Genomic DNA, 72,089 nt, shown 5'->3' on the forward strand with positions numbered 1-72,089 from the left:
CTGACTCTACATTTACATTTATTCATTTAGCAGACACTTTTATCCAAAACAACTTACAATCGAGGAATACAACATGCGATTCATCATGAAAAGTCAAATAAATACAGGAAATGCTCGTAATACAAAGTATTAGACATTGCTCAGATTAGTACAAGCTAGAACAGCGAGGGATTAAGGAAAGTGAAGGTTCTTTTATTTAATTAAGATGCAGTCAAATGTTGACTAAAGAGAGATGAGTTTTTCAGCTGTTCCTTGAAAATTGTCAGGGATTCAGCATTCCAGATAGGGCTGGGAAGATCATTCCACCAGCCCGGAACAGTGAACGAGAATGTTCTGGACAGTGATTTTGAGCCTCTCTGTGATGGTACCACGAGGCATCGCTCATTTACAGATCTCAGACTTCTGGAGGGGATGTAGATTCGTAGTAGTGAGTGGTAGTAAGAGGGTGCTGAGTCTGTGGCTGTTCTATATGCAAGCATCAATGTCTTTAACTTGATGTGAGCTGCAACCGGTAGCCAGAGCAAGGATATAAAGAGAGGTGTGACGTGGACTCTTTTTGGGCTCGTTGAAGATTAGACCTGCTGCTGCATACAAACTTTAAATGCCTTTTACTGAATTCAGTGCATCTTGAACTTGTATTTTTTGTCTCCCATTTTCAGGACTTACCTTTGAAGAAGGCCACTGTCCGGCAGAGTTTTGTGCGATCAGCAGCTGTCCTTCCATCATCACTTTTGGTGGATATTAACCACTTCATACCAGGAACACCCCTTAAGACTTGCTGTTATACACTCTAAAAAATGCTGGGTTAAATATAACCCAGCACTGGGTTAAAAAGGGACAAACCCAGCGGTTGGGTTATTTTGACCCAGTGGTTGGCAGTGGTGTAAAGTCCAGGGGTCAGAATGTAAAAGTCCTGCCATATGTTGACAGACAGCTGATTTCACCAGAGGAGGAACTTTCCTTTCCTTTCATTCCTTTCAAGTCACAAGCAAGTCTCCAGTCAAATCCTAAGTCCTAAAAGAGTTAAAGTTAATGAGATAATTGTGACTAAATGAACACGTTAAAAATAATTTTGAAACAGTTGTCGGGAGCGTGGTGGTGGTGACGCTGAAGGCAAGCGACCATGGTGTTGTAGTTCGTTTATAGCCTAAATTTAGCTTTTAAGTTCTGGCGCTTTTATTTAGGCTTTAAAAATCATCAAAGTTTTATTATTTCGTGAAGATTATTTTGATGGACAAAATATGTAAGTTTCATGAACTATGGTTGAACACAGAGCTTATTTTTTGCGATAATCCAAAAGCCTATGGAAAAATCCTATAGGCCTTGTGTGGAGGGAACCAGTGTCATGCTAACAGTCGATCCTCCTACAAAGTGACATCATAGTTCCCCCACTCTATTTGGCCCTTATCAGAGTAACTTAGATCTTTTAGCTTGCCCATGTTTCCTTCTTCCAACACACAAATACACAAATAAATAAATAAATAAATAAAATACAGAGAACTGAACTCTCTGAGTTGGATGATGACATCACTGTTTTCTTCAGGGCTGCTGCTTTACAGCTGAATTGAACTCATTTCATAGTTAATGGTCTTTGCACAGTCATTGAACTGAACTGAACAATTACACTATTGTTTCTTTCTTTCTTTAGAGCTGCTTTACAGCAGAACTGATCTCTGCTTGCATCTTTGAATCATTTCCCCACTTTAATGCTTTTTTGAAACAATCTGTACAATCACATACAAAGCACTATATAAATAAAGGTCACTTAACAGGGAGAAAGGCAAGTTATTTATTTAGTTTTGTTTATTTGGATATGTCCATCTCTGAAGTTCTGGTTTTGTGGCAATGTAAAAAAAAAAGAATAATAGTACAAACCATATTAATAGTAGGCCTATAAATAGTTAAAAATATTGTATAAGTGTTCTAAATTAGTTGTTTATTATTATATAATATAGATTTATGCTGTAAAATATTAAATTAAATGTATAATACTTATAGGGCAGAGTGGGGTAAGATTAGCCACTTTTCTTTTCATTTTAAATGATCAGAATGTATCTATGACAAAGGGTTCTAAAAATAATACTTATAAAAGTGTTCCCATGGCTCAGTTTGCCCTGGGTTAGGGGTAAGTTGACCTGAGTCGAGTCAGTGGGTAAGATGCACCATCTGGGTGTAAAATGACCATCTGACCGAATCTGATTCAAACCCATGTTAAATAAATGATGTTTCATTAACAAGGTTCGGGAGGAGCACGTCAGATACTTAGCCTAATTAGCACAGGTGGAGCTCACTTAAGATAATCAACACTAGAGTATAAATACAGCTTACTTACCCCTGTCCATTGACGGTTATCAGCATCTTGGTGAGCCTGGATAGCACAATGTCGCAAAGCCAAAGCTCTTCGTCCGAAGACCCACCTTAACTCTCCTCCGGTCCCAACACCGCTACCTGCCGGCTCCAAGGCCACTCCTCCTCGGCATGACACCCCAATCGAGCCCCAGGCTCCAACTCGCGGGCGCGGTGCAGCCCGAGCAGTCACTCGCCTCCCAAGACCCCTGGGCCTACCCTCGCCACCTCCGGCGAGAACCCTGGTCGACTCCCCGGCGTCCTCTTATCGCTTGGCTAGGCCTACGATCCTGCCAAAAGAAAAAAAATGGACGGTGTCCAGCACTGGCCAAATCAGACGTCCAACCTTCACGAAAGTTGAGTAAGGCAGAATTATATGACTTATATACCAATTTGCAAATTACTAACAACTCTCCCGAATCCACCCCAATCCCAAAGAAGAGCAAAAAGAAAGGGAAACTTACAGACACGCCTCGCCGCACTCCACCATCCTCCTCCGGCGCAAGGCCGGGTTCCCAGAGTCGATCAAACTGCGGCAACAGGCCATCAGCAAGCCTGGGCCGCGCCCCGCATCCAGCCGCCGCAAGGGTACATGCGACGTCAGCCGCAGCCCAGCCTCTCACCGCGGCTTCTGTTCCTGCACAGAGGGCCATAGCTCAAGGAAGCACTTGGCCGCCTCCACCACCGATCACAGCCCCGCAGCACGCTACTTTAAATCCAGACCCTGCAGCCCAAGCAAGCGCTTGGTCGAACTGGCCGTTGAATACAGCTCCGCCACCCGCCCCTTCCAGCTTGGGGTCCGCGGCTCAAGCAAGCGCTTGGCCGAGCTGGCCACAAAATACAGCCCCGCCGCCCGCTCCTTTCGGCTTTGGGCCCACGGCACAAGCAAGCGCTTGGCCGAGCTGGCCGCAAAACACAGCCCCGCCGCACGCTCCTTCCAGCTTGGGGTCCGCGGCTCAAGCCAGCGCTTGGCCGAACTCGCTGCCAAACTCAGCCCCGCCCCCAGTCCCCTTCACCACTCTCCTTCAAGCAAAATCCCAATACTCACTCTTCACTGCTACACCAATGCCAGCCCCATCAAACGCCATCGCCTCTGAACCGCCACAAGTGGCGCACAACATTAGAGCGCAGATATTAGCAGGTGCAGATGTCGATCTCTCTTCTCTCCTTTCCCTCCTGCCAACCTTGGACTCAAACCGGCAAATAGATTGCGGAGATTTTTCAGTCACTCTAAAAAATCCGAATCCTCTGTCGGCAAGACTACTCTCTTTTTCGGAGTTCACCATCGCATTTAGTCGTTTCACAGAGATCATCTGTTCAGCCTTCCCCCACAGACGACGCAAACTCAATGATTATCTGTCCATCATAGCCGAACTAGCATTGTCCTACGGAGGGGGTCACTTTTACACGTACCACAAGCTTTTTTCCGCTAAATGCGCAGTAAGAGTCAGCCAATGGAACCAGTGCCCATATTGGGGCGCAATTGACCCAGATCTCCACAGCCGAGTATTTTTAGGCTGCAGGAATATTTCCTGCGCAATCTGTAGGTCAGTCGCCCATTCCACCATGTCTTGCCCACAAGTTAACCCCTCTATACCCCCATGCATCGACACCTCAACGAAATCTACCAGCTACGTCCCAAGAACCGCAACCACGACTTTCTCGAGTCCCGAGCAAAATGCCCCTTTAGCAGCAGACGGCAGGCAAACATGCTACGCATTTAACAGTAAGAAATGCGTTAGACAGCGCTGCCGTTTCCTCCACATTTGCAGCTATTGCGGCGGAGCTCACGCTCGCATGGTCTGCCCAGTTCTCAAAAGTGTGAATAAAAAATCAAAAAAATACCTATCGACTCCTGTGAATATTTGTCACCTGACCAGCGAACTCGCTCACCACCCAGACAAAGAATTCACTAATTATCTTCTCTCGGGCCTCAGAAATGGTTTCAGTCCCGGCGTCGAATGCGCGCTCTCCCAAAATTTCATATGCAATAATCTCCAGTCCGCACACGCAGAGCCCGATGTCGTACATAAATTAATCAAAAAAAGAAATAGTGTCAGGCTTCATGATCGGCCCTTTCGATAAACCTCCCTTCGAAGTGTATCGAGTCAGCCCCATCGGAGTGGCTACTAGAAAGTTTTCAGGTAAGAAACGCCTAATAATCGATCTATCATCACCACATAATTCCACGGTCCCAAGCATTAATAGCTTGATCCTCGAGGAATTTTCTCTCAAATACCACGACATAGATCAGACAGTCGAACTGATTAAAATTGCAGGTCAAGGAGCCTGGCTCGCGAAAATAGATATAACTTCTGCCTTCAAAGTGATGCCTATCCATCCAGATGCATGGCATTTATTTGGGATACGATGGCTCGGGAAATTCTATTTCGCCGTTCGGTTAACCTTCAGATGCAAAAGCAGCCCAAAAATCTTCGGCACGCTGTCAGAAGCTGTTTGCTGGATTTTGTCGAATAATTATGCAATTCCTCACCTCTTAGACGACTTCCTGGTCATCTCACCTCCCAACGCAATCCCAGCCGCCCACATTCTCACAGTCCAAAAGTTTTCCGAGCTCGGCATCCCTATCGCTCAGGAAAAAACAATGGGCCCCGCTACATCCATCGAATTCCTAGGTATCATTTTAGACTCAGTCAAATTTCAACTTTCCCTGCCTAAGGAAAAGATCGATAGAATAATCCTTGTCGCGTCTATCCTCCTCGACAGCCCAAGTTGTTATAAACGCGAACTCCTTTCTCAGCTCGGGCACTTAAATTTCGCAATGCGCATCATTCCCCAGGGCCGCCCTTTCATCTCGCATCTTCTCTCACTCGCGTCATCCGTACACGGGCTCGAGGAACGCATTTCCCTATCTAATGCATGCCGCAACGAACTTAAATTATGGATAATGTTCCTTAAACAGTGGAATGACCTTTCCCTTTTTTACAGCAACCAAATTTTGTCTCCCGTCGACATCCAATTATTTACTGACGCAGCCCCCTCAATTGGCTACGGAGGGTTTTACCAAGGTCGTTGGATTGCGGCTCCATGGCCCCCCCAGCTGCAGGGCTCCCCTCTGTCCTCAGCCTTCTTCGAGCTCTACCCCCTGGTGGTAGCAGCCTCTCTGTGGGGAAACGAATGGGCTTCTAAAAGTATCTTAGTACACTGTGACAACGAAGCAGCCGTCCAGTGTATTAACAGAGGCCGCACTCATTCTCCTGACCTCATGCCTCTCCTTAGAAGCTTAACGTGGATAGCAGCATGCGACCAATTCATAATGATTGCTAAACATATTCCAGGTTCAGAAAATCAACTTGCTGACTCTCTGTCTCGCTTTCTGTTCCAGAAATTCAGGAGGCTGGTTCCAGAGGCGGACCAATTCCCCACTCCAGTACCTCACTATTCAGAATTAATATTCCCGTAACCCACCCATTTAAACCCCTCCTCGAGGCATCACTAGACACTATCCTCCAAGCAGTTGCTCCTAGAACCCTCCAGTCATACGTGACGGCGTGGAGATGTTTTAAAGCATTCCACCTATCATACAACATACTGTTCCCCGATTTTTCCCTACTTACAATCACCTCATTCATATCCTATCTCAACAGCGTTAAAGGTCTCCAGATCGCGTCCATCAAAGGTTATCTGAGCGGTGTCCAGTTTTTTCACAATCTGATGTTCGGTGCTCCCTCACCTGAAATTAATAATTCTCAAACCTCCCTTCTGATTAGGGGAATCCAGCGATCCCAGCCCACCCATCCTGACTCCAGGCAACCCATAACACTAGACATCCTCACAAAATGTATTCACACACTCCGCACTCGTTACCAACCGCTCAATACAGCCCGTACTCTCGACGCCATTTTTATTCTAGCTTTTTTCGGTTTTCTTAGATGCTCAGAACTAACCATCTCTTCTAAATTCGATCCAAAAATCAACCCCACCATCTCAGACCTAACCATACTTGATAGGGAAAGCAATCTCATTCCTAATCAAACAAAGCAAAACAGACCAAGCCAAGAAAGGTCATTTTATCTACATTTTTAAGCTCTCTTCTCCAATCCAACCATACCAGTCCATCTTCGAGTACCTCCGCCTTAGAAATTCTCAGACTCAATTCCCCCACGAACCACTATTTTTAGACGACTCCAAAAAAAACCTGTCACTCGTTTCTGGTTCCAAAAGCATCTAAAATCCGTCCTTCAATTATCAGGTATCCCAGCAGGGAATTTCTCTAGCCATTCTTTTCGCATTGGGGCAGCAACATCAGCAGCCCAAAAAGGTCTCTCAAAACAGCAAATCCAAACGCTAGGAAGATGGTCATCAGAAGCATACCAAAGCTACATCAGAACCAACCAATTTCACATTAAACAAGCGCACCAAACCCTCATCGGTCACCGCTAAAAAAAAAAAAAAAAAAAAAAAAAAAAAAAACAGCTCTACACCGTCTGGCCAAATACCGGCCAGTCAACTTTATCTTTCCGTCTTACGTTCGGAGAGGCTTACCCGTTTGATGGCGCGAGTATTTTCCTCCCATCAGACGTCGGCGAGAGCCTCCTGTCTAGACAACTTTGCTTTTCCTTTCTACAGCCGGCGAGGCTTATCCGTTCGATGCTGCGAGTATTGAGCTCCCGTCGGACGTCGACGAGAGTCTCCCGGCCTGACAACTTACTTCTTTCAAAGGCTCACCCGTCCGATACCGTGAGTATAGAGCTCCCTTTGGACGTTGGCAAGAGCCTCCCGGCCACACACCCTTACCTTTTCCTCCTACAGTCAGCGAGGCTTACCCGTTCGATGCCTTGAGTATTGAGCTCCCATCGTACGCCGGCGAGAGCCTCATGACAACACAACTTTACCTTTCCGTCTTACGTCTGGAGAGGCTTATCCGTTCGGTGCCTTGAGTATTGAGCTCCCATCGGACGTCGGCGAGAGCCTCCCGGCTAGACAACCTTACCTTTTCCTTTCTACGTCCGGAGAGGCTTACCCATTCGATGCCTTGAGTATTGAGCTCCCATCGGACGTCGGCGAGAGTCTCACGGCCACCTAACTTTTTGTTCCTGTTTGACGGGTGGCGATGCTCAGCCGTACGACGTTAAGAGTCTCGACCTCCTGCGAAACGCTGTCCAAATCTTTCCCCCCGCCTGGTGAGGCTTACCCGTTCGATGCCCTGAGTCCTGATCTCCCATCGGATGCCGCGAGAGCCCGCGCAGTCGGGTTTTCCTTTTCCCGCTCCCCGGCCGGCGAGGCTTACCCGTCTGATGCCGTTGAGTATTGTGCTCGTGTCAGATGTCGGCGAGAGTGCTCCCGGTCAGGTTTCTTTACTTGCTGCCCACAAACAGGTCTTATCCATCTGACGTTGTGAGTATTGATCGCCCGTCGGATGTCGCTAGAGTCCTCTTTGCTGGCAGCCCAAAAGCCTGTTTATCTGCTCAACTGAGAGGACCTACACATCCGTCGTCCTGAGTCTCAATCTCCAGTCGGAGGCTTCATGGGCCCTCTCGGTCAGTTATCTGCCCTGGTTGCCCACTGATTAGCAGGGGCTCATCAGCCAGTAGAGCCCGTACGCCAACACCGTGACCTATTCCAGTCGAGGCAACTCGGGCCCTCCTGGTCGGGCTACCCAATCACGCTGCTCCTCCTTCTTCGGCCGGTAGGGCTCATCCGTTCCAATGCAGTGAGGTGCTCCGGTTGAGCAACGGGCTCGAGCCCTCCCGACCGGGCGCCACAAATCACGTAGTTCGATACCAGCAGCCGGTAGGGCCTACCTTTACAAATGTATTAGTCACTCCCTCAGGAGTACGTAGGCTTTTCCGGCCTGCCAACCAGCTGACTTTCCAAATATCAGCCCCGCCAGATCTCAATGCTATTGTGTGGGGGGGTCCTTAGTCTGGCGGCTGTCCTCTTGTTATTGCTTTTTGGGGGGTACTCTAGGTTCGGGCCATTCCCGAGCTCAGAGCCCTTCCCCGCACAGCACGCCAAATATGCATTTTATACTTCAGCTAATTATATGTAAGTGTGAACTCGTGAAATGATGTTTCATTAACAAGGTTCGGGAGGAGCACGTCAGATACTTAGCCTAATTAGCACAGGTGGAGCTCACTTAAGATAATCAACACTAGAGTATAAATACAGCTGACTTACCCCTGTCCATTGACTGTTATCAGCATCCCCCCTCCACCCCATCGCCTCCACTTAGAGTTCATTTTACACTTATGTGGGGGGTACTCTAGGTTCGGGCCATTCCCGAGCTCGGAGCCCTTCCCCGGACAGCACGCCAAATATGCATTTTATACTTCAGCTAATTATATGTAAGTGTGAACTCGTGAAATAATCATTTAAAAACGAATTTAATAATTTCCTTTTACAGACAGACATATTTATTTTCTTAAAGTTAACTTTAACAACATAAAACCAACCAAATGAAGTTTAAATTTCAATATTTAATTGTTTGCATTTTTTGAAACAATATGTTGAACACCAAAGTTGTAGCCTTCCTAAAAACAGACTAAACAGAGAGTTTGTTGGCCATTAGTGACTACAGGTGGAAATATATTTTTATTTATTTATTTTTATTTGTTTGCATAGCAATATCTGGCAACACTGACAGAACTTAAACTGATAGTAATCAAAAGAGCCCACAGACATGTTATTGATGACAGGATACCACATTCTGTAAGGCAAACGCAAAAAAAAAACAAAAAAAACAACAACACACACATCATGAAATTATCTGTCAGAAATGTTATCAACGCTATCATAACAGTAGCATATAACACTAGTGCAGAGATCTGTAGAACAAGTATGTTACGTCTATGCTATTTCATATTGTAGTTACATTTTCACAAAGTCGTGCTAAGAACATTCATAAGGGCACTAGACAAAGTTATCATCTATATAGCAATGGTTATTAATGAAAACTATAACAGTAATAGGCCTATGTATTGCTGAATGAAAAATAAACCAACTGATAAAGTGATATACCCCTAACCTGTAATGGTACATCAATGTGATATCATTTAACAATGCTCATTCCTCTAAAACGGAGAAAATATCTTTCACAAACATCTACATATCTGTCTCTTTTAAAGTGTTTAGTGTATATAATGAGTGGGTTATTATAGCACAATTCCCACCCAACTTCAAACCCTGGCTACGGCCGTGGTGCCTTCCATTCCCCCCATGTGTTTCTCCTTTTCACAGTCTTGCAGAAATGATGGGTGGTTCCAAAATACATGGTCACATGACAGTAAAAGTGTACAGTTGCCAAGATGCAGGGGGTGGGTGCAGTGTGCTATCTTCTCTTGTAATTGTATATTTGTAACAACTGGAGAATTTGTATTCATAAGCACACACCCTCCTTGTGCCCCTCAAAATGTCTGTGCATGGCCCTGATATACAGTGAGTATAGAAAAGAATCACCCCCTTTAAAATACTCACATTTTTGCTTTTTGGTTTGAAGTGTGGAATGAAGACAGCTGTATTACCTCTGGTGTCATAATGAATTAGTTCCATAATAAACCCAAGTGAAAGATATAACAGCAACATGTAAGAAAAAAACAGAATCACTGAGTTGGAAAAAGGATCACTCCTTGTGTCAGTATTTTGTTGAAGCACTGTTTGCTGTAATTACAGCCTTTAGTCTGTTGGGATTTGCACTAGAACTAGCTTTGCACATGTAGACTTTTTTCAATATTTGCTCGATCTTCTTTATGGAACTGCTTGAGTTCAGTTTAATCTGATGGTGAGCATTTGTGGACTGCAATCTTCAAGTCATTCCACAGATTTTTGATAGGGTTCAAGTCTGGGCTCTGACGAGGCCATGCTAGGACATTCAGCTTTTTCTCCTTGAACAACTGTGTGCTCAGTTTTGCTGTGTGCTTTGGGTCCTTGTCATGTTTGCAAAGTAAACCTTCTTCCCATTGACAGCTTTCTGGCAGAGGGCCAATTTTTCCTTCTTTCCTGACAAGTTCTCCAGTCACTGCTGCAGAGAAATACCCCACAACAGGATATTACCACCTCCATGCTTTACTGGAGGAATGCTGTTGTTTGGATGGTGAGCTGTATTGAATTTCCGACAGACGTATCGTTTGGTGTCGAGGCCAAATAAATCTTCAAGGTGTGTTTTGGCAAAGCTCAGTCTGACTACGTGGCCTTTCCTAAGGTGTGGCTTTTTTCGTCAACCCTCCCATATAAGCCACATTTGTGGAGAATTTGTGATATTGTTGTCACATGCACACAATGACCACTTTTTGTCATAAATTCCTGCAGCTGCTGTTGGTTGCCTCTTTGAGCAGTTTCCTCCGGTCTTTCATCAATTTGGAGTGACATCCAGGGAGGCTCTGTGTTTTACTAAATACCTTCCACTTCTTATAATAATAGACTTCACTGTGCTTGCTTGATTTACTTAACAGAACAGACACAAATTACTCTTACTGATATATTGTTTTGCCTTTGCAATCAATTTTTTGTCAATGGGCTCATGTGATTGATGTTGTAAACCTGATATGTTGTTTTGAGGGAGTGATCTCTGAACTTTTTTCATTGTTATTAAATATATTATATATATATATATATATATATATATATATATATATATATATATATATATATATATATATATATGTATATATATATATTTGTCATTTGTTAATGTTTTACTGAATGTAATTGCTGGCTTTAGAGGTATCTGGGGGAAAAATTACTGGAGCCCAGAACAAAAAAGTTAAAATATACAAGCTAATTGTGGGTAAAATTATACATCCAGATGTCAACACCCTTACAATGTATTCTGCTGAATGCTCAAACAATTGCATATGAAATGATTGTAAAATGTACAAGTAAAACCAATGTAAAATGCACGCTGTGATGCCAATATGACACTTACATACAAACCCTTTGGATACATATGAAACACTCAAATACCATTCTTCAAAATACTAATATTACTAATAATATTCATAATTCAGCCCTTTATTTTATTCGGTTTCTTCTTTATTATATCCAGCTGATAATTTTGATAAGTTCATAAACAAATGCACACAACTAAGATTAAAAATAGTTCAAATTAAAAATAGAAATGTTGCACAACAATCTTAAATCAAAAAATACTGAACAATTAAAAACCAGCTCATATGTACAGCCATAAAAACAAAACATCTTATTGAGTAAGTAAGTAACTTATTCATTCACAAACTCATAACTCATCTTACTTTTACTCAGCTACTAACTGGCAATAATTGCACATTTTGTGTGTCTGCTTTATCTAATATACCTGATTCCATTAATTAGTGTAGACTGCAAGACCTGTGGCGAAATTCCAAACAGTGTGTTTTGTGTTGCTTATTTGCAACAATTACAATAACAGCAATAATAAGAGATTCCTGTTGTGTACAGCTAATGAGCTGATGAATGCTGTTGTCATGGTAACCATTCCATGCGAAGATCATGAAGAAGATACATTGTCTTTCTTTGCCCCCTTCATCAAGTGTACTCTAGATGAAACAGTCCCCACTTAAAGGCCTCTGCTCTAGGACATAGGGACGCTCGCTTCTGACTGGAGAGACATTTGAAATGTGCTGGAGAGTAAACTGTCTAGGTTATTTAGCAGTTAAATGTTTATATCATAAAGGATAGAGCTCTATGGTAAAGCTGTGATGGATTAATATTTTTAAGTAGCCACAAGAGGCTTGAACAGTACATTGTTCTTTAAGCTGATTTTATTAACTGAAAGACTAGACAACTAAATTAATCATTACTTGCATGTCAAAGCAAAAATAAGAAAGACTAACATTTATATCTCATTTGTTCAGTAGTTGTTTCCCTCAAAAGCTGAGAGGTTTCCAGCTATGCAGTGAGATTGCTAGATGAGGTAGTGGGCATCACCATCACAGCTATAAATATCCCTTCTGAGGGATCATAGTCACTTTGTTCTTTTTTCAGTGTGCTACAAAGTGTGATAGGACAAATCCAAGGAAACACATCACAGTCGATAGGTTTCTAAAATGACTGAAAGCTGAAAACAAACAAACAAACAAACAAAAAAACAGGATGTCACTTTTTACAAAGTTTTCACAATGTATATGAACATTACATGATTTTATTAAGTTTATTAAGAACATAAACAATGCAGTGAATATAAATTCATTTACCACTGTCTGTAATCCATGATGACCCTGATGACCTTGATGACCCTAAGTAAAATAAAAATAAAAAGAATGAATGTATATAAATTCATATAAATCTGTTGACACTCACTTTGTCTGGTTTAGTCATTCATCCTCTCTAAAGAGTTGTTAACATTAAAAAGTTAAGTGCATAATAAAATCCCTAAGTGAGAGAGGAATTATTCTTAACACAACAGAGAGTTCAGAACAGAAAGTATATGCATACTTTTGATGGTTTATAGGCATCACGTTTCATGCTGTGTTTATTCATCTTAATTTATCAAAATATTGTACTTTTGGATTTTACATTTTTGCAAACTTGAAAAAATAAACATTTACTGCTTTTATATGAACAAGCACAACTAGGAAATTTAATTAAAAAAAAGAAAAAATCTCATTTTGTGCTCTAATAAAAGAAAGAGAAAGACCAGGGTGAGAAAATAATTATTTCAGTTTCATTTCTTGGTAACCTATCCCTTTAATGTATGTTGTTTTGCATTTTGTATAGTTTTATTTATATATTTGCATATTTGAATATTTGCAATAAAAAAAGTTAATTATTTGTCATTCGAATAAAGGCAATTAAAATAAAAATTTGTGGAACAACTCTTATCCATGTAACGGTAAGATATCCGCATTTTATTTTTTATTTTTATTTTTTAATCAAAGCCAATATGAAAGATAAAATAACCATAAAGAAAGCAGAATTTCAAGTTCTGGGCAATGACTTTCTGGTGTTGTTCTGACATTTTGACATCCAGCTCAGCTCTATCCCATTTCTGTGGATCATCTTTGAGATGTTTCTGCACTTTGATTTCACATTGAATAAAAGCTTATACTAAATCTGTTCATCATATAAAGCGATCAAGTCTTTTCAGAAAATTTGTCTCAAGAGCTTAATTCATATGGATTAGTTTTAAGATCTCTTTAAGAACTTTTTGAATCATCAAAGTGGTAGTTGCATAGACTGTCAATGGTGGGACAGAAATCTCTCAGATTTCATTTGTGTTTGGAAGATGAACGAAAATCTTACTGGTTTGGAACAACATGAGGGTGAGTTAAATGACAGAATTGTCTTTTTTGCATGAACTATACACCCTATCTATGGGTGAACTAACCACCCTGTGCACACTCTTAGACCAATGCACTTACACACACACCTTTCAAGTATCTCCTGGGTACCGGGACAACAGGTGAACTTACTCATAACGTGTGCAAGGGCTCAAGAACCTGTGAGTGACTTAACAGTGTATGCCTACCTTTAAAGTCACCATGAAATCAAAATTGAGATTTTGAATTTTTTATGGAATGATTTATCAATGGACGTAATTATTTATTTATTTTTTTTTAAATGAATGTGCCCTCATAATCTTAGATAAAAAAACATTAACTTCCCCTCCCCCTCGCAACAACATTTCTGAGAACAGAGCAAAGAAACATCACTGACAAGCATTTTCATGACATAATTTCTTGAACTGCTTTTGTAAGGCACACTACAGCAAAATGGTCAACTTTGTTGCACTTCTCTCTGGTTTTGTTGTTTCTTGTGCAATTTCAGCTCTGTTTCCTTCTCACTTTGTTCAAATTGGTTTTTTAGCAAATCGTCAATGTTTGTCAATGTTTCTGGAAGCTGCAGCTTTTCTCAGAGATTTGTATCTCAATCTGATCAGAATATATTCATCTTCTGGATCCCCTTACGAATGCCTCCATTGACTCCCCTTCTCTCCACTGATGAAAATGTGCGCATTCGTATATCAAATTCTTTTAAAAGAATGAAGTGCTTGTCAAATGTCTGAAATTTGACAAGGAAATTATTATTATTTTTTATTATTATAACCTAGTGAATAATGAGTTTCACACACCAGCAGCTCCAGAAAGAAATGTGGAAGTCAGCTAAAACTGTGACAGGATCATTTAATTAGTGATTTGAACCAAATCAGTTCTATTCATGAATGAATAATTCAGACTGGTTTATCAACGGATTTCTCCAATTCAATGAACTGAACCGACTGAATGAATGGACAATTAAAGCAGATCTATATGACTACAGCATATATTTTGATCGATTCCTCACAGAGAGCTCTTCTGATGCTTCGAAAATTTGAATATACACCAGGGTAGGAAAATCTAAATTATGCAAAAGAAAGAAATATATTTAATAAAAATCTGATCCAGAGCACTTAGGACCCCAGACTGTGCCAAAGGTTCACCTTTCAACAGTAAAATGAACAAAAGTACAACTAATACAGTTCAAGAGTGGCTTAGAGTTGGTTCTGTGAATAAACATTGAGTCCAGACTTGAACCCAAAATCCCTAAATCCAGATGTGCAAAGTTTGTTGCATTATACGCAAAATGTTGACTATAATTAAATGTTTAATTTATGTTCAATTTTACTAAGTGAGTAAAGGATCTAAATAATTTTGTCAATATGTTATTACCGTTGTTTGTTTTTTTTTTTTAAATTTTTTTTTATAAATACATTTGTATAAAAAAAAAATCTGGTTTTATATCTGTTTTTTGTATTATAAATCTGGTTTTGCTTTGTCACAAGGTTATCATCGTTCTTACCACTGCTTTTTACCCAGGGTTATATGAATCCCTGTTTTGGAGCAAGGTGCCTGAGGTGACTGTGGCAAGGAATATAAACTCTATTACCAACACCATTATTAAAAGAAACCACTTGGATTTGCTTCAGTTTAGCTACGTGCTTCAATTTACCAGAGTTTTATCACTGTTCAACTTTAATATAATTATTTAAATATGATAATGTTGCAAGAATCACAGGAATTCCCTTGGAGGAGTATTTATCCTCGCTACACATGATATTCCTCTCTTTCAAAAGAGTCTACACATTAACCATAATGGCCAAGTTATTTTGGAAGTGGATTTGATAGTGAGCAATGCAAGCTTATAGACACTGTTCACCGAACTGCATTTCCCTCCTTGAAAAGATGGGTTTAAAAGCATCCCTGGGTTGAGGAGCCTGGAGGTAGCTTTGTCAATGAAAATGGCTCTTTGTACCGTGTTGCCTTAATTATCAGACACACCTGGCTGAAACCTTTCCACCACACTGTTAGGTGTGCATGCTTACAACATTTACCAAGGCCCTGGTGGCCTGTGCAAGTACTCCACCTCTAATCTTTGTTGTGATCACAATTCTTGGCCCATGCAGATTAAAATCCTGTGTATTCCCTTATATACCCCTACCAGCTAAAGTAAATGTGTTTCTGCCACCCTAACATGATTTGCATCTCATCTTTTGTAATCTGACATATCTGCTCTCCAAAACCTTCACCCTCTATGTTCCTCTTTTGTGGAATGAGCTGCAAACCTCTACCTGAACTGCTGAGACAATCACATCTTTCAAAAAGCAGCTGAAGACAAACCTCTTCCGCAAGCGCTTCACCACCCTGTGCAAAACTCTAAGACCAATGCACTTGTGTGCAATTGTGGATGTTTGTATGGCTGCAGCTCATGAGAGGATACTTGCCAAGCTGAATACATTTCACTTAAGCCCAGCTCAAACTTACCTCCCTGTATTTTTTAAGTACTTCAATAGCTGGTTCAGGCGTGTTTTATTTGGTTGTTTGTGGTAGAATGGGTGCACACAGAGCAAAGGAAACATCACTGACCCAGCATTTTTATGACATAATTTTTTTTGTACCATTTCTGTGTGGCACACCAATTCTCTCTGGTTATGTATTTTATTGTTTCTTGTGCAATTTCACCTCTACTTCCTACTCAATGTTTTCATTTTGGTTTTACTTTGCTCAGGATTTTGCTCAAATCGTCAATGTTTGTCAGTGTTCTTGGAAGCTGCAGCTTTACAGAGATTCATCTCTAAATCTGATCAGAATCCTATCTTGGATATATTCATCTTCTGGGTCCCCTTACAAATGCCTCCATTATCTCCCCTTCTCTGTGACTCTGATGAAACTCTGCAAATTATTGAATATAAAATTCTTTCAAAGTCTCCTGCTAAATTCTGAGGCAGTAACAGCAACGACTGACAACAAGGTTATCGTCCCGTGAGCAAACTGTCCCTTCTGTTTAAAAACAGAAACTTATTAAAAATACCAAGAACCCCCTGTAGTTCCCTCACAAACCCATTTGGGGAGCCCTGATTTACATTATCATTTGCTGTCAAAGCAATGTGGAGGTGATCCAAATACATTGGAGATCAACTCTCTGCTGTATGTGAATAAAAGCTTCAAAAGATCCACAAATACAGAAGAACATTCACAATATACTAATACAGTCGGCTCTGTATTTTTTGCCACATAAATACATTATTGCATACATATATACAAATGCTCCTTGTGTATTTGTGGATTATACTGGAAGCTTTCAAATCTATGTAAGCTTCTTATTACACGTTGATTCTTGCTTTTGTGAATCGCCCTGCACATTCCTGGATTTACACATGCATTTGTTGCAGTGTCTGTGAACAAAAGATTAACAGCTTCACTCCAGAAAATGCCAACTTTTCTGGGCACTCTTTCATTATTGATGTTTTTGTCACATTGGGTTTACCATCTACACACACACATACTAGGAAGCAGAAGCAGGATTGGACACTAATGCATGTCTGAGTTTGGAAGAATGATTTGACACCAACCAAACAACTTGAACTCTAAGGGCAAACAGACTTGGGTCCACATTATTAACATGAGTATGAAAGCACCCTTATGTTGACCTCTCTAGGCTAGGTGCTTTGCAGGCCTATTTACAAACTTTCACTACTAACCTCTAGGATAAACAGTGAAAAGCGTCTCCATGCCCGCATGGATGTGGTCGGTCACATGGCAGTGAAGCAGCCACTGCCCAGGACTTCCTGCAGTCAGTTCAATGGTCTGAAATGTTCCTGGGAACAGGTCGTATACATCAGCTCGATGAGAATGATTCATCTGAGGGAGAGAAAATCAGAATGTTTGAGAGACATTTTAACACTTAAGCTGTATTTATGCATTAGTGGTTTTGGGAATGGATCTACCGGAGTGGCATGGAGGGGAGGTCACTCTATCATTCGGTATCTCAATGTATAAAATGTAAATGTAAGCAGTGTCTCCCAGTCTGCTTTTAGCAGCAGAGCTTCAATGTGATGAGATAAAAAGGCTATGTACTGCAAAGTAATTGTAAAAAGTCATTCTATTACTTGGTATTCATAAAAAAAAAAAAATCTTTATAGTAAATCAGAAACACACAGTGCAACCAGCGGAGCCCAACTAATGAAAAATGCTTCTTATGGGTCAGTTCTTTAAATGAATGATTCAAAAAGACTTGCAAACACACAGTTTGAATTCTCAGACTGACCTCTCTGCTTTTATTATTCATATAGATATTTTTGCCATTTGAGAAAAAAAAATATATACAAAATAAATACACAAACAAATAAAAATGGCAGAATGGCAGCTATAATTGTAATGTTGGGTAAGAATCTAATCTTAATTATTTTCCTTAATTGTATACGTAATGTTAATTAATTATAATTATACTCAGCATTTATCTGTTTGTTATCTTGTTGGCTAAATGTCTGATGCATATGGGACACAAAAGTGGAAACACTTCAGGAGTGTCGAAGTGGTCATCGGATTGGTTGAATTCTACAGGATTTCTGAAAGACGTGTGTCGCATTCTTGAACATTCTGTCCGGAAACATAGATGCAGTGATGCCAAACCCCCTCATGAAAGAAGAAAGCCGCCGTGTTTACAACAGTGACGACGAGCGCTTATCAGGATCAACTAAACTCTGGAGTTTCAAAAGTGTGTGAAATATTTAAAGTTTGCGGCATAGAATATTTCAAATACGTTCAAGAGTTTTACACACTGGTCTGTTATTGTGGCGATATTTCCACACCCCGAAACGTGACACTGAACGAAACGAACTGTGATTGGTTGTTTGACGTGTCAGTCAAACGGCCTCATGGGTGGGCCTTGGCCAATGAAAGCTGCCATGAATTCCAGACCTTCAGCCGTCAGTCTGAAGGTCTGGCTACACGAGACCACATATTTACAGACATGCATGTGTATGTCAGGTCATAAATTCACAAGAAATATGCATTGACGCTTGCTTTGGCTTTAACACTCCTCATTGTCCTCATGCCACCCCCTTGCCACTCCATAAATATTTTTTTCATCTGGTGTATTTATGTATATACCTTGTAAATGAAGCTCTGAGCATGGAAATGCACAGTGTGCATATCCACTTCATTCCCCAATCCTATCAAATACCACTCGGTCTTGTCATTCTCTGTCATACTTAACCCATGGAGATTAGCATACAACTTTCCGTTAATGCCTGTGGAAGAGAGAAAGAATTTTAAGTTCTTCAAAAAAGTCAATCTGAAGGCACCATGTATTTCTCCAGTAAACTTGTAACACAGACAATGACACACATAATTACCATGCATTTTGTTGCTCTCCATAAAGTCCCCATCATATTTGTCAAACTCATTTGGGTCTGGGTTGAGGTAAGTTTTTATGTTTTCATCCAGGTAGTGGGACTCATTTTCGTCAAACACCATAAAAAGGAGGGCAAACTCTTTATCAATGTCTGTCCTACGTCTGTCGCTGTTCAGGGTGTTTTTGCGGCACACTATCAGTGGACCCACCAAACCACTCATCAAGTCCTGAAGAACATTCACATAGTAGAGCTGTAAATCTACAATCATACTGTAAAAACTCAACTTTTTGCTTTCATCTTTATACCTCAACTAAGCTGACCGAGGAGTAGTAGGCAAACGTTATACAGTTTGGATCACTGGGACCTGGACCTGATCGTTTTGGAATGGTCCAGTTGTATGTCAGCATATGACCTATAACACACGTAACACATGAACACAGAGAGGTATACTTATTGGTATACTATTAAATCTCTCCTTCCCATATAAAAAGACAAATTAGATAGAGCTTTGTAATAACACACCTGGTTGAACACCATCCTGATGGGTTTTACTGGTCTTCACTCCATGGGCATGAATAGAATATGGCCTCTTGGCATTGTTTTTAAACACAACTTGAATCCTCTCACCAACCTCAGCTCTAATGATGGGTCCTGCAGATAAAATGAGATTCACTAAAGCAAAGGTAATGAGCTAAAACAAAGAGACCTGCATTATCAATAGTGAATATTCATCTAACACTCATCAATAAATGTGTGATGCTTACTGTTTTTGTTACTATTTGCATCTCTCTTACATATATATTTATACACTGTGTATAAACATACATTAAATTGTATATATATATATATATATATAAATTTTTTATGTTCCTAGAACCAACACTGAATATTTGGAGAACGTTCTTGTAACAAAATTCTGTTAAAATTTAAATTTAAATTTATCCCAGGTTCTGGGAACCTTCCAAAATTTTAGTTGTAATCTTCTTTTGTGCTACAAAATATTTTTTTTTGTTGAAATGTCTTGTTATTTTGTTAAACATCTTAGTATAACAATATTACTAATACATACATTAGTACATACATACATAGTTAATATTAGTACAGCTAATATTCCTTCAAATTTTGAGCTATAAGGATTAACAATATTTCAGAAAAAAGAATTTTTATCTCCACTATATATATTGTGACAAGCCTCCTGAACGCCCATCAGCGTTGCCCTGGAGACAGACAAGGAGCACCTGCACCTGCACCTGCACCTGCACCTGCACCTGCACCTGCACCTGCACCTGCACCTGCACCTGCACCTGCTCATCACATGCTGATCGGCCACAGCTGAGGCTCATTCGCCCACGGCCAGATAAGCCGTGCGAGGCATGACACAGAGGGTGAGCTCCTCTAGACTGGGAAACTAACACGCATTCTCCTCTCCCTTCCAGAAATTAGTGTTTTTTAATATGACGCGTTCGATTCTCTGCCTCATTTCGGCCACATGTTCGATGACGGACCGCTGGGGCACACTCTATTGTGCTATGCTATTGTGTTTTCCAGTCGGGCTACCAAAATGTATCAGCACTCTGCCCTATGGGCTCTTAAATGCAGATCTCCCGCGGGTCCTTAAAAACTCCTAAAGAGAGTAGAATAAAACTTTAGGCCATAAAAAGTTTTAAATATGTTAAATGCTATAAGAGTTTTGTGAAAACCTGTATCTGAACTGTAAATCATGGAATTTTATAGCTCAATACTGTATGTTACCATAGACATTGTCCAACACAACTCATACGGTGTTCATTTTACTTGTGCAGCTCTTAAAATGGCCTTAAATTATTATTATTATTTTTAAATTCTGCAGATACCCTGTAAATAGTTACATAAAATTCCTTTTTTCATATTTGTTGATATTTGTGAATTAAAAATATTTTTGATTGACATTTAAACTCCTGTCTGATTTTCTATTTAAAAAAAAAAGGTATTTTTTTATTTGGGCTAGTTAAATTAATTTTTGGGCTACAAAAATCTCAAGAGTACCTGCCCGATGGGCTACCAGGGATTATGACATTTTGCGAGCCCTGTATGTATGTATGTATGATTATTGTGAAGCAGGTTTCAAAATGACGGATTACAAGATTTACAACTAAATCTGTTTTCGTGTTTTCAGAAGAAAAAAATAAGTTTACACTTCACACTTCCAAAGTCAGATGTGCCATACCCATTATTTCCAAGTGCTCCTCCTCTGGAAGTCTGGGTTTCTTTTTGGTAAATGTGTCATCTATGTATTCACGAAACACCACCTTCTTATATTTACCACCAATCTGAATATGTGATTGTTCAAGGAAAATACTTCCAGGGCTGAGTAAAGCAGGAAAGAAAAAGGGAAAAAAAAAGATAATATATGAAATAGTGTGTCTAAATGTGTACACATTCAAGTAATCCTAAAATAACAGTAAAAAGGTAAAACTGTGTGGCTAGCTTTGTGTGAAATATAGAGTCTCAAGCATACATACACTTTTAAGTTTGTGTGTATACCTTTCCTCCAGTGTAGTGTTGTGTTTCTCCAATTCCCATGTGCGGTTTGGGGCATAATTCCACACAACTTCCTCCGCTGCTATATAGTAGCGCACTGTGGAGGGGAAATGTTCTGGTGCAGGAGTCACTGTCGAACAGGCCTTGACTTCGTAATGTTGACGCATGCCAGCTTCGTAGTGATCAGCTGTATGACAGCTCAGCTCAAACTGGCCTGAGAAGACAAGAGCACAATGATGAGCAAATGTTTAATGTCAAAAGAATAATATAATCTGTATTTTGTTTATATCTTTTAATCATTTAACAAAACAACAACAAGCTTTTCATACATTATACATTTTATACCTAGCAACTGTATATAAAAGCAGAAAACTGGAATAATCTTCCCTAACTTTGTTACACCATTGCCGTGCCAAATCCTACACCCCCTTGAACCCTAGCTGTTCCCATAATCGTTTGGATTATAATGTAGCTGATCAAATAATTCATAAGTCATGATTAAACTACTTCAATGTAGATAATATGTATGTTTAATATTGTTTCTCTGGATGTTACATTGGTGGTAATATTTTTCTATTGTGACAGCTCAAAACAATTCTGTTCCTGTCTGCGTTGCTGATGAGCATTTTTTGCTGTGTAAATTGCTAAATATATTTAGTATTGTCATATATTTGATATTATGTGGCATCACAAATAAACTGGTAATTTGAGATAAGATAGTAAAGATAACATTTTGTCTCATGAAAGTATTCCAAGAACAGGTTCCAAATTTTCAAGAAGTGTTCCGTTTTCTTGTCTCACTGTCACTTTATTTAAGAGCATGCAAATAAATCTAAAACCCAGTGGCTATAAACAGGAAAGACTGTTGACTTCCTGTTATTAAGTGGTCTAGACAGTGAAGTTTCAAAGGCTGTACTGTCAAAGTGGTCAGCTTAGAAAGAATACCAAACAATGCTGTTAGGGGGTTATAGGGTCTGTTGAGAAAAAGAAAAAAGACACCTTAAAACTCTCCCCCAGAAATGACACAAGTTGGAACAGAACTAGAAAGAGTCTAGTAATGTAGATGTTTCAGCGAATGCAGGTTAAATTGAGGTCAGGAAATATTTTGTTTAGTTTAGCTCTGGACAAAGTGAGTCCTGTGCACCACCCTGAACTGAATGAGTGTGTCTGGCATAAAGTGATGATGTGTGTATTCGGTTAAGGATTGAGTACCAAATAATTCCTCAAGAACTATGTTTAGAACAGACTCCAAAAGCACCCTCAACAAACCCATTAAGGGAGTTTGTTTTGTAATAATCCCTGTCTGAGTGGGTAACAGCAGACAACAGGGTGGAGTAGTGGTAGAGCAGGTGATGAACAGCAGTTATTGTTACACAGTGCAGGTTCAGCAGTACAGCACAGTGAAGAGTAAATGACAAATGGGCACAACAATGGATGACCAGAGATAAAGTAAAACATTAAAGTAAAGCGTGAGGTTATCTAGAGTCAGCATAACACACTGTCGGTGCCACAATTCTTTCATGAGAACAAAACTGATTTTCCTTTTACCTTGTATTTCAGATTTTATTTTCAGCGTTGCAAGCAGCCTAAGTAAATATGCATGACACTATGACTTATCCTGGACTGAGATGGAATGAAGGTTTGTCAGGATAGATGGCTGAAATGTATTAAAAAAAATGTTGGACAGCTTTTCTTTATCTCTTTCTCCACCGCTGACTGAATTTTCTGGCTTTCTGTCTTTTCATTGTTATTTGGTAGGGGACGATTTTTTCAGCTTTTTGTTCACAGTGTTGATTTTTTAATGAAACTCAGCCACATTCCAGTGCTGATAAAAAAAAAAAAGAATTCATGAAGCTAGATTAAACCTGGTTTGTTGCTTAAAAGCAGAGGCTCTGTTCTTTCTTTTTTGACATATCGCATGTTCAGAAATTCAAACATCAAAATATTATGGGGGCCATGAAAGTTTTGTCACCCTCCTACCCCACCTTCTCCCTGTCACGATCTCTAGCTAAAGTGCCCATTGTATGTGTGAGTCACTCTTTCACTGAAACTTAAATGACTCAATCCACAAACCATATAAAAAGATCATGTTACAACCAAAACAGGACATCCAATATGTTTTTAAGTTATAATGTTTAAACTTACTTCTGATATACACGGCACTAATGTTGTGCTCATTAGTATTTCACACCAGTAAGAATCCCTAAAGGGGTTAGATTCACTTTGACTAGACATGTCAGATATGCAGATGCACAAATAATGATAAAGAGGTGGCTGGAAATTATCTTTTCATCAAAGTAGACTAAAAGCCAGGTACTGCTAACCTTCCTTAGGTAAACTGATATAGAATAAGCAACTGATGACCAGTCATAAAATATGCATGAACAACTGGACAGTCGACCTACTGTAAATCATCCATCATGTCCACTAAGAAATCATTATGTACTGTTTCACAGATGTCATTCACACTTTACTGACAGACACCAACAAATAGTTTGTGTGCTTGTTTTCGCACCGATTGAACACACTGAATCTGTGTTTGTCAGGGCTTGACATGTCTGTCTGTCGGTCGGCTGTCTGTGTTAGTTTGCGTCTCTCAGTGCAGTGTGAATTGGCCTTAACTTTTGCTCAACATCACTATGGGTAATCCGAAAACTGGTTAGACCTCTTTTAACCCATATCTCACATCAGACCGGGACTTCAGCTCTCGCTTCAGATCATAGTTTGCCGCTCACATTTTTGCAATTTCAGGAGGAAAGTCCTCGAAGATGTAAATATGTTTTTCCTTGAATTTGATCTGTTTGGCTTGGATGGCCTTCTGCATATTTCCTCTTTAACACTGAATCAGTAAAAAAAAAAAAAAGTGACAAACAGCCACAGTCGCTGACCCTTTGCTGGTCTCGCAGCCAGCATTCAACAAACTTGGGCAAGAAACAGGCATTCACAGACATCAAATCATTCAGCAATGCCTCTGTAACAAATTTTGTTGGTTTGGAGGGGCTCAATACCCTCTGGAGTTCCCATAAGACATAGACTGCTTTGTTGGGAACAGCATTCCAAATCCAGCCACTTGGCAAGAATTGCAGCAATCTCACTCTGCAAAGAGGCTACAGTGGGTATAAGCACCTACAGACTAGCTGATCACTCTGAGATTGCATTTTAAAGACAAGTTAGTTAGTCCTTGTGTGTTCTGATATCCAATGTCACATCAATAGTGAGTTGTGCCTCTTCTCTCGCACAATTGTTGCACCATTAAATTTAGTTAAGTTCCTCTTTAGTTTAGCTCTGGCGCAAATCTGCTATAGCAAGCTGGACCTTTTTCTGCCATGATGACTTGCTCAACATTGTGACTGCAAAATCCCACAATATCCAACAAAACAGTTTAACAATATCAGAATGTGCTCAGAATGTCCATTGTTTTGATGTGCTACTCACTTTAAACTGTAGAAATTATAAAATGGTGCTACAATTGTCATTTTGTATCACAACCTGGGGTCAAGAACGCTTCTTAATATTGTTAATTCATTATTATCATTAGAACATGTACCTCTCACTTTGAAGCTGGCAGTTATTACTTTGTCTGTGTCAATCTTATACCAAGGTCACCACAGTCAGTCTGTATCCAGGCCAGATGTTGGACTTGTGCCCAGCAAATACCAAAAAACAGCCCTTCATGTTCAGTGAACACCTACACAGACCTCTACAACCAGAAAATCTCTTGATGCAGACCCCCTATTTCCAGCTAAGGCCATAACTCATTATGCCAGGACCAGCTAGGATTGCAAAGTAGACCTAAATGACTAGCAGGATCACTCATTTATAAACCAGTCTCTGCAGCTCTCCCTCGACTACAACCCCTGCCTCAATCATCTCACCCAAGTCTGCTGTCGCCCATGCCAGTCTCTAAGTGATAGAGCTGCTTCCAATTTTAAAAACCATACAGAAACATAGACTTGTGCTTGGAATCATCAATCATGTTGTGTTCGCTCTGTTTGTTCGTTCCTTGACCTGATAGAGTTTCTGTTCCAATCCACTTTCGCCTTTGCTCAATTAATATTCAGTAAACTCTATAAATCTCATTTGAAACCATTAAATGAGATCGCTGAATACTTGAATTTTTAGTATTTTCATGATTTACTCATTCGAAACAGTGTTGCAAGTCCGTGATTTCATTAGCATCCATTTACTAAGTATATATGTATATATTTGTATTAATTTTCTATTTATTTCCTCCAGTATTGTTGTTGTTATTGTATTTATATTGTGCTTGGAACATTCTTGGAAACAAACATTGCTAGTTGGGTTAGGATCTGGCACAACACTAAAATCATTATTAGTAAAAGCATTACAAGTTACGTTTCAAAGCAAGTTATATGAGTGTACAGGCATTTACACACCAACATAGCCCTGATGTAAAAGAACTGTGACTTACCATTATTGTCAGGTGTCATGCTAACCGTCACTGTGGTATGCGGGAAGACACTGAGAGTGTCACGGTTCATCCCATCTCGTCGAAACGTGTTACCCTCGAAATAGACCCCATGGATATCCACCTCAGTGCCCAAGCCAAGTACGTGCCACATAACGTGTTCCCAGGTACACAAGTCCAGACCTTCCAGGTTTCCATACATTAAGCCATTCACCGCTGAGAAGGAAAACACACATACTTAACTGGAATATGGTCAAACCATAAATTTGTGTATTCACAAAGTGTGGATGTAAATGCACATGACTGTGTGATTAAACACACAAACACATACCGTGCATCTTATTGCTCTCCTGAAACTCTTGATTAGCTGGATCTGAATCACTGCTGCCAAACTTTTTAATGTTCTCTTCCAGATACCAGCTTTCATTCTCATCCATCACAGAGAACAGCAGAAAAAACTCATGCTGAATTTTGTCAGCATGCTTAAGAGACACACCCACATGGAAAAACATCAAGACACACACACACACACACACACACACACATTAGCCATTATAGTCATTCATAGTCTGAAAAGCAACAGGTGCATTGCATATGTGGCACATTCCAAAAATAAGGTATACTTTGGTGTCCCATGATTTTTTTCTAAAGCATTAGAGGCACAAATCTTTTTTGTTTTTGTTTTTTGTGAGACCTATTAGATAAAACATTTTTTATAGTTAACTATTAAATGCAATACGTAGCGTGCTGTGCATATCCGTATAAGATTTTCTGTTTAAACTGATACTAAAAAGACAAATAAATTTGACTTGTCTACAAACTGCAGTGTTGACTGCATTCTTCAAACAATCAACCCTGAAAAATCTTGAGGTTGGTGTATATATATATATATATATAAATTTTTTAGAAGAAATTTGCTGTATAGGTCTTTGTATGTTTGTTACCTGATGGCCACTTCCATCAAGGACACCTTTCCTGCACACTTGTATGGGTCCAAATAAACCAGAGTTAGTGTCCCGAACAGGATCAACAGCAGAATAGTACAAGTATGAAAGACAAGGAGGATCAGCGCTGGAGGGACCTTCAATTACTTTCCACCGGTAGGTGAATTTTTTCCCAGGAGCCACAGAGGCTCCAGCTTTCTGAGTACCTGTGAAAAAAAAAAAAAAAAATTCTAGAGACTTAGACTTATGACTTAAAACTTAAGACGTATGCTTTGAATTTTCAATATTGCAGTCAAAGGTTGTGCAATGTGTGTATGAAGCTTTCAAATATTATTCTTTGTATTCATTGCTGTTCCGTTTCCAAATGAAATATCACAGCAGAAGTTCTTAAGCTTTTTTGTGTGAATGCCCCCTACTTTGCTTTCGCCTCATTTAGAAGCCCTAAAATGAAGATATGTCTGTATAACTGTGTGTATAGCTGTAGCTGTAAATGACTTACCATCCTGATACTTTGCTCCTTCATAGGCCTTCTCATAATGCAGACCGTGTGGCTGAATGCTGTAGTCACGTGTAGCACTGTTAAAGAATGTCACAATGATAACATCACCAGTCTCTGCTCTGATGACCGGACCTACAGTGGGAGTGGGGAAGGGGTGTAGAGAATAATTTAAACTACATGAATAAAAGTGAAAAGCACTCATACATCACAGCATGATATTACCTCTAGGACACATTCCTACACTTCTTATTCAAAAATTTTTATGTTGGCAGGAAATCAAAACTAACCATGTTTTTCTTTATGTATGTTACTGGTCTTATCGTTAACAATTCATATATGCATTATTTTATCTTTTTTCTTTAATCAAAACTTTCTACTCCTGTTATATGGCTTGAACCCTCTTTGCTAAAATTTGCAGTTAAGCCAGTCGCAAATTTCAATTTATGCCAACTCTAAAATATTATCAAACACATATCAGTGTTCTAAAACATCTAAGACACAAGTGAGGATTTTACCCAGAATTCCAAGATGCACATCTGAGCCCGCTAAATGTGTTTTGGTAGTAAACGTGTCATCAGTGTATGAAATGTATCTGGCCTTCAGATATTTTCCACCCAGATAACCACCATCACGACTGAAGTACGATTCAGAGTCACTGCAGGTAAAGAAAGACATTAATGTAAAAACTCTAATACAATGACAACATTAACATGCATATTATAAATAAAAAATAAAAGTAAAATTATATATAAATAAGAGATAATACTAGACCCGCAAGCAGCAATTATATGTAATAATTACATTAATTACATAAATTCTAAATAAATAAACTCATTTATCTTTAATTTTTTTTTATATATTTACAGTTGTTTTCTACCGGTTCTTTCTGTTTTTAAGCATTGTCTGTGTACCAACGAATAGTGGGAAAAGTTTATCCAATCAGAATTTATTCAATAACAGTTACAAGCAAAGCTAAAGTCTGAGCACCTCTCCTAAGTGCCTTCAGAATCCCTCAGCAATTTCAGATCAGCCCTTCTTTTGTGTTTTGAGTTACTCAATCATGCATTAAAGCATCTCCACATCTGAGTTTTACCTGTCTGGTTCAGTAAGTGGTTTATTTGTCATGTAATTCATCCCTGAAGGGGCATAGTCCCAAACCATCTCCTCAGCTGCAATGTAGAAACGTCTCTCTTTGCCAGGGGCCTCTGTTGCAGAGGCTGTGGACCCACAGGCCGAGACCTCATAGAAACTCTGCATACCTGCTGCTCACGAGAACAAAGAGAGAGAAGATATTTTGAAATCATAAAAGTACTTGCTTCCCTTGGGTAAGCTCAAGAGTTAACCAAACTAAAAGAGATTACAAACAGTGATAACTTGTTCAGTCATCAGACAATGATAACTGTTTAGCTTCGAATAACTAAAACAATGCGTCAACCTCATGGAATAAACATGAAAAATCAAACATGCCAGTAAAAAACAAATAAACAAACAAACAAAAAATGAAAAAACTCTACAAATCAATACCAAAAGTGATTGTACGTACAGTGCTTAGAGACAAAAACAATGCATCCAAAAAAACTAAAGCAAATATTAGTCTTCACACAAGATGACAGAAAGACAACAGAGCAGTTACCTTGTACATGATCATTGACTTGGCAGCTTAACAACCATTTTCCTTTTGTTTTCGGGATCATGTTGCGGTGACAAAAGTGGCAGGATACAGACTAAGCACATCTGTGCGGTGCATGCGATCCAAGAGGGTGTGCCCATGGAAGTAAGCCGAATGAATGTCCACCTCGTTACCAATGCCGAAGAGATGCCAAGACACGGAACGTCCAACACACACTTTCAGTTCAGGCAAATTCCCATAAACATAGCCATTGATTGCTAATGGGACAAGATGAGAACAGTGAGTTACACTGAGAAATAAAGGATATGAAATGACATGAGTTTTATAATTAAACATTAATAAATACAAAGAAAATAATAATTCTGTTTATTATTCATTTAAATAATAAAATGTCAGGCTAGATATTAAAATCACAAACAGCCATGATAGCATTTCAAAGTGCAAAGAACTTTGGATATCAAAAGGAAAACTAAACTTTTCTGAATGGCTTTGTTCCAAAGTAGAACAGATACAAGAAGGTACTTTCCATGAAAGTATGCAAAAAAATCAGTCATGTGTCATCTGCTAAAAATAACATTGCCCTTGGTTACAGACATTACTGTATATGTAACAACAGAGCATGGAATTTTCCAATGCTATGGATTTGAATCCCAGTAGTGTGGAGTGCCATGATTTGGTATAAAATTTCAGGAGTCAGTACCAAACCCAGTGAAATACTAAAGATAAAAAAAATAATAATTATATGAATCACTTTTTAACTGTTTTAACTGCTACAGTGTAATGTCAGCTGCTTTGAATAGGAGTGTATAGTATATTTGAGTAAAAATACACACTGTAAAAAAACAAAAAAACATAAAAAAGTGGTGAAATGCATGGCAGCACAGGATGCCAAATGTTTACCATGAATGGAAATAATGGTTAAAGATCTTTTTATTTTTTTATTTTTAATTTATTATTTTTTTATTTATTTTTTATTTATTTTTTGCTTGGCAGCCACTTATTTTTTTATTTGTTTTTTAGAGTCAATGACTGGCAGAAGTGGCTGCCAAGCAAAAATGTAAAATTTTTCTTAAATGTTTTGCAAAAAACTCTGCTACTTTACAGATATTTCCTGGATTATCATTGTGAAACCATTTGTTAACAACAGCACACATGCATGAGCTAATGTAACTGTCACTGCATCAGCAACTACACAGTTACTGCCTTTAAATAAAACAACATGAAGCATCACAGCAGTGTTTCTGGGTCTTCTCCTCGACTGAAGCACAGACTCTGCTCTTCGGCACAACAGTGACCCACAAAACACAGACAACAGAGAAACACTTTAAATCCCAACAGAACATGAAACATGAACAGATCTCTAGATCTCAGCATCTTCACTCGTAACAAACCAGTCATGACTTTATTTATTTCAATCAAAACCTTTTATTGAGAATTAACTGAGGTTTAGATGTTGCTGTTTTATTGAAAATAATAATGTTTGAAGTCATCATTGTGGAGATCAGTGCAGCGCATTTGTTATACCAAAAGTTGTGATAGAAAACCTGATACGATGAAGTTGTGTATCATTGTGTATAGCCTGAGTCACTGGTTTCATCCAGAGTTTAATCTCAGAGTATATTATTTAGATTTTTTAAAATTCACATTATTTCTTAGAATACTACTGCATAAAATCTTGTCCGGCTTTGATGTTTTTAAGTCATTATGCAGAAATATCATGTAGACTTACAAACATCAAGAATCTGCATATGAACCTCAACAATAGTGACAATCGACAAAATATTTTAGATTACAAAATATTTAGATAAACAGATCAACTCTGAACATCATAAAACAAGCCACAAAAAAGCTTTTCGTTGATTGTCTCCATTGTTGAGACTCATGCTCTGATTTTTTTATATTTGTGAGAGTCAAAAACACACAGATCAAAACACTTTCTATATAATAATAAAAAAGAATATCTGACTGTCATAACATCATGGGACTGCTGTAAATAATGCAAAACTAACAGCTAATATACTCAGAGATGAGACGCTGGATGAGATCAGTGAATCAGGCCATGACATGATGATTGAATGCGCTTTTAAAACACAGTTACAGCAGCAAGAGTAAAACTGACATTAAAAAGTCAAGGGTCAAGATCCCAACTAAAGCAAATGCCTTCAAACTTTATTATTTTCAATAAAACATCAAAATCTAAACCTATTAAAGTTTTGAGTGAAAGAAAGAAAGTCAGACTGGTTTGTAACGAGTGAAGATGTGGAGATCTAGAGATCTGTTTGTGTTTCATGTTCTGTTGCTGACAGTCATGTGACATTGTACTTATTAAATTTTATTACTAATTTTATTTTACAGTGAAGGTGTTTGATCATAATAATTTAGGATATACCTGTAAAATAACAGTTTTCAGCTTATTTAAATGAGGAGATTTTACTATAATTTTATGGGGTTTTGTGTGGCAGCTGTTGCTACCAGTCATTTTTATCATGTTACATTTTATTGTTGTATTAATTTCAGGTTATTTTTTTGTAATTTGTATGTAATTTAAGAAAACAGAAAAATACTATATAAAATTGTCTGTATAAAAAAAAAAAAAATTGTCATTAATGCCGTAATACTAAAAATAACAGGTCAGAAGTTAATTTAGAGGGTTCTGACTATAATTAAAAGCAAAAGAAAACAACCTGATGAAAATCAGTTATTTTCTGCAAAATTAGGAAAAATTAAGATTTTTTTTTTTTATTTATACAGTGCATTAATATAAATGTTTAAGCTGATTTAAATAAAACATTTTTAGCTTCTTTGATAAAAAAAAAGAACATTCCTCGTCAGAACACAAGAAGCAACAACCCAATTTTTCTAAGTGAAAGTTTGAGACATCCTGAGACTTACAATGCATGAGGTTGGACTCTCTAAACTCCTCATCTGCGTTATTCTTAAGTTGGTTTGTTGCATCTTGATCAGAGCAGAACATTTTAATATTCTCCTCCAAGTACCAGCTCAAGTTCTCATCCACCACACTGAACATCAAAATGAAATCTTCATCCACATCAGAACGCTTTTGCTTAGAGTCCAGAGTGCCTGAGAAAGAAAAAGAAAGGGTAAAAAAATAATCAAATTTAGGAGGAATTAGTGCTTGATGCTAAGAAGTAGTTGGTACTGTGAGATACTGTACAATCTATAGTAAACTTTTGGAAATAGATTCCACATGTGAAAAGGTTTATTAGGGCTTGTGTGCGGACCTTACCTTTCTTGCAGGTGAGCAGAGCTCCTATAAGCCCTGATGAAATGTCTTTTGGTGCATCTCCATGTGAATGGTAAATCCAGGTGAGACAGTTGGCATCTGCTTCAGTAGGTGCATACTCTGGTTTGACCTGCCAGGTGTATGTGTAGCTCTTACCTGGATCCACCGCATCATCACTCTTTTTACTACCAGTGGTGCCGTCTGGATACAACGCTCCTAAAATACAGAGTAATGAATTCAAGTAAAAGCAAAAGAGGAGTCATATCATAATTTGACAAATTGCAACAAATCTAAACTGGATTTCCCTTGCTCTTTTTTAGTATAAAATTGAATATACAACCTTTCCTTTAAATTCCAACCAGATTTTATGGAAGCTACACTCATTTGGGAATATTTGCAGAACAGGTTTTATGGGGTATCACAAGCATGACTAAAACATTTACACAATAATGCCTATTCAGTAACTTGGCTTGTGATGGAAGTAGACATGGTAAAGTTAAACATAACCTCATAAAAAAAAAAAAAATCTGAAAACTCAAAAATCTAATATAAATGACAGTGAAAGTTGCCTGTTAACTTGTTACGTGGTTAAAAACAAAGATGTTTCACCAAGGTTACACTCAAAAAACAAAAGAAAAAAAAATTGGTTTGTCTAAATTTACATTTTTGGTATGTCAACTGCATACAAATTTTCCATTCATTTGGATTACATAGTTTTAGCACAATTTAATAATTAATTTGATTCATATGCATCAGTCATACATAAATGAAACATAAAAAAGTATGGAATAATTCACAGCAGTGTTAAATAAGCACTGCTAAGTGTTCATGTGTTTGCGCACTACAGAGTGCTAAAGTACCATTGAAGCAATGTTGGAATTAATGAGATAATTATGGCTGCATTTACACTTGGCATTAACATGCTTCCTGTATCCGGATGTTGTCCACACACATTGAAAAGACAAGCGTAAACGCACTTCTGATCGGAACGTCATCCGATCAGCATGTCCTGGTTCAGATGTAGTCAAATACGCATTGTGATCGGATCTCAGTGTAATGTAAAAGCAATCCAGCCATCGTGTCTGCATTCGCAGGTGGATGTCACGCAAAATGCCACCGCCTCTGTCGCGAACTGTCAGACAAATGACGGAGAACACCTGTGTGGAGCGCTAATGAGACTCCTACACTTATCTTTTATTTGTAAAACGTCCCATGACTGAAAATGCTTTTCAAAAGAAAACACACCACTTCAGGTTGACTTTGCATCGGGCCATTCTCTGCAGACTTATTAAAAATTGTGTGGGAAAGTCAGATCCGATCAGTTATCCAGATAGAAAAGTCAGTTGATGTTTCCAAGTGTAAACTCGTTGTGTTCCGATTGACTGATGATCCGATCAGCTTGATCGGATCACGGTGATCGCATGTTAATGCTAAGTGTAAACACAGCCTAAGTCACGATTGAGCATTAAGGATGAACACCTGCTGTTAACAAGCAGAATCACTGAAGGAAAGAGAAATGAGAACAGAAAAAAGAGAAAAAAAAACACAAGAACGACAACTGTGGCCTGTTGCATGATATAGCTGAACAAACTGAGTTTCAGAGTAAGTTTATGCTGAGTTCACACTGGCATAATTTTAGGCCCTGATTATCACTCGCTGACAGGTTTTGCCAAATCACAGAAAAATGCCTGAATCTGCAGCAAATCGGTGCTTGTTCACTCGAGTGACAATCACGCGAGTGTGAATTATCAAAGACGTGATCTGAGAGAATCACCAACGCCCATGAAATATTTGGCATGCTAAATATCTGGACCTGTCGGCAATTCAAAATCCTGCTGTGTGAAATGAGTTCTGGACTGAAACTCTGCATGTAATAACCTAGAACGCTGTCTACAGACTTGATGGCCTGTTCTGTCAATTTCTCCGTCATCAGGTAGGAACCTAGGTGTGCTATTTGATAGCAATCTTTCCTTAGAAAGCCATGTTTCTAGCATTTGTAAAACTGCATCTTTCCATCTAAAAAATATTTCTAAATTACGACCTATGCTTTCAATGTCAAATGCAGAAATGTTAAACCCATGCGTTTTATGACCTTCAGGGTTAGAATATTGTAATGCTTTATTGGGTGGTTGTTCTACATGCTATAATAAACAAACTCCAGCTGGTGCCACACCACAGCAACAAGAGCTTCTTAATAGAACCGGAAGTATGACCATATTGAGCCCGGTTTCTGTCAACACTGCACTGGCTTCCCTATTAAACATCATATAGATTTTAAATCTGCGTATTACTTATAACGGGCCCTGAATGGTTTAGCACCTCACGTATTTTGAACAAGCTCCTTGTTCACATTATAGTCCTCCAGCGATCCACTGCCGTTCTCAAAACTCTGGCAATTTGATAATACCTAGAATATCAAAATCAACGTAGCGGGTGGCAGATCCTTTTCCTATGCCTCTTAGCAACCCTAAAACTCTGAATAACCTACCTAAACACCTTGTTTCGGGAGGCAGACACACTCTTGCAGTGTAAATCTAGATTAAAGACCTATCTCTTTAACCTGGCTTACACATAAAACACTAATACGTTTCTAATATCCAAATCCGTTAAAGAATTTTTATAGGCTGCATTACATTAGGTAACCCGGAACCAGTGAACACTTCCCATAACACCCGATGTACTTACTACATCGTTAGAAGAATGGCATATACCTAATATTAGTCTGTTTCCTTATGTCTAATTCTCTAGGTCACCACAGCCACCCGAATCCAGTCTGTATCCAATGTCAGATGGTCACTGCATGTCACCCCGGATTGCCAGATACGTATCTAGCCTAGATGGTGATCAGGCACCTAGAGAGGAGCCTCTACAGCCCATGAAAGACAGCGCGGCGACCAGGACAACTAGATACAGATACAGATCCCCTGTAAAGGAATTTGTCTCAGACGGCCACCGGGACAAGAACCACAGGAACCAGTCCTCTGCACAATGTGACTTTGCTGCAGCCTGGAATTGAACTGCTGGTTTCGTCTGGTCAGAGGAAAAACTGGCCCCTCGACTGAGCCTGGTATTTCTCCCCAAGGTTTTTTCCTCCATTTTGTCACAGATGGAGTTTTGGTTCCTTGCCGGGCTGCTGTCGTATCACTGGCTTGCTTATTGGGGGTACACTTCATTTATCAGCGATATCGTCGACTTGATTGCAAATGATTGCAAGATACTTTTAAAACAGAACTGAGCTGTGATGATGACATCACTAAATTCCAGTGATGAACTGCCTTTTAAAAATAATGTGTTTACTATTGTCATTTTGCATTACTGACCACTCCTTTTCCTAATTAATGTTGTTCCGTTGCGTTGACACAATCTGTATTGTCAAAAGCGCTATATAAATAAAGGCGACTTGACTTGACTGAAAAATACATCGGCGATGACCTACAGCCAATGAGAGAGCAAGATAGAGGGCAGCAGGAAGTTCGGGGAGGAGTTAAAGACCACAATATCAGCAAGCATGGCTTCGGTTCCGAGAAAGTCTCGGTCTATTTGGACCCAAGAAATGGAGAATACTTTTAATAACACTTAAATAACATTTCCAGTCTCTCTCAGAGTTCTCATGCGAGACTGGAAATGTTTATTAAAAATGTTATTAAAAGTAGCTTGATCTTGTGTTATTTTCCTCATCACTTCTCGCATGCATTTGTTTGTGAAACATAGTTTGTGGACCATACAGTTGTCTGGGATTTCTTCTCCTATTGTAAAGTCAAGCATAGTGTAACCTCGTTCTTGTCGAAAAGTCGTGATGTGTTGTGAAAACAGCAGCTTTTTTTTTTATATTATTTTTTTGTCTATATTTTTTGTCTATAATTTTTTTTTTGTAAACTGCTTTAATCTGAAGTGAGAGATATCGGGGGAGTGGCTTTATTGCATCAGATAAATATATCACTTTGCTCATAGCTGATTGGTTCCCAGCATGCATTGCGACATGAAGCGTTTTTGTTGATTGCCAACCATTTTTTTGATTCTTGATGTCTGTGTGTGTCCTGTTAAAATTATGTAATGAAAACTTTTTGTTCACAAAGTCCTTTGTAAACTCTTCATACTGAATGATGCTGCTTGATCTCAAGCTGTATAGTCACAATCCTACTGTAAAAAAATCGCAAAACAATGCATCACCCATATAATCAGAGATTAAACTCTATATCATGCAAGTAGATGATTATGTTTATGTCATCATACTAAGCATGAGCATTTTTTTTCATCTTGGCTTTCATTGTCATTGTAAACGTGTCTTACAAACACTCAGTTAAAACAGCCACATCAAAAGCTAATGTCAAAAAGTCAAGAGTCAAGAGCCAAAGAAAAAGCAAACACTGATCTCCTTGATGATGATTTCAAACAAGAACATTTTTCAATAAATCATCACATCAAAACCTCTGTAATTCTCATAAGAGCTTCTGTTGACATCTAACAGAAATGAAGTAATCTGGGGTGCGTTTCCCAAAAGCATTGTTTGCTAATTTTGGTCACAAGTTTGACCACAGTTGCTTTTGGGAAACACCCATTTAGTAACTGAATGAAGCTGCTGCTGCTGTTTGTGGAGTTGTTTAATCTCTTCTGCTGAGATCTTGAGAGAGTTTTAATGGCTTTTTATATTTCAGTTAATTTTTAATCCAAGGCTGTGGCTGTGAGTCATATGTAGTTTCTTGTATCTTGTCACTTGTCATTATACTTGGCAAAAAAAAGCTCTTTCTGATTTCTCGTTTTTTTCTGTTTTTTCTTTCCTTCAGTGATTCTGCTTGTTAACAGCAGCTGTCCATCACTAATCCTCAATCATCACATGATTATCTAAATTTAACCCAAACACTGATTCGATTGTAAGAGATAATGCACATGAACACTGAGCAGTGTTTTTTTTAACACTGGGGACTTTGCTGTGAACTATTACATAAATCAAACCTGTTTCATTTATGTATGACTGAATATGAATCACATTAAGTTTTATTAATTTATGAATATAACTATGTAATCCAAATGGGTTGGAAAATTTGCATGCAATTGAAATAGATAAAATTCAAATTTAGACCAAACATCTTTTTGTGTGTGTGTATCCAATCATACTGTACACTGATAAAAATGATTTTTTGTGGTGAAGTAAATACTATGGAAAAAAACAAACATTTAATAATTTAGTTTCAGGCAACAATTAAATAAAGAGACCTAAATTCTATATTAGTACTCAATTTAGGTGTGTAGAATTAAAGTTTAAACACTATAAGTATATTTTTACATGGAATTGTTAATGTTTTAAAATGAATTAAATTGTGGGATTTTTTTTCAGTGTACATATGCATGTGACGTTCATAAAGACAGACGTGCAAACACAACTTTTAAAAACATTTGACATATATGCACACACATATTTAATTACAGATATTCATTTGAGCTACAAAAGTGGATGCTTCAAGTAGCTATTTTCTAAAGGTTCATGTCGTCTCGTGTAATTGGTGGATTGCCCTTTGAACTGCTCTGAAACAAGTTGTTTTTTGACACTTTGCTGCAAGCTATTTGTTTATTGCTGTTATTGATTTATGGGATGTGTGTTAAGAAATGCTGAATTGCTGTTGTAATACAAAGATAAACATGAATAGACAGTAAAATTAACACAAGGAAAGGGATGGAGGGGGAAAAAGTAAAGGAACTGATAGAGAGATAATGTATATCCAACCTTCTGAATTCTTCTCATAGAAAACTCCATGAGGGTGGAGAGAATAAGGCATGCTGGCAAAGTTCTTCATGTGCACCTCTATGACATCACCGACCTCAGCCCGTATAATGGGTCCGAGGAAGCCGAGCCAGGCAGGTTTAGGTATCTCAGTGGAGTAAGAATCATCTGTGTACTGCCTGTATAGAGCCTTTTTTATAGAAACGCTCCCTATCCGGGGTAGGGCCCTTCGTCAGAAATCAGACGCATGTCTTTAAAGCGGAATTAAGAGAGAGAAATAAGTAAATAATGGTTATCCATCATCCAATAAGATTTTATTGTTATTATTGTCAATAATAACAGTGTTAGCCTAAAGCACCATGCAATTACATAGAAGCTTTATCCACACACACATATATATTTATAAATACTACGTTTTGATTATTAGTTGCCTAGCCTATTACAATGAAAATGTCGGCTATTAGGGACTTTTACTGTTACTTGTAGCCTAAATAGTCATGCATCATTTTTTCCTGTTTGTAAATGAACTTACTCATCTTGCTCAATGCTCCGGTTATTGATAAGGTTTCGGCCGCTGGGTGCGTAATTACAGTTTTCTTCTCTTATGGCAATATAATACGTCCTCTTGAGACATTCGGCCCGCTGCAGCGCGATCACGGCCGTCAGAAACGCGCACAGAACAAACTTCATCGCTTATTTGAACAAATCCAACATGTGAAACCAGTTTCCGAGCCAGAGTCAAAGAAGAGACGCGCGTAAACGATCTCAAATGCCACTGCGCACTGAAACTATGTGGCACACGAAACAAATCTTGCCGTCAGTGCGGCTATTATAGCTAATATCGAAACTGAAAGTTCTGCTCAATCTGCTGCTGCATCGACGGGCGTTCCCGAAGAACTAGTTCTTTCAGAGAGAAGTGAAACTCCAGCGTATCCTTCATAAAACAGCGCCCCGATAAACTGAACACATGACCAAACGCGATGATGACGAGCTCCGCTGCCTTCATGTGCGCGCCGCTACTGGAGCATCGGTTTGTCTGTCCGGTGTTTCGACTGTTCTTTAAAAAATCGAAAACCTTAGTCTAAAAATCTTAAAGAAAAACGTGCCAGCTTTCTTTAAAATATGCTTAATATTCCTGCCGTTTGCTGGTAAACACATGACAGTGTTGTGCCCAATTCTGACCCCTGACAAAAGATTACCCCCCTCGTTCAGATCGCTACCTGATTGTCTAATCCTAACCCCCACCTACTCCTAAACATACCAACAGGCCTACTAGGGGCTAATAATCTGAAGGGGGTTGAAACTAGGCACAACACCCGGCAGGCTGTGCATAATCTACAATGTGGACTATTAGCTGCTATGACAATTACTCTAGTCTACCTTAACTTTAACCTCAAATTTAACCTTCCCCCTATGTGTAGCACCCAGGTAACTTCGAGAGTGGTAACTTTGTTCCTTGCATTAAATTCCCTCCTGGAAAACCTTTGAATTACTTGCCTTTATAATTCAAATAACGTGGCAGGAAACGAAAAATGGATGTGAAACAAGCTTGTGTGTGTGTGCAACTGTGGTTGGAACCTAGCTATATGTTACATTAGAATAATAATAATAAAATATTATAATAATGAGTCAGAATGCCAATCCACTTCTAAACCCAAATAACACTATATAATTAACATAATATATAAAACTGAATGAATATATATATATATATAATTGCCTGACAAAAATTACCTGACAAAAATTGTAGTTAGTAATGTAATCATTGCGTTATACATTTTAGGTAATGTAATCAGACTACTTTTAGATTTACTTTTAGATTACTTTTAACCAAACTCGTTTATCACATTAATTTAAACAGGATAATGTTGTACCATATTGATATAAAAATGCAAAGAAAAAAAATATATATTCCATTCATTGTTACTGACACATGAAGTGCATTAAATATTACATTCTAAAGTATTCTCGCACTGGGTTTCATAAACAAACTGCAGGGGGTTCGTGAGTTTGACAAAAAGCAAATAATTAATGAAATCATAAAAATGTCAAATTAAAATAAATCATTTTAAAATAACATCAATCAAAATAAAACACTTACTAAAAAAAATTCAACATTTTATTTATTTACCTGCATGTCATTTGACCATTAATCAACATTAGAGAACCATGAACATGCAAATGTGATTTAATTATAAAAAAATATTTATTTTATAATCTCAGGGGTACTTAAATAAATATATATATTAAATAAATATATTTCCCGAAAGAGGTTCGGCTGAAAAAAAAAAAAAAAAAAAAAAAAAATCCCTGCCTTTCATATAAATAAGAAACAACGTGAATTTGTGCATTTTAATGTGTTTGAAAGACAGAAACCTTCCAAAGACATTGAGTGATAAAATAAATCAAATAAAAATGAATGTGTCTATCAGTAGTTAATGCAAATGTTGAAATGCTGAGAAAACACTTCTTAAGACTGAAATGATTTCTGGTAATCCTGTGGTCAAATGCTGTGTAGCTTCCTCACTAGTGACTGGTCTTTGTTTGAATGTCCACAAAACTGGAAGACTTTCTGAATATAAGCAGTAGGCTATTTTAGAAAGGAAATTTTAAAAAATGAAAAAGAAGAATTAGGGAAAACCAATAAATTGTGAATAATTTATTGCTATTGTGTGAATATGTAATCATGTAATCACTGAAAAATTAACAGTAGTCTGATTACGCATATTTAAAAATGTAATTGTATCTAATTACAAGTACTTAATTTCTGGAATCTGATGATCTACAGAAGAAGCTGGGCAGGACCAGGTGGGGGGTCTTGGCTCTGAGAAGGACATGACAGCATGCCCTATGGAGCTGGGAGCTCTGGGGGTTGGGATCCTCCTCCTCACCCACTGCCTTTTGTTTCCTGTGTGATGTTTTGTTTCCACACACATAAGCCACAGAGTGAAATATTGCCAGGAATGTACAAGGATTAAAGATACAATAAATTACTGTAGTCAGAAATGTATTGTGAAATTAATGCATGCTGGTCATTTTCTTACAATTGACTGAATGAACAGCAGAATGATGCTAACATCACAGTAGTTTACTGCTCTTCTTTTACTGTGAATTTACATTATAAAGTCTTTAACTGTGCCACTGTGAGAAATATAGTTGTTTACTGCTGTAATTGTTTTGAAGTCACCATAATGGTGATTAGTGATTAGCATTTGTTTGGGCTCTTTGACCTTCCATACTCATATTCAGATTTCTAATCGAGTTGTGTCAGAAGTGTGACAAATGAAGACAAGTTAGAACATGAAATAAGGGAATTGCCTGACTTTAAAATCAGCCAAACTATTATTAACATTAAGATATTATTTTAGCATTATTTAAGCAAGAAGATTAATCAATAACTTATTTCATAAAGCTGTTTGCGGATGGAGCTTTCACAATAGTGAAGTGACTGCTGAGAAACGTCTTTCAATCCTTGACATACAAACACAACAATGGTAACACTCAACATCAGCTGCAATCATGGTACCAGGCTACCAAATTGCATTGCATTGTAGGAGCAGTCTTCCTTGACCTTAGAAAAGCATTTGACACAGTAAACCATCGTATCCTATTGGCTAAACTATCCTCTTTTAATCTCTCCGATAAGGTGTTAAAATGGTTAAAATCATATCTCTGTCAGCGCTTACAAACTGTTCGTATTGGTAATAGCCAGTCTGAGCCCCTCCCTCTGTCGACCGGCCTGCCACAAGGCTCCATACTATCCCCTATCTTATTCTGTATGTACATTAATGATCTGCCACTGGTGTGTCCGGATGTTAACATTCAAATGTACTCGGATGACAAAGTTCTGTATGTACAAGGATCTTTAAAAACCGAGGTTGCCGACAAGCTTACAAATGTGATGGTTAAAGTTACAACATGGTTGAATCAATTGTGTTTACAACTCAGTGTGTCAAAAACTGTGGGTATGTTCTTTACTAAATCACATAAGGTAACCAAAGATGCAGATATCCTAGTGTCAAGAGAAAAAAATACAAATTGTCAAAGAATATAAATATCTTGGCATTTATTTAGACAACAAACCAAATTTTAGATCACATATAAGGCAAACATGTAAAAAAGTCAAGTTTAATCTAGTAAATTTCCAATTTATTTGAAAGTCAATGTCTATTCAAGCTGCCAAAACTTTCATGCACTCAGTGATTTTATCTCATTTTACCTACTGTTTAACGAGCTGGTCCCAGTCTAACTCCACTACCCTGAAACCATTAAAATCTTTATACAAAATAGACACTCAAAGTACTTGATAAGAAAACCAAACCTTTTCACCACTGTGCCATTTTATTAAAATACAATATTTTAAGTTGGGAAAATCGAATCAAGCTCACAAATTGCTGTCAGGTCTACAAAATCTTACATGGGATGGCCCTGCCACCCCTCAGTGATTTTATGAATCTTAGAACAACCACACACAGAATCACCAGAGGAGTGTCAAGAGGTGACTGTATTATTCCATTCAGAAAAAGTGTTTTTAGTAAATCCGCCTTCTCCGTTGGGGCTTCTCAGGAGTGGAACACCATTCCATCATAAATCAGAGATATCAACACATATAGCCTTTTTCGATCACATCTGAAACGTTGGCTTATTAATAATCAGACTTGTCAACATTAAAGTTTTGCTGTTGCCCATTTGTGTTATTTGTGAATGTGTTTTTTTTTTTTTTTTTCGTTTTTGTTTGATGTTAACCGCAATTACTGTATTATTGTAAGACCCTACTAATGATGTTAAAACTTATTTTTATATTCATCTAACAAATGTTTTTTAACCTGTTGCACTGACAGTGCATGCTACATGACGCTAATGCCTGTGTGTATAATTATGCTGTTTTTTAGAATTTATTGTAGTGAGATTTTACATTTTCACAATTCTCGTCTACTGCAGCTGTGCTGTAGCAGACAAATATAGCTGTATGTACATGCAAATTTTTTAAATTGTACTTTCCTTAGGATGCCAATGTACAACTGGCAAACAGGACTACAGATGAAAATTAGCCATTGGCTAACTCTGGCATGTTACAGGTGTACTGTTGTTAATATGCATTTTCCTGATAAATAAATAAAAAAATAAAATAAATAAAAATAAAACCAACACCACAAACTGCTAAAAGTGATATAAACTTAACAAAATAATAGTTTCTGAACCAAAAGGAAACTGGTGACTTGTGACAAATATAATTGTCACCTAATGAAGATTATTATAATTTTTTTTTTTTTTTGCAACCCATGAAAAATGGTACATTCAGATCATTGGCTCATTAGGAGAGAAACCCTACAGAGTGCTCACTATTCCCTAAGCATGTTCACTTCACTTGACAATGCGTTCATTAGGAACACCATGCAACGTCATGACACACACAGACCAAACTTCAGTAGAGCTTATTAGAGAAGATTAAGATATTTCATATAGATATATAGAGTATAAATCACCACACATTCATAATACATCCAAGTGCATTTATAAACATCACTAATAATTTAATTAATAAAAAAAATATTATTTCTAAACTGTATAATAAATGTCTGTAGAGATGTAAATTGGTTATACTAGACATGTATTTTGTCTGATAACCAATGTATTTATATATATTATGTAGTGAACAGCATTCATTAGGAAAGCCAAGGCAAGTTTGTTTATATAACACATTTCATGCACAGTGATAATTCAAAGAACTATACAGAAAGAGGAGATCATGAACATGAATAGCTTCTCTAGGTATTTCTTGGACACAAAGGATCTGATTCATGTTGTTTTTTAGATGGCAATAGACTGATTTAGTAATTGCTTTGTTGCGGCTTCTGATGTTAAGATCACAATCCAGGATGACTACAAAAACAAAACCAAAAAAAAAAAAAAAACCTGTGGGAGTGTACAGACAACAGGATGTTTCATGCAAAGTTTTGCAGGCAGTTGTCTCAAAGTTTGTCATAGTAACTATCCTCCTATGCTGCTGTTGTGGGGGCTGTTGCATTTCACTCTGTGCATTTCTGAGTAGAAAACAGTTCACTGGAGGGTTAATTAACCTGTCAACAACAGCGTGCAGTGTACAGTACGTGTGGTACTGATGTACTTGTTTATAACATTTGAAAAGAAGGTCTGTCTAGCAGTGTGAAGTTCCTTATTGTAAGTGTTAAGACATTCTTTGTAGATGTTATAATGGATTTGTTTTCTGCCACGTATGTTCTGCTTTTCTACATTTTATTTTCATGCATGGCACTGCTGTTGTGTTTTTCAATGGTGTTTTTCTTTTTTTTTATAGGTGTGATTTTATTAATTGCTGCATTCATTTTAAAGTTAAACTTGTCAAAGACAGCATCAACAGAGTGGTAACATAGATATAACATTCATGAACAAAACACTAGTGTTCTCATCTGTACCGTTTTTTGATTGTGGCATCTGGTTTCAGTGGTAGGGAAGAATAACATGTCAAAGACAATGCAGAAGTGATCAAACAGAATTGCACCCTTTATAACAGGGTTTCAGGTGTTTAGGTTCAAAAGGACAAGTAGATCTAATGTGTGTCCATGACTGTGGGTGGGTCCTTCAACATGCTGAGGGAGATCAAAGGTGCTCAGAACAGATAAAAGTTTATAATACTAGCTCCAAAAACCTTTTAGCTTTATCTATTCTGAGCACCTTTAATCTCACCAAGCATGTGGAAGGACCCACCCACAATCATGGATCTGAGCCTTTTTGGGCCTAAATTCATGAATATTAAAGTTGCCAGCAATGACAAAACATTCAAATTCAGTGTTAGTTTCAGAGCTTGAGAGTATCTTGGTGCTCTGTAAATAGTAAACCCCTGGCGTGCCTTTCAACACAATACCAAGATACGCAAAAGGCAAGACATCTCCCAGGGATATTTCTTTACACTGAAATTCATTTAAAGAGCTGCTATTTCACCACCTTCCTTACCAGTTCTGCACACACTAATATAAGTGAAATTTGGAGGGGATGATTAATTTAAAATTGTTGCACTTCAGCTGTCATCTAGTCAAGCTTCATTTAAAAACATAAAATCTAAATGGTTTGTAGAGATAAGATCATTGATTAAAAATGATTGGTTGAAGTGATCAAATGTTTAAAATAGCCGACTTTACAGTATTTGTTTTCTTCTTCACAGCAATGTCATGGTGACATCTAATGTGTAGCCGATTATATACAACCCCCTCATGGTTGCAACAGTCTGTTCTAGCATGGTAATTGTATATATTTGTATACAGTTCTAAAACTATTATTATTACTTGTCAGATTGCTATAATCTTGGCCGTACCCATTAGAGATCCCCAAGGTTCGGATGTATAAATAATAAAAATTGCCTAACAACTGCCTAATATTAACTCTGCTTTGGTACTGCAGGGATATTGCATAACACCAAAATAACAGACTTTCCCATGAGCTGCTCCAGCGGTCTAACTTTTGAGATCAAACCAAAGTAGGAGGGCTTAACTGTTCACAGAAGCTGCAGAGCATGAATTCCACAGTGATGCTTCAGGTGACAAGTAGCTAAACACACATACATATTCCACCGGTATCAGCACTGACTTTGCAACGTTTGTATCACTCTGCTTTCTGTGTTTGTCTTTTCAGTGACTTTAGTGCAACTTGCATTGTTCAGCCAGTAGGTGACAACAAGTGACTTTCTGTGGAAGTGAGCAGTTGTAGCATTCACTGAATCAATTAGTTCAAAAACACTGATTAAATCAGGAAAGAAAAAAGTCTTTAATGCTCATACAAATTGCTCATTTAAAACATGTTTTCCCTTTGTTGGTGTACCATTTGAGACTCAAACACAAGTGACAGATGAAATAAAGAAATTAAATATCATTTTACTTAATTTCTTATGAATTTCTTATTTGAGGCCATTCCTGTTTGGAGTATGTGATTGTGTATTGTCAACAATAAACTAGCCTTTTCCCTATTTTTCCAGTTTGTAGTATGTATCAATACAACATTTAACCTGTTTTTTTGGAGGTGCAGTTTGTCTACATGCAGGCACAGGACAACCTTGGATAGCCTTACTTGACATCTTGTCTTCACAGCAGTCACTCGTGTGATTGCTGGACAGGCATGAGTTAAAGGGGTCATATGATGTGATTTCAATTTTTCCTTTCTCTTTGGAGTGTTACAAGCTCTTGGTGCATGAAGAAGATCTGTAAAGTTGTAAAGACTAAAGTCTCAAACCCAAAGAGATATTATTTATCAAATTTAAGACTCTGCCACGCACCCATAAAATGGCTCGTTCTAACAAGCCCCCACATTTTTATGTCACTATGTGGGAATATTTGCGTAATGCCGCCACCAACAACCGCGGTTAGTGTTGAAGCAGCCATGTCAGGGAGATGCTGTGTGTATCTAGGCGAAAGCAAAAGCACTTTATTTGGTCTTCTGAAAGTAGATGCATTTAGGAATCTTTAAGATTACTCACAACAGAACAGCAACGCATTTTTTTTTTTTGCGCGTTGTGTGTGTGTGTGTGAGTGAGAGAGATAGAGAGAGAGACAGGGTCACACAATCTGGCGCTTCTGAATCAGCTACTGTAACTATGTTTTGTTATTAGTTTAAGTATTTGCTGTTGACTGTTCAAATGTGGAGTTTTGCGCATTGTGTGTGTGTGTGTGTGTGTGTGTGTGTGAGAGAGAGAGAGAGAGAGACAGGGTCACACAGTGGAGTCAGCTGTCTTAACCGTCGGTGGCTTGTGTACTGTAAACACATACGAGCTTCATCACTGTCTGTGTCACGTGACTCTGTTCCCCTTTCAGGCTTGAACTGATGGTGAAACTAAAGACATTCTTAACTGTCTTACATTTATTTTGAAAGTTGAAACTCACGATTATGGAAAGGGCGTTACATTTCCAACGAGTGCTTGCCAATTTAGCCAATCACAATGCACTGGGTCAGTTGGCCAATCAGAGCAGACTGCGCTTCTCAGAAGGAGGGACTTTGTAGAAAAAAGACGCGTTTTGAGAGAGGCAGGGCATAGAGGACCTACAATAATGTACAGTATTTGAAAAATAATGCTTTTTTGAACATTAAAGCATGTCAACATATTTTGTTACACCAAATACACAAAATAATGATCTTTAAAAAAAGCATCATATGACCCCTTTAAAGGAATAGTTCTCCCAAAAGTGAAATTTTGCTGAAAATGGACTCACCCTCAGGCCATCCAATATGTAAATGAGTTTGTTTCTTAATCACAACAGATATGGAGAAATTAAGCATTAACTCATCGTTTTGTCTTAAAACCAGCTAAAAACACTGAAAAAAATCTAACACAAGACAACTGAACTCTGTTTGTTTCTTTACTCTTCACACAAATCACACTAAACGTGCTTTTGGTGCTTATAATGAACATGTTGTCATATTCAACATGATGTATCAAAGCATCAACACAACGAGTGATAACTGACAACATAAACTTACCCTTTTACCGCATAATAATAGACAAATAACTTCCCCCAAACTTCACCTTTAAACATATTGATTTTGATACTTTGAGAACACAGTGAAATATGTGTGCATAACATATCAGTGCATGGCATTTCCTCAAACAGACACATTTAACAATAAAGTGTTTAAATATCTCTGGCAGTCTGATTTGTCTCCGTGGGTTGCATCTGTGGAGCAACACCATCACCTAGTGGCTCACTCTGGACTGGCATTTTATCAGCAATTATTTGTTCTGTATTCTATCACTGACTTGACTGGACCTGTCTCTGATTGGTTTTGCTGTTCAGTTGGACTGTCATTTGCATTTTCAATGAAGAATTTCTTCTCAAACATGGTGGTTTCTTTTATATTGTGCTCCACTTGGGTCTTTGATGGTCACAAAATTTCCCCTTCCACAATATGGAATTTGGTTGAACGGAGTTTTCAGTTTGTCTGTCTTTGTTTTACCAGAACCTGGTGTCCCATCTCAAGCTGTGAAGCTCTTGCTTTGCGGTAGTGATCAGTGTAAAGCTTTGCTCTACCTTTTTTACTCAGCATCATGATGTGGTCATACATGGCATGATAAAAATCTGACAGCTTCCCTTAATTTTCCTCTTGAAAAGCAACTCGGCAGGGCTTTTCCCAGTAGTTCTGCGGAGCTCCTGTTTCCCCTCTAGCTCTTCTGCCTGAGCTTTTCTTATGTGTTTCAATATGGACCCATTCTGCCTCTCCACCTCGCCATTTGACTGTTTGGGGTTGTTTTTCACATACTGGATGCTATTTGTCTCACAGAACTGTTTAAATTGAGCAGACACACTGTGGGCCACAATCAGATCTGACGATCAAGCCGTCGATTTTATCGGCTGCAGTGAATTTGAGTATTGCATATTCATAATAGCGGCTGTAATAATCAACTACCACTAGTATATGAATATATGAATGATACATGAATGAATGATGTTTTTATATAGCACTTTATTATGTATTGTTGTACACCCAAAGCGCTTTACAATCATGTGGGGGGTCTCTCCTCAACCACCACAAGTGTGCAGCATCCACCTGTATGATGCGACGGCAGCCACAGGACAACGGCACCAGTGCGCTCACCACACACCAGCTACATGTGGAGAGTAGAGAGAATCATAGAGCCAATTAAGTGGTTGGGGATTATTAGGAGGCCATAATTGACATGGCCTGGGGGGCAATTTGGCCAGGACACCGGGGTTACACCCCTACTCTTTACGAGAAGTGCCATGGGATTTTTTATGACCTCAGAGAGTCAGGACCTCGGTATAACGTCTCATCCAAAAGACGGTGCTTTTTTTTGACAGTATAGTATCCCCGTCACTATACCAGAGCATTAGGACCCACACAGACTACAGGGTGAGCATCCCCTGCTGGCCTCACTAACACCTCTTTCAATAGCAACCTAGTTTTCCCAGGAGGTCTCCCATCCAGGTACTGACCAGCTCAACCCTGCTTAGCTTCAGTGGGCAACCAGTCTTGGGCTGCAGGGTGATATGGTTGTGGCCACTAGCACAGACTCTCCAGTTGGCAGAGGAGCTAGTATATCAGTGTCTAGATCCTGCCAAGGGCCTTTGGGCAGACATGTTATTCTCAGTGGCTCTTGCCTATCAGGTCTCATCACTAATTGGCATCCATGCATGATCTGACATGCCTCTTTGCATCACTGTCCATGACAGACCAGCACTTTAATTCAAAGATTCTGTTAGGACCAAATGAGCTCATGAAATCTAGCATGGAGTGACTGTGGTAACACAATGAGTGTACCTCTTAAGACTAATTGTCCAATCACACTTAACTCGCAGGCCGTAAATGGTCTTAACTGGTGTTATGTCAAACGTTCACCCCATTTATGAACTAACTGCTATATCCCATTAGTTCTAGGAAACTTTGCACTTCTGATGCATTCTCTGGCCTTAACCACAGCATAGACCCTTTCAGCTGTCATTCCACTGAAGACTAGCTTGTTCATATTATATTGATACACTTCATGTCAATCTACAGTCCACAAGCTGTGTAGTCCAATTATGTGTCTCTTGTTTGAACCATGCATTATATTATCATCAGAGATATTCTACACATTCTCAGTACCTGTGAGTACCGATGTGTTTTAATGTTGATATATTATGCTGGCTGATGACATTCTGAAAATCAGTCTCGATCTGTATTGTATCATCTTTAATTAAGTTATTTTTCCATTTTAATTTAATGTTGTTAATAAAACTAAACTGAAGAGGGCCCCTATTTGTTCCCTTGTTGAGAACCACTGATCTAGTGCTTGATAATACCCCTCGTTTCCTGTTGGAGGGAATGCACAAGCACAAGCAAAATGGCAACATTCAACAACTGACAACGAAACAAGGGATAAACCAGGGCAAAAGGTGAGAATTATTAAGTACCATGACAACAAACAAGGCACTCAGGGACTAAACAGGAGGAGTGAACTCAGAACAAAAGAAATATGGAAACTACAAAATACGAAACACAGGGATAAGTAACAATGGGTATATAAAGTAGTCGGTGTGCTCCACTCATTCAGGTTTGTGCTGAGGAGCTGAGATGATGTCCCGGCCATTCAGCGGGTAGTTCTAGGTTGTGAAGGAGGGACAAAATTCCCTTGTCTCAGTTCCCCCTCAATCAATTAGGGGTCCCTATGGTAACTACTGAACTGTGTTACGTGGATTGGCGATGCAGATGCTGGCAAGCAACAGGATGGCAGTGACAAATGCATGCACAAGATCGTAACCTACAAAGTGCCCCATGTAAGCCCCACAGTCCTTTGGGACAGAATGGACATTACTCACCATGGGGAAGGACATGGCCACCGTTCATATGCTTTCTTATATCAGAAATATAAGAAGGCCTGTGTCTAAGAAAATCAAGACATGGAAGCATGCAACCTTCAGGTCGATTTCTGCGAACCAATCTGGGGAGCAGACACATGTCAGAATGCATTTCTGTGTCAGGAACTTCAACAGGATCCTGCTTCAAGACTCAGAGATCCAAGATAACCCCTGTAACCCCCCTCCTTTCTTCGGTACGATGAAGTAAGGACTGTAGAACCCCTGCTTCATCTTAGCTGGAGGGACAGGCTCTAATGCATCCTATGCCAACAGGACAGCAATCTCCACCCGCAGGACAGGGGTGTTATTGCCTGGCAGTGGTCTCTCACCAGAGCAAGATGTACTTGATGGCCTCCATCTGCTTCAACTCCTTAAGTGTCGCTGAAGAGTATGGCTTGCGAGATGGGGGCATTGAGAAAGTGTACTTTGCCTGCGTCCTACATCTCCACAAGGTTCAGCCAGAGAGGACACTCCTGGACCAACAAGGTGGACATCGTCTTGCTAAGGGAAGTCGTGGCCTAATGGTTAGAGTGTCGGACTCACAATCCAAGGGTTGTGAGTTCTAGTCTCGGGCCCGCAGGAATTGTAGGTGGGGGGGTGCATGTACAGTGCTCTCTCCACCCTCAATACCACGACTGAGGTGCCCTTGAGCAAGGCACCAAACCCCCAAATGCTCCCCGGGTGCCGCAGCATAAATGGCTGCCCACTGCTCCGGGTGTGTGTTCACGGTGTGTGTGTTCACTGCTGTGTGTGTGCACTTTGGATGGGTTAAAAAAGCAGAGCACGAATTCCGAGTATGGGTCACCATACTTGGCTGTATATCACGTCACTAAGGGCCCGTGCCGAAACCTTGGTCACCCGTAGAATGAAGCAGGTTGCTGTGCGGAGTTCCTGCATCAGCCCCAGCTCAGAACTACCACATCTGCATCTCTGCCTGGGGAATCTCAGAGTAACCATTGGAAACCCTGTTGTTTAAGGTAGTGTCAAGCAGTGAAAGGTGACTTCCATGACTTTGTGATCTCCTCATGCATCTCCAGGAAGAAAGGGACTAAGGCAGAACGTTGCTGAGTATTGCGCCCCACTCCCAAAAAAACCAATCATCCAGCCGGAAACATTCTGAATAGGGTGGAGGATTCCACTCAGGCTAGATGTTTGTGGCTGCCTTGGAAAGCATGGCTGTCATCTCAGTGTCTGACTCTGACTTAGCAGCCACCCAGAAGGGGGAATCTCAGAAGAACCCTCATGCTTTGAGGACACCAGCCCCTCATGCAGCTATTGACATCTGATCCTCATCAAAAGGTGGGGAAGAGGTGATCCGAAATCAAATATTTCTTGTATAATATATATTCAAAAAAAGGAATGATTAATATTTTGTCCAACAAACCTGATAAAGTGTTTATTTCACATGTGTAAATAAAATCTAAAGGTCAGTATTATACAGCTATCTCATATGAAATATTTTAAATAATAATATCGTTATCCTAATCAAATGCAACTGCAATCATCTCAACTGTATTATATTAATTGTATGTATATAGAAACAGCCTTGAATATACTTATTAAGAGAGGTACAATAAATCTGTTTGTAGACTGCCGTAGACTTGATTGCTAATAAAGAAGGCTGTTTGTAATGAAACCCCCCCAAAACATGTAATGAGTTCAATGATGTCTTTTCTCAGCTCTCTGACAAGGAAATGTTAATCTCACTTCACCTCCCTCAACCTCACTTACTAAAGACTGATGAGGAAAACACTGTAGACATTAAAAATGACAAACAGAAACTGAACAATAATTACTCAAAAGGTTTTTCGCGTTGCCATTCTTTTACTATAAAAAGTTTATGACTACTAAGTTTGATCATCAGTCATTTATTTTGAAAAAAGAAACAACAACAACACCCAACACACACTAAATACAATCATCATTCATATTGAGGAGTAGGATGTCTACCCAAGCTTAAAAAAAATGACAAATTTTGTGTAAATTACTTCTAAACCTTAATACTACCATTATCAGTTAGTATGAAGTAAAATAATCAAAGATTGAGAATAATCACATGCTGAATTCTGGATCAGATTTCTCATAGAAACCAGCAGGTGGAGCACTTGCTCCTTTTGAGAGATGTAAGTCCACATCTACAGGGGTTTGGAGGTGTGAGGAAAGCTGGATCTGGTCAGGATTACTGGACTCCCCATGAGCCTCTCCTGACGCAGAGAGATCAGTCTGTTCAACCACAAGCGCTCTGCCTCCTCTTTATCCATGAAGAGCTGCAGGAGAGGGAGAGAGCCAGTTAACTTTCAATTCATTTAGACTATTAAATTACAATGAACTTCCACAGAACTTTACTTCTGTGTCCATCATAGAGTATCACTACAGGAACAGCCAAAACCTCACTGTGCCAAACTCAGAATCATCCGCAGACAGTTGAGAGAATGAAAACTCCTTTTTTTTTTTTTTTTTGTCAGTGGAATGAAATCTGTGTGTTCAATATATTGTAGTTTTTTTTTTTTTTTTTTGAACACTTTCAGTTAGTAAACATATAGGTGACCCTGGACCACAAAAACCAGTCTTCAGTGTTCCTGTGGCTCAGTGGTAGAGCATTGCATTAGCAGCGCAAAGGTTGTGAGTTTGGTTCCCAGGGGAACAAACAAATGTTAACCTGAATGCACTGTAAGTCGCTTTGAATAAAAGCGCCTGCTAAATGCATAAATGTAAATGTAAGTGTAAATTTTTTAAAATTGAGATTTATACATCATCTAAAAGCTGAATAAATAATCTTTCCATTGATGTATGGTTTGTTAGGAGGACAATATTTGTCTGAGATACAACTATTTGAAAATCTGGAATCTGAGGGTGCAAAAAAATCTAAATACTGAGAAAAACACCTTTAAAGTTGTTCAAATGAATTCTTACCAATGCACATTACTAATCAAAATTAAGTTTTAATATATTTACAGTAGGAAATTTACAAAATATCTTCATGGAACACGCTCTTTACTTAATATCCTAATGATTTTCAGCATAAAAGAAAAATCAATATCTTTGACCCATACAATGTTTTTTTGGCTACTGCTACAAATATACCCCAGAGACTTAAGACTGCTTTGGTGGTCCTGGGTTCACATAGTCACTATTAACGATGTTTATTAGCATGCACATAACTAATATATTGGTTTTTTATTTTTTATTATTAACACATAAATCACACACTAATGCCGTATTCTGCATGACTAGATTATATATACACACCACTGTTTTTCACCATAAAATAATAAATAAATATTTTTTCTTTAAGTCAGTTATTTCTATCTTTTGCTGTAGTGTGTCAGTAGAAAATATCAGCTCACATTTCCAAACATTCATTTTGCCATTAATTGTAATAATCTAGTGAGATCTTTGTTTGCACAAGGAGTCTGATAATAGCCAGTGCTGTTTATTAATTATTATAATTATTATTTATGGTTTTTGGTGGTGAAAATACTAGTGGCCTAAGACTTTTGCACAGTAGTGTATATTTTCTTTATTTTTAATCGCCAAACCTGCATCTATGGCTATTTTTATGGCAAGATCAATATTTAAAAGAAACAAATAATAGTAAGTAGTAAGCGCAGCAGTGATGGAAAAAACAAAACAAAACAAAACAAAACAAAACAAAACAACTATTGACAACCAACTCACATCAACTATAAAATATTATGTACAATTATCAATTATTCAGTAACACTTTAGTTTAAGGATCAGTTCTCATCATTAACTAGTTGCTTATTAGAATGCATATTACTAGAAAATAGGCTTTTTATTAGTAATTATAAAGCACATATTAATGTCTTATTCTGCATGACCATATTTTAGATCCCTTAATCCTAAACCTTATACCTAAACTTAACAACTGCCTTACTAACAACTATTAATAAGCAGCAAATTATGAGTTTATTGAGACAAAAGTCAGAGGTAATACTGAGAATCAGTCCCCAAACTAAATGTGACTGATTTTTTTTTTTTTTATTTAAAAAAAAGAAAAAAAAAAAAAGATTATTCCTGGTGAGACTATTATTCTAAAAACAAAATATTATTTTCCCCTCAGTAAACTCCTAATTTGCTGCTTATTGATAGTAATTGTGGCAGTTGTTCTAGTAGTTATGTTCAAGTATGAAAAATAGGTTCTAAACTATGGTCATGCAGAATAAGGCATTACTATTTGCTTTATAAGTACTGATAAACAATCAATATGCTGGCAATATGCTTGCTAAAAAGCAACTAGTTAATAGTGAAGTATGTGTTCCTTAAGCTAAAGTGTTGCTGTTTTTTATTCCCTAATATTCTTTTACTGCCGCACAATCAATGATATTGATGTGAATACAGGAAATACATGTCTGTAAGTTTTGGTCTCTCACACACACACACACACACCACCACACACACAGCAGCGTTGTAAGTCACTGACTGATGTCTTTCATTAGGCAGAACAACAGAAAATATGAATTTGTCAGGGCTCTTATGATTAGATGGGATGATACATATTTCTCCAAAACCACTTGATCAAATGTTTTTCTTTCTTAACTAAATGATGAAAATCTGGATCAAGTTCAGTTCAATTTATTTTAGCATGGTTTTCTTAGTTATTTAAGAGACTATGCTGAAGACAAAATGCAATGACTGAAGTATACTGGGATGTGTTTTTTAAGAACTGTATATTTGGATTAGATATGCATAATGCATAAGATATTATCCAGTAAACAATGTGATCCCTTTCTGTGCAGTACAAGTGACGTTACGAGAGTCCTCCCTACAGAGAGCGAGATCTTATTGAGATCAGATATAATCTGCTCCCACACGGGGAAATCTGTGACTGTCTGCATGTGCACCATTTCAGATTCCCTCGTTGTTTAACTCCACTCAGAGGCATGAAGAAGCCTGGATTTGGCCGAGGTCTACTAGCGGTCCCTGATGCTATAGATCTGAAACGCAAGTAACCCTTTTGAAACAAATCTTTCCTATTGGTTTCTAATGGATTCCAAGCCTGCGCTCTAATTGTCTGGGTTGGCTTAATATAGGACAATCACAGCTGCGTACTAGATTTGGAGCAAGTGTAAAATGGTATTGCATCATAAAACACATCAGACAGGGTAATACGCGCGCTTGATTCAGATGTCAGCGTAAATGGAGAAGGTTGAGTGATTCCCACATTAGTTGTGCTTATGAGTTCCTTAAGTTTGGAAGTTCCGGATTCTTCTCCAACACTCATCACTCATTTCCTTCATCCAAAAAACACGAGAGGCACCAAAATCAAATCTACGTTTTGGAGAGACTGATCACTTTCCATCCCGCCGCACGCGGATGTGGTGTGCATTATAAGCGTGTCCTTTACATCGGGTTAGGGTCCGCCTGTAGCATTCCTTCAGGCTCTGTGTTTGCCGGGGGAAACACGTGCACATGTAGCGCTAATACACTGAGGGTGTATGGTGCCTTTTCGTTTCGTAGGCGATTCTGCGACACGACAACAAGCCTCCTCTGACTCTTAACGCACCTAGAGAAGCACAGCTAACGAGTTTGAAATTACAGTAGATACAGTAAGTGGTGGTGGCTAACTGATTAGAATCATTACTGGTGATCAGGGCTCTCTCGCCTTGGGCATATTGCTGGCAATAGATCAGCCTGTCGAGCTCATCTGCATCAGTCCACACCTAACCCAGTTTGCCGAGTGAGAGAGATGGAGCGCGCTTTCGTAGGAAATTCTGTCTGCCAATATTACTGAGGGTGCATAAGAACGGGCCCTGAGTGGGTTGTCAAGAAGTGCAGCTTCAGAAATAGGCAATTTCTACAAGGGTGGGGGGGAAATAAGTCTTGAGAGAGGAGAATGATTGATCGAAGGCCTTTTGGGGAAGCTTATGTGGAACTTCAGATGCTGGGGCCTGCGACACCAAAGTCTTATTTAATGTATGTTGTGAATAATATATATAATCTTTTCTTTGAAAGAATTAGAGGTTCATGAGGTGGAGAGATTACCTTCTGATTTTAACACACACATGCACACGTTTACTTATCTAAATGGGGACATTACATAGATTTCTATTGTTTTTATTTACAGATAGTTCACAGTTCACAAAAAAACAATTTTTTTTACTTTATTTTTATTCCAGTTTTGCAAAATGATGACGCCCCCAAATAAATCTTTTTTGGCGATTTTGACAGGTTTTGCTCACTTTTGGGTACAAATTTGTCCCCAAATATGGATTTTTAAGTAGGTACAACACACACACACACACACCCCTTTGGTTTTTTGTGTTTGATGAGGACGGACTCTAAACACACATATTTAGACTGTACAAACTTTATATTCTATTCCTCTACCCTAGCCCATAAACTTCTGTAAACTGTAAACATAAATAAATGTTTCATTTTCAATCAATCAATAAATAAATAATTTACAACATGCTTTTCTCATGGGGACTGAAAGTTTGTCCCCACAGTGTCAAAAAAGTCAGGTTTTACTATCTGAATGTAGGGAAACAGGGAACACCTGTATCCATGTTTTATAGGTTCATTCCAAGCTTACGTCGTAATGGTTTTTTCCCTCCTGAATTTATTCCCCTTACCCTAAACCTACCCCTCAAAGGAAACTTTCTACATTTTTACATTTCGCACAAAAAAAAAACTTCATTCTGTATGATTTGTAAGCTGTTTTTTCCTCATGGGGACCCAAAAAATGTCCCACACAAGGACAAATTTTACTTAGTGGTTATTACTATCCTTGTTGGGTCATTTGGGCCTCATAACGTCGGGAATATCAGGTACTCACACTTTTTATTTAGTTATCCAACTGAGGAAATTCAATAGACTTCTATTGTCTCATTTACAGCTAGTTATAAATACTGTAATCTAACCCAAACAGAACATGTTCAGCATTTTTACAATTAAAAATACTTCATTTTTCTAGAGTTTTTACAAATGGAGATGTTCCCAAAACAAGGTTTTGTCAGATAAAGCTCACGTCTGGGTAACAACTCTGTCTCTAGATACGCTGAAGTAGATAAAACACAGTCTCACGTTAGGGTGAGCCAGGGTGTTGCTGTCATTGTAGGTGATGGAGCTGGGCAGAAGGGTGACTTCCTCTTTTATAGTCTCTGCCTCGTTCTTCATCTCTGAGCTTCAGTCACCTACAGATAAAAAAGTTATGGTATTTACAAAAACCTTAAGCACTGATCCTTCCGTCATTCCAGACATTTCTCTTATTATAAACATTCAAATCCACTCCCCTTAAAGCAGAGCTTCAACCGTACTTAAAACCCACCTGTAATGTGCAAACAATTCTGAACAGCGTGCTTAGCTCGTTTGAGGTGTTTTGTTAGGGTTTAGAGCTAAACTCATGAACACATGAACCTTCCAGGACTGGGTTAGATGTAAGAGATAGTTCAGCGCCAAAAAGACAATTCTCTCATGTTGTTTAAAGATATGGTACAACTTTCTTTTCTACTGCAGAACATAAAAGAAGATATTTTCGAAAAACGGTTTGCTTACCACCATTCTTCAAATATCTTCTGATGTGTTCCGCAGAGAGAGAGAAGCGCACACAGGTTTGGAGCAAACGTGAGTTTTCATTTATGGCTAAAACTATGCCATTGATTTAAATAGAGATGAAAAAAAAAAACAGCAGCAAAACGTCTGTGTGACATTAGTAAATCGCAGACACTGAGATATTTTTGCACCTTGCTTCAGATTTTGAATAAGGCTCTTTTATGGCTGGAAGGAAACTCAGTTCAGTGAACTATTTTATTCTCAAGAGATCAAGTTAACTGGAATTAGTGGGTGAGTTTAAAAGGTGGGAAGGTTTGCACTTGATAACGACTCATTTTTGAACCATAATAAAGTTGAGCAAACACTTATCTACAGGTGGGTGCAATGCGAGAGATGTTGGGTGCAATTCTATACACAAACAACTGATGGCAGTATAATCATAACAGCGCTCACTCTTGTCCTTTATAACATCTGTATCCGGGCTAAGCACACTCCTCTGTTTAATGTCAAGGCCATACTCTGTTAAGTGAAAGTTTATTCTGAGCTCAGAGCATCCAATTACATGGAATTGAAATTACTGAAAAAATCAATTGTGCGTGAATGTATGTATTTGTGTTTGTCCAAAGAATGTCCTCCATGTATGCTTTTATTGCTGTTCGTACATCATTCAGAGTGATGTTAAGTGCTGGTCTAGCATCAGTGCAGCGCTGAAGTCCTACAGACAGACCTGAGATCAGCACGGGAGGGCTGTAATCTATCATACGGATCCTCATTTTCAGCTGTCACCCTTTTGTCTCAGACCGCAGAGATCTGTGAGCATTTGTTAGGAATCTGATTTTGAGCGGTGAATGTGAACGCTGGCGGACCGGATTCAGTAATGCTCTCTGTGGAGAAGGTGAACGCGCCCCGGTGGCCGTGCCATAGACCGAACGGAATTTCATGGCAATCATTTTCAATTTTGCAATTTGCAGACAAACGGAGAGTAATCAGGCGACAAAGAAATCTAATAAAGAATTTTATATATATGAGAAGGAAGGCAAAAAGAATAGAGAGAGAGAGGCAGAGATGTACCTTGGTGGCATTCCGAGATGATTTGAAAGCCTGAGGAACAAAAGAGTCGCTCTCAATGGCCTCGATATCCTTTATCATCCTCCTCACCTGCTCGGCGAGAGACACTTCCTCTAGAGGAACAAAAACACCAGAGCGGTGAGTGGACAGGCGAGAGGTCAGCAGGGCAGGTCAGACGGTCACAAACCACAGAAACAGATGGATTCATCTCTTAGTGAATAACAGTCTATCTACTGGACAGTGTTGAGTGTGTAGTGCACATGACACAGTGAAGCAGGTTGTGTCCCGATCCCATTCCTTGTCTATGTCAGCAAAACAACAACACACTGTCCAAACAAGCACGAACACACAGCACATAGTACCAGAAAAAAATAAAAAATAAAAAATAAATAGATTTAAAAGCTTGTCAGGAAAAAAAGGGACTGGTTGACAAAGCCTATGTTGTGTTTAGTGGTCCTCTGTAGTTTGAAGTTGGACAGACAAATGATCACACTTGTGAGAATGTGTTACACCTACATGAAAAAAAAGATTAGTCAGAAAACAAGTCAGAACAGACAAACAGTCTGTAAGTTCAGTCAGTAGGATGTAGACGGATCTTACGTTGCTGATCTCTGAAGATGAGCTTCTAGTTTGATATAGTTCTGCGGAATGTGGATCAATAATTTATAGTCTGCATTGGAACGGAATTGTGATTCCGGTTTACTTCCCAATTGTGATGTATATCAGAGTAAAAACGGCTTCTTAAATGAGGAAAAGATTTAATATGATTCAATGGGAATTGATTGGCTCACAATGCAATATTCCATAAAAAAGAAGTGTCCATTTAGATTTCTTGGTGACTCGCACACGTTCCTTACAGTCTTCAGAAGTCACCCGAGTAAACATTACCCAACCTAACACACAGCTTTTAAACCCGAAGTCTCTGTACGGTTCCAAACTTGTTAAGCATGCAAATTATTTATTTATTTATTTAACAGTTGAGAACTGTTCCTGCTTACTGAAAGCGAGAGCCAGTGATGTTCATCACAATACTGAAGTGAACATCAGATCAGCTGATTTATTCTGAAGACAGATTTATGAGTTATGCACAAATTCATTGGTGTATTCATGTTTTTTTTTTACGCAATTCTGTTGGTGATGTTAATGATTTTTATTAAGACATGAATTAAGTGTAAAAAAAAATTATTCTTGGTATCAGTTAAGATGAAAAAATTGTTTCCAATTGGTTGGTAAAATCAACCTAATTAATATGTAAAACAGCAATTTGCATTTTTTTTAACTGACAAAAGTAAAAACCAAACTAATTTGTGCTTGTCCAGTCTGTAGCTCTTTAATTCTTCTTCTCCTTAAGTTTTCCAGGTGTCTGTTGGTCGATGAGAACACATCAGAAAATAAAAAGATACACTTCACAACTCATTCAGGAAACAGCCAGTGTTGTGTTTTGTCTTGAAGATGTGATGCATGTTTCTCCAAGTATTTATGGCATAGAAAAAATGATGCATGGGACACACAACCTCAAATCTGAATGCAATATAGTATCAGGATCTTATTCCGGTATTTTGCTGTTTGCATTTGCTGTATATTGTATTCAGTTTCTCCTAATAATCATATCAGGAGATCCATATGCTAATGATTAATATTTCCTGCATAATGTACATACAGAAATATATGTTTTTTTTTTTTTTTTTGGGCTGGACTGATACACACAACATCTTGTCATTTTTAGTCAAGCTATCAGCTGTCCATCTTTGATGCCCTCTGGTGGTTGAGCTTATTAATATGGACATTAAAATGTACTGTGACTTCAACAATTGCTGATAGTTTAGAAGGTAACGTTTATTTTGATATTCCACATTCTACTGACTGTAACTTTGCAAGTATATCAACCTATTCTACTTACAGTCTACAAATACTCTAATGAGAGTTACTTGCAGTTAGTAGAATGTCTAGAGTGGACTGTAGTCACATACAGAGATCAGTGGTCCTCAGGAGCGACAGAACTTCAAGGAGATTTCAAGAAAAAAAAATTCTAAGATTCTTCACAGTAAATGGATCTTCTATTATTTCATATGCGTATTTCTCTCACTCTACACATTCATTCAGGAGAAAAGACCTAATGTGATATTGTAATAGATAAATAAATAGAGCAACTGGCTATATTGTGTCTAATATATAAGCTACTCCATATTAACCTCTTGTTTACTGAACTATAAGCTGTGATTACCTACAGACACAGCTGTGCTGTTATTCACAACATCAGCACTGCGGTCTATGTGATCCTGCTAATTAAAAAAAAAAAAAACATAAATCCTAAAACATAAAACACAATGTATTACTGATACTCAAATTCACCCACAATTCAATCTCTCTCCACACATATGCATGAAAATGCTCAGAAACAAACACTATTATGTAGGAAGCATGCTCTCCCGCACACACACACACACACACAGATCCCTGCGCTAATGAGAGGAATTAATTTAATCCATTAACTGCCAGGGAGCAACTGTCACAACACATCTTCTCGCTCTGCTCGTTTAATGAATAAATTAATATTTGCTCTGGTTTCTCTCTGTTAGCAGAAACACACTCTCTCTCTCTCTCTCTCTCTCTCTCACACACACACACTCAGCTTTTAGTGTTTGTCTTATAAGGCTTATGAACATAAACACTGTAGCACTATCATTCTTTCTTGGCAAACAGAGAAAAGCAAAACTCTCATTCTAATCAATATCTAGCTTCATTTAAGTAACATTCATATAGACATTGATTTGACACACACACCATAAAAACACAAATGTGTGTCAGTGCTAACAGCTGATGTCACAACACACCTGCTCTGAGAAACAAACTTGCAATAAAATAAGCCCGAACAATTTCATACATAGTGACAACAGTTGCCTTCTCAATCAAACACACATACTTGAGCATGAGGCAAAAGAGAGGCGCAATATCCTCTAGGAGCCTACAGACCGTCCTTAAGATGACAGCAGTCCACTGACTCTCAATCACACACTTATTACTGCTCCTGTGTGTGTGTGTGTGTGTGTGTGTGTGTGTGTGTGTGTGCACTGATCATCTTAATGACTGATACACAGACACAAACACACAAGCCCATGCACCCAGATATATCAGTGACAACCTATCCTTGGCCCGGAATTCCATTAATGCCTCATACTTTTTGACAAACACATTATTGGTAGATAAAATGACTTCCATATGCTGTTTGTCAGATGTCAGTGAGGAAAGATATGTATTTCATAGGAAAATCAAAAATAATGGACTTTGAGAGAGGGGCCCGTGCCGAGCAGAGAGCAGAAAATCGATAGCGCTGTCGGAGAGACACGATCAGCACAAGGCCAGGTCAAAGTTGACATTTAATATTGACACATTATCCACAAAATTAATTTAGAGTCCATTGTCGCTGGGTTACACAAGCCTTACAGCAGTCTTCTCCACAGACACAGAACAGAGAGAGATAGATATGATGACATGGATTCTGTTCAGCTGAAGTATGATTTGTCTTTCCCTGCCATCCTAAAGGGACTAAACGGACTCTGTTTTTTTTATTAAACATGAATGAATGCATATTTAGATGTGAAGAAACTTGTGGAGAAACCAAGATATTAACATTTGTGAAAAAGAACAACAAACGTGAGAAGTCCAGCATCATGAAATGCTCTCAATAGCCGTTTCTCTACTTAAAAGGGTGTTCAGATGAAGGGAAAGATCCTCTCCAGCAGGCAGGAACAACAGAAAAGCACAAGAGGGCGATGTTCAACAACTCAAGGCACTGCAGGAAAGCGGCAGCACCACGTTCAAGGATATCAGAGGAAAGGGAAGGCTAAACTCACAGCGCTTAATTAATTCCCATAATTGAATGCCTTACTTCCATGAGCAAAATTACAACGGCTCTCATCACTGATGGAATAATTAAAGCAGTGACTGCCCATCCTCAGGTGGTCGGTCTCAAACGGCCTCTGATTCAAAAGTGCTTTTGAATGTCATGAGCAAGCCAAACAAGACCATTGAGACGAGAAAAAACACTACAATACATGGAGCAACCTGCAGACCTCTCACATGCACTGGCACAGCTGTGTTTACTATAATAGACATCTTGTTTTTAGTTGTTTCTAGCTTATTTTAATTCTTGTTTTGTATGATTTTTAATTATTTTAAGTCAACTCAAGGCCCCCTATTGGTTGAAAACCACTGATATTTATCCACATACTATGGATTACATGAAATACATGCATCGACATATTTGTGCACTCACAAACACACAAAAAGTTGAACTAATGTTAAACACACAAGGACACTGCCTCTATGGTAAGCCATTGGGAATCCGGCCCCCATCTCCGCATTGGGCTATGATATGTAATTCAATCCTCAATTTAGCCCTGGCTCTGTGGATAGAATTATTTATTTATTTATTTCTGGCACGGCTAATTGATAGAAATTAAGCCATTAATCAAGCCACAAGCCATCATTCAGGCCAAAGAAGATAAATACAAACTTTCATAATAACCACCTTCCCCATTTTAGACCTCATTAGCATTAATTTTTAATGCAATTATGCTATTCTTTTACGCTGAGCTCATAAATTACGACTCTTTTGTTGCCGACTGGCCTTGTAAAAGCCGGGCTAATGCTTTGTAGTCTGATCTTTAAGGCAATTACTGGCTTCTTCAGTCTTTTATCTCCCTGCATTTCCAATAACCTTCCATCTAATGATTTATCTGGGCAAACCCCTGACACGCATCTGACTCGCCCCTCTTCCATTAACACTGTCTTTATTTATCTAGGAAGATCTGGTGTCTAAATAAAGATCCTCTCCTGACGAACGCCGCTTGACTCTGTGTGAGTGCTACACACGACGTGTAGAGAAAATGGGGTTTCGCTCGGTCTTTGTGATCTCCATCGCACAAGCACGCATGTCACAAAAGAAACCTTGCTTTAACTTAATTACACGTCTGACAGCAAAAACCTGCCACTGATTCCTTTTAAATACAGCATGTCAGTCAGACACACTCTAGACATTTAAGAGTCACCTCATTCAAACGAAACAGCTACCTAAAAGACTGAAAGATTTCCACATGCACCGCTTGAGAAGGCTTCTTTACAGGCATGAAAAACGCGTCGGGCCTCTGGTCAGGTAATAGTTCTTGACTGCATTGACTTGCAAAGCTGATGCGAACGCTGAAAATGCATCAAGTGCGTAATGAGCAGCTATTAGGAGCATTGATTTGCTGATTTCAGTTGATAGTTACCCGAACAAAGTGGCGTGTCAATATTTGCTAACTAACTAATACCCTCTCGGCTCTCTGCCTTGACAAATGAGATCTCAATGAACAGAGTGTTTCAATCATGACCAGCGTCTTCATCCAGTAACATGCACCCAATCCATGTTTGGAGCAGACTGCACTTCACAAGTCGCATTCTGAAATGTCTTCCAATCACTTGATATGGGTCATCTACAAGTGGATCTGGCCTGAGCTGATGTTAGCTCATGCCAGATGTGTCCCTCAGGCTCTAAAGCAGTGTGTGAGAGACAGACATAGAATCCAGTAGGATTTAGCTTTAGGACAGAAGATTTCCTCAGGAACAGTCAGCTCATGAAGGAAGCTGACCTCAAATCTGCTCCCCACAATGACGGTTCAAACTAAACACATCCGATTGTTGTACCACAAGTGCTGACCAGCACCAATTTGCAGTACATGGTTGAAATCATTAAGCATATGCAGTATTACTGGTTTGTGAAGGTTTAATTAGTATCATTGATGGCTGATGCTTCCAGCAGGAATTACAACCACTGTCAAAGATATATTTGAACCTGTGAATGAATCTGAGAGAATAATAGATAGTACAAAGGTAAAAAATGAATATGTCATCAATATAAGTTGATCAAATGGCATGTAAATCACTAATTTTTTCTAATCAGTGGACAGTGTCAGAACTCGCTGAACGTGGCATGAATGGCATAAGCTCAAAGCTCATATGACTGGCGGATTACTCAGTTGATTTGATAATGCATGTCTTCTTCATTGCAGTGACTGGCTGATTAACTGTCAGTCTGATAATACAGACCTCTCATGCTTGCAATTGGTTCCCAAATATGGTAGCCAAGGTAGCCAAATTTTAAAAGTGTGATGTCTCAAAGTGATCTCATCTCATGATCTCAGGTGTGGTTCTACCAAATGTATATTTACTTACATTTGCACAGACACTCAAACGATCAATAATGATGTACTGACAGCATCCGAAACATCAATTATTTAGGTATAAAATACTTCAAATATCAATGGCATTGTTTTCACATCACATTTACTAAACAGTTTACTCATTTATTTCAATGAAATGACATTTTGTCATTCTAAACTTTACAACCTTAGAATGAATATTTCTATAACCGTTTTACCATTACTTTTTAAGTAATATTTGTTTTGCTTGGAGTGGAACACGTCAGGTGTTTTCTAAGTCATGTGATAAAATACACCAAAAACCCAACATAAAATCCTGAACAAATTCATAAACACAAGCACTGTATCGTACCAGTCCATATCATACTGGATTACATGAGAAATGGAGACTCTAATTTGACTATGCAAAAACCTGTAAAATTGCACAGGAAAACACTAACACATGCATGTTCTTCCCTAATGCCGGAGGTGGCATGCATACATTAACATTAGTTACTGCTCAAACAAACATATCCATGATTTATAGCAAAATCTTTCTTTGGTATAAATAATGTACATTTCTTGTCAATACAAATACAAATGCACAATGGCAAACATCATCAATGAGGTTCCCGTTATGACGTCAGAACTGACCCATAACACAAATAAAACCTGTAATGACAAAGCAGAGCTCTGTTTACTGTGTGTGTGTGTGTGTGTGTGTGTGTGTGTGTGTGTCAGCACAAATGTCATGATAACATGAACAGCAAGATGAAAGAGAATAAAGGAATGTGGAGGGGAAAAAAGTGCAGTATTCTCAGGTTTTGCTGTCAAACATCTCTATAATTAAGGAAACACCCAGTCAACAAATTACGTCATTGGAGCTAGCCTTTAAAACACAAATGATGTAATCAGACTTAAACCGCAGCCCAAGAGCCTCTCCATTCATGAGACTGTAACTCTCCTTCATTCTTATCTGCCAGACAAACAAATCCGATTCACAGATATGTGTGATCAGCATTACTTCTCAGCGCTGTAGTGTATCTCAGACGGTGGTTTTCACGTAATTGACTGCAGAGAAGGTCACTGCCACAATGCAGGCAGACTCATTTGGCTAATTAAGAACAGTGCCCTGGTGACCTCTGTCACCTGTGAGTATTTAAAACCCTGCACTCTGCTTTATTGAGAACAAATAAGAAAGTCTGACTTCACTGTTTGTGAGATTTGAACAAAACATACAGCAACTGTTGATGCTCCTGTTATTAATAAAAAAAAAATATATATATAAAAAAAAAAAAGAACACTAGGACATTTGATGGATTAAATAAATAAATAAATTAAACAATCACACAAGGTTCTGTAATTTAGCAACATTAACTGCAAATATTATTGAAATTTATTATCATAAATATATTGTAACACTGATTCTCCAAATCAGAATTCAACTCCAATCCAAATTCTCCAAATTAATGTGAAAATAATATTAAAAACAATATTTCAAATATTTGTTTATAGCATCTTTTTACTATGCGCAAAGCAGACCTCATACGTCATCTGCCCGGAACTGCTTCCATTTACAACAGTGAGCGGAAACTAGATTCAAGTGATTATTACGTTTTAAATATGGTTATTTACCTTACAAAAACACATCGATTCACTACAGGAGGACTTTGTTTACCCCCCGGAGCTGTGTGAGACACTTTTATTATGGATGGGTGCTTTTTATTTAACTTCTTTTGGACTGATGCATGTAACACTGAAAAAAAAACAACAAGTAGATATACTTAATTGTTATTTTGCAAGTTTTTGCACACATAAATTTTAAGTAAAATTTAAGTATTGAAGTAAGTAAAATCTACTTAACTAAGTTAGGTAAATTTAGCAAAGGAATTAGGTAAATTTAACATGGCCAGTTAGAGTTTGATGAGTAATATCTACTTAGTTTTTTAGTTAAATGCAATACACAAGTACATTTTTCATCAGTTACAGTTTATAAAATGTACTCTTACAAGGTAGCACTTGAAAACAACCACGCTATTAAAGCATGTGGTCCACTTGCAAACATGTAAGTAAACAAGTAGACAGCTTGTTATCCTTGTTGTTGACAGCTTGTTTTTTTGACAATTTGGAGGATTAGACTCAAGATGGCGCAGCCATAGACTCCGACAGAACGGTGTTTTCGTGTTTTTTTGTCTTGTGAGTCGCAGTGTTTTTGCACGTTGTCGTCACGTCTACCTGTCTGTAAGCGCAAATACAGTCGCGAGTTTCTGCTCGATGTCGGCAGAACCGCATTTTTACAGTTAAAACTCCGCGCAAGCGGAACAGCTGCGGGATCTCGATCTGCTACGGAGGCCTTCACCATCATCGACCCCCACTACTGCATCTCGCCCGCAGCGGAGGCGCCACAAGCGGCGTGAGAGGAAGCAGAAGAGGGGGAAGCGCGGAGGTATCCGGGCTAGGCTAACGGCTAACCCACACAAGCCATCTGTCCCCACCATCGTACTGGCTAACGTACGCTCGTTGGACAATAAACTGGACTACATTCGTTTACTACGCTCAACTCAGAGGACTGTAAGAGACTGTTGTGTGTTTTTGTGTTCACGGAAACATGGCTCAGCAACAACGTTCCAGATGGCGCTATTCAGCTCGACCAGCTGACGTGCTATCGAGCGGACAGAGCTCTCGTCGCGGGAGGAAAAACCCGCGGCGGCGGGCTTTGTGTTTACATCAATGACGCGTGGTGCCGCGATACTGTTGTGATCAGCAAACACACTGCTCAACCCTGGTGGAGTTTATGATTATTAAGTGCCGGCCGTTCTATCTGCCGAGGGAATATACTGCTATACTGCTCATTTCAGTGTACATTCCCCCATTCAACATCACCAGCAACAGGAACGATGCACTTAATGAACTGTACCAACACATCAGTGAGCAGCAGACAGCACACCCGGATGCTTTTTCTCATCATAGCTGGGGATTTCAACCATGCTGACCTTAAGAGTGTGTTTCCCAAAAATACACCAGCACATCCAACTTTCCAACACGAGGTAATAACATTTTGGACTTTGTTTACACCACACAGAGAGGAGCTTACAAAGCCCTCCCCCTCCCCCACATCGGAGCCTCAGATCACATCACTGTTATGCTAATGCCTGCATACAGACCACTCATTAAAGTCGCCAAACCAGTTTACAAACAGATTAAAGTGTGGCCAGAAGGATCAACAGAGATTCTTCAGGACTGCTTCAACACAACTGACTGGGACATGTTTAAACAGGCTGCCACATGCAATAACACCACTGACCTCCAGGAGTACTCAGAGACTGTTACTGCCTACATCAATAAGTGTATTGATGATGTAACGATCACAAAAACTATCACTGTCCGGGCCAACCAGAAGCCATGGATGACGGGGGAGGTCTACAGACTCCTGAAGACACGGAATGCTGCCTTCAGAGCTGGAGATGAGGTGGGCCTGAGAACAGCTAGGGCCAACCTGTCCCGCGGCATCAGAGAGGCTAAGAGACAGCACTCCAGGAGGATAGCTCACCAATTCAGTAACAGCAGAGACACTAGGAGCCTGTGGCAGGGGATACAGACCATTACGGACTACAAGCCCCCACCACGGACCTATGACAACAACATCTCTCTGCTGAACGAGCTGAACACCTTCTTCGCTCGCTTTGAGCAACAAAACAGCACCACTGCACAGAAGACTCCACCTCCTCCCGGCGACCAGGTGATGACTCTGACCCCAGACAGTGTGAGGAGATCCTTCAGCAGGATCAATGCCCGCAAAGCTCCGGGTCCTGACAACATCCCTGGGCGTGTACTGAAAGACTGTGCAGCAGAACTCACTGATGTCTTCACAGACATTTTTAACATCTCACTGAGTCAGGCTGTTATTCCCACATGCTTTAAAAACTACCACTATCATCCCAGTCCCGAAGAAGCCATCTCCATCCTGCTTCAATGACTACCGTCCCTGTTGCACTTACTCCCATCCTCATGAAGTGCTTTGAACGGCTAGTCATGCACCACATCAAGTCTGCCCTCCCCCCCTCCCTGGACCCATTCCAGTTTGCATATCGGTCCAACCGGTCGACCGATGATGCCATCTCCACTGCCGTCCACTCAGCACTCACCCATCTGGAAAAAAAGGACTCTTATGTCAGAATGCTGTTCATAGACTTCAGTTCAGCATTCAACACAATCATACCTCAACAGCTCATTCACAAACTGGTCGAGCTGGGGCTCAACACTTCGCTGTGCAACTGGCTGTTGGACTTTCTGACTGGAAGACCTCAGGCAGTACGGGTCGGCAGCAACACATCCAGCACCATCACACTGAACACTGGGGCCCCCCAAGGATGTGTGCTGAGCCCCCTCCTCTTCACTCTGCTGACCCATGACTGCACACCGTCACACAGCTCCAACCTCTTCATTAAGTTTGCGGATGACACGACTGTGGTGGGTCTCATTAGCAACAGAGATGAGACAAACTACAGGAGCGAGGTGAGCCGCCTGGCCGGGTGGTGCAGTGACAACAATCTCTCTCTGAACGTGGAGAAGACGAAGGAGATTGTTGTAGACTTCAGGAGAGCACACACTCAGCACGTTCCTCTGACCATCAACGGTGCGACTGTGGAGAGAGTGATCAGCACCAAGTTCCTGGGTGTGCACATCACAGAGGACCTCTCCTGGACCGACAACACTGCAGCACTGGCCAAGAAATCACAGCAGCGTCTCTACTTCGTCCGCAAACTGAGGAGAGCCAGAGCCCACCCCCCATCATGTACACATTCTACAGAGGCACCATCGAGAGCATCCTGACGAGCTGCATCACTGTGTGGTATGGCGCCTGCAACGCGTCCTGCCGGAAGACTCTGCAACGCATAGTGAGAGCAGCTGAGAAGATCATTGGTGTCTCTCTACCCTCCCTCCAGGACATTTATGGAACACGTCTCACCCGCAAAGCCCTCTGCATCACAGGTGATCCCACTCACCCGTCACACAGCTTCTTCAGTCTGCTGCCTTCAGGGAGGAGACTGCGGAGTCTCCAGGCCAGGACCAGCAGACTGAAGGACAGCTTCATCCACCAGGCTGTCAGGAAGCTGAACTCCCTCCCGAACCTGCCCCCCCTCCCTTCTTCTTCCCCAGGCACCACTGAACTATGAACCCCCCCCCCCCACTCACACACTAATTATATGATGACATGCACGAGTCACTTGTGCAGCATTGGTCTGCTCACTCACCGCTCACTACCTCATTCGGCATGGAACTACCTCATGAGTCAGTTAAATAACTGCTCTTGGTCACTTGTCACTTGTCACTTTAATCAGACTTAAGATATTTTTAATAAGTGATTTTTTTTGCACTAAAAATCTTTTAACTGCACTGTTGTTCACTTCATTGATTTTGCACTATATCTGTCATTTACCTTGCGCTGCTTTATTTAACTTTATTTTTAACTTTTATTTTTATTATATGTCTTTTATATGCCTTTTTTTTTTTTTTTTTTTTTTTTTATAAATCCCTTATTGTATAATTGTATCTACATTTTATATTTGATCTAGTTATTTTTTTAGGCTTTAATGTAAATGTTATCTGTATGCACCGGAGACTGAGAGTAACGCAATTTCGATTCTCTGTATGTATGTACTGTACATGTGGAGATTGACAATAAAGCAGACTTGAACTTGAACTTGAACTTTCTCTGTATGTATGAACTCAATATAATTATTTCCCAAATGAACACAGAGACCTCAATACTTGGTACACCATACACAATGACGGTAACAATCAGTGGATAGAGTTGGAGTATAAATGGGTAGCAAATGATGGGAAAGTGCATGATGGGAAAAAAACGGGATCATAACTTTGATAGTTACTTAAAGAATGCTTGTGAACATAAACAATTCCAAGTAAAATATGCTTATAATTTCAAACTTTAATTTCTACAAGCTTAAATTGAGTAGTAATATAGAATTTACTTTATTTTTTAAATTCTTGCCTGAACTAAATTAATGTAGAAAATACATTTGTTTTTATGTAGTATTTACTTCACCACAAAATAATTTTTTATCTGTGCACTGAGTGCCATAAAACAGCTCGAAAGATCAAAGACAATTTTTATTAAAACTCCGACTGTATTCGTCTGACAGAAGATAGTCATATACACCTAGGATGACTTGAGGGTGAGTAATTTATGGGCTAATTTTCATTTTTAGGTAAACTAACCGTTTTTAAAACAATATTTACATAAACACATTATGATAAATGTCACATTTAGCTGTGCCTTTCAGAAGTGTTGTGAAGATTCTATCTCTGTCAGTCAGCCCTCTCTGTTTGAAAGCTGTCAGTTCACTACATTAAAGTATATTTTGTGCATTTATTTTCCACAACAAATAATTAATACAATTACCAGTTAAAAAAAAACAAAAAAAAAACAACTATGGATCGATCCTGTCAGCATAACAAAAATTCATGCTTATTACCACACTTTTTAAAGAAAAAAAAAATTGTTTGGGAAAATATATACAAGAAACGACTTTAGTAGAGCTAAATCACAATGTGAAAATAATATTTCACCTACATTTATATTGAAGTATTATTATTATTTGTATTAATTATACAATATATATCACACAAATTAATGTTTCCCAGCCTTAGATCAATAGTGTTTAAATATGCAAACAGAACAATCCATGGCCTTTTTTCCAGTAAAAGTAAATCAGCTACAGCAACAACACATATTGTGTATAATAATACAAGTATATCATAGATTTCCAGAGTCTAAAGCTCTGGTCACATTGATTGATGGAGCTCTGACGATTGGTGGCCTGGTCGACCACAGAGTGACCCATCAGGCACCCAATCAGTGAGGCTCTGTTCCTGGTGTGTGTCTGAGACCACCAGTCCTGACTTGATGAGGTGCAAATGACCCAACCACACACATGCAATGCTCAACACTCCACCCCGAGGATTTCCTCCCTTCCCACAACATAAACACATACACACTTTCTCACATTACACACACCAACACACCTTCTCACATATCAGCATATGACAAT

At 38.8% G+C, this 72,089-nt stretch overlaps 1 pseudogene; it reads right to left on the reverse strand.

The window, feature by feature from the left end:
• Positions 1 to 12,044: 12,044 nt before the first annotated feature.
• LOC109067380 lies at positions 12,045 to 38,938 on the reverse strand (annotated as a pseudogene).
• Positions 38,939 to 72,089: the final 33,151 nt, after the last annotated feature.

This window comes from Cyprinus carpio, chromosome A15, assembly GCF_018340385.1.
Source record: "Cyprinus carpio isolate SPL01 chromosome A15, ASM1834038v1, whole genome shotgun sequence".
Taxonomy (NCBI): domain Eukaryota; kingdom Metazoa; phylum Chordata; class Actinopteri; order Cypriniformes; family Cyprinidae; genus Cyprinus; species Cyprinus carpio.